Genomic DNA, 72,089 nt, shown 5'->3' with positions numbered 1-72,089 from the left:
AAAGCTCCCTTAGGCTCTCCTCTTGCTTTTTAAGTCTTCTTTCCAGTTGCTGCTGTGTTTGTGTGTTTTTTTCTACCTTGTCTTCTAATTCGCTGATGCAGTCCTCAGCCTCTTCTAGTCTACTGTTTAAGCCTTCCAATGTGTTCTTTATTGCAGCTATGTCGTTCTTCATCTCCTCTTGGTTTCTTTTCATGTTGGTGACATTCTCATTCAGCTCCTTATAGTTCTCATTGAGTTGTGTGTATTTGTCATTCATCCATTTAAACATCCTTATAACCATTACTCTGAATTCTTTCTCTGTTAAGCTGCTAGCCTCAATTTCATTTAACTCCCTTTCTGGTGATTCCTCTTTTTCTTTCCTTTGGGATTGCTTTTGTGTCTCCCCATGTTTTCCTGTAATGTTTTAATTGTAGATCCAATTGCGTTGCTACCCAGGTTCTTTTGGTGATGGTGCTATTGGTGTAATCTCTCAGTTCTCTTGGGCTTGGTAATCTAGTGTAGCTCCCTACTTGAGCTATTTGGGTTCTCTTGATGTAGGCCTGTGAGCTTGAGAGGCACAACTGCAGTGTCTAGAAGTCAGCAGCAATGGAGGGTAGTATCCCAATTTTTGCTGTCTTGCACCCTTAATTGAAATCACGCATGCCCAGTGGGGACTCACAGTGGCACCAAGGAACTGTCTGTCCTGGTGATGTGGCTCAGGGGGCCTGCACTCTGGAAAGGTGTGACTCTGGTGCCCAGAGTTCTGTAGTTATGGGGTGGGCAGACTCAGCTTTCGCTGCTGCACCTGTGGTGGATAAGCGCTTACTCCCAGTGGCGGCTTACAGGAGCACCTGCGGTAAGTTTGCCAATGAGGCACACTGAAGCACTCTGAAGGGCCCTGGCAGTGTAGCTGTGTAATTGAGGTGCCCAGCTTCTAAAGATTTCTCTTTAGGGCAGATCCTATGGCCTCAGGGAGTATTCAGATTCCATGGTGTTACTCAGGGTGGGATCTGGGGGTGGCTATACTGGTTGCCTGGAGACTGGAGGGAGGGGCTATCTCTCAGGAGAAAATGGCTACCGGGGCTTAGATATGACTCAGCACCAGACTCGCTACCCCCTCTCCTGGACCGTCCACTGCCTACTCTCCCTAGATTCCACAACTCCACCCCTTCTTCTGCACCTCAGCCACAGGTAAGTGTCTGTATCTGAAAGGTCCTATGAACTAGGTTCAGTGGAGAAAGGCGCAGGCCCCAGCGCGAGGAGGGACTGTGTCTCTGCAAGTTCCTCTCTTGCCGGCACTGCGCAGTCCGGCAGCTCTTCAGGGCTGCCTTTGAGCTTAGATCCCAAATCCAGACTCCAAAGTCTAAAATCCACTACCTCCCGCAGTCCCGTGGACCTTTTTTTTTTTTTTGCAGTCAGACGCTTTGCCTGTCCTCAGGGACGCGGCTTGGCGCCGCGTAGTTTCTCCCTGACCTTCTGGGCACAGAGGTCCGGCAGATTCTACTGCCTAGATCTTTGATTTTACCTTTATCGGGGGGATCTCTGCCCTTCTTGGCTGCAAACTGTCTCACCAGCTGTGCCTCCTTCACCAATTCGGGCTGGATTCCACTTGTTTCAGCTGCTCCCTCTATTTGTTCTGGGACAAGGCTCAGGCCACGTTCGTCTATTCCGCTGCCATTTTGTCTCCCCTCACCAATGATATTTTTAAACTAGAAGATGATGATATGGATGATCTTTTTGAGTCTGTGAATATGGTGAATTACATTGACTTTTGACCTATTAAATCATCCTTGTATTCCTGGGATAAATCTATTTGATCATAATGTAGTACCCCTTTTATATAATATTGGATTTAACCTGCTAAAACTTTCTTAATAATTTTTGCTTTTGTATTTATGAGGGATATTGGTCTAAGTGTTCTTGTAATGTCTTATATGATTTATGCTAACAAGGTAATGCTGGCCTCATAGAATATTTGGAAGACATTCCCTCTTCTTCAATTTTCTAGAAAAATTAGTTAGAACTGGTATGAATTTTTCTTGAAATTTTTTTATAGAATTTGCTTGTGAAACTATCTACATTTTTAGTTTATCTTTTTGTGAAAGGGTCTTTAATTGCAAATTCAGTTTGTTTAATAGACATAGGGCTATTAAGATTATCTACTTCTTCCTGAATGAACTTTGCTAGTTTTTGTTTTACATGACATTTGTCTATTTTATCTAAGTTGTCAAATTTATTGACATAATAATCCCTCTCTTCTGAATAACCATAGAATCTCTAGTGATTTTACTTCTCTCATTCTTGATATCAGTAATTCGTTTCTTCTCTCTTTTTTTCTAGTCATTCTTTCTACTAGTTTATCAATTCTCTTGATCTTACGAGTGAACTTTTGATTTCATTGAATTTTCTCTGCAATATTTCCTATTCAATTGATTTCTGCTCTATCATTATTCTCTTTATTCAGCTACGTTAGCTCTGCTTTTCTCTCCATTTTAGTGGCCTCTAGTTGGAAGATAAGATCATTGCTTTGAGACCATTTTCCTTTCCTCATATAGGTATTTAGTGCTAAAATTTTCTCCTACTACCTTTGTGGAATCTCACAAGTTTTGATATACAGTGTTTTCATGTTTCACTTAGTTCAAAATTCTCTTAAATTTCTTTTCAATTTTTTTCTTTGACATATGGGTTATTTATAAGTGTGTTGTTTAGTTTCCTACTATTTGGAGATTTTCCAGAGATCTGTTATTAGCTTCTAATTTCATTCTGTTGTTGTAAAAATTCATACTTTATATATCTTGAATACTTTTGAAATTATTGAGACTAATTTCACAGCTTAGAATATGGTCCATTGTAAATGTGTTGAGTGCACTTGAGAAGAATGTATATTTTGGTGATGTTGGGTGGGGTGTTCTATAATTGACAATTATTCAAGTTGGTTGATTATGCTGTTTAACTTTTCTATATTTTTACTGATATTCTGTCTAGTTTTTCCACCACTTACTGAGAGAGCAGTGTTGAAATATCCAGCTGTAATTATTCATTTGTCCTTAGTAATAGTCTTTGTTCTAAAATCCACTCTGTCTTAGATGAATATAGTCACTCAGTTCTCTTCATATTCATGTTCATAGTATGTATAATTTATATCATTTCCCTTTCAGTAATTTGTATCCTTATACTTAAACTGAATTGGTATGCAGCATATAGTTGAGTTGTGGTTTTTTAAGCTAATCTGACTATCTCTGACTTTAATTGGGCTTTAAATTTGAGGTGATGATTTATATGGCTAGGTTTAAATCTTCTATATATTTATTTGTTTTCTATTTGTCCTGCCAGTGTTTTGTTACTCTTTTCATTTTTTCTACTTTTCTTTTAGGATATTGAATATTTTTTGTTCCATTTTATCTCCTTCGTTGGCTTATTAATTAGTTATATATCTGTGGTATTATCTTAGTGTTGCTTTAAGGTTTATAGCAAACATCTTTAATTTATCACCATCTACTTCATTGCTATTACATACTATAAGTACCTTCAAACGATATATTTCTATATCTCTACTTCTGATCAGTATGCTATTACCATACATTTTATTCTATGCATGTTATAAACTCCCCATACATTGTTATTATTTTTGTTTTAAATAGTCAGTTATTTTTTATTAAAATAATAAGAAAAATATTTTATATTGACACACATAGTTACCATTTCTAGTGTCCTTCATTCCTTTGGTTAATTCACATTTCCATCTAGTATTATCTTCCTTCTGCTTGAAGGACTTCTATTAGCAATTCTTGAGTGCGTTTCTGCTAGTGATGAATTCGTGCAGCTTTTGTATGTCTGAGAACATCTTCATGCTATCTTGGTTCATGAAACATATTTTTATTGTATGTAAAATGCTAGATTGACATCTTTTCCCCCAGTAATATATAAAGATGTTGCCTTATTGTCCTTTTTTGGTTTGTGTTGTTTCCAATGAAAAATCTATCATCCCCTGAACATAATATTTTCACTCATTTGTCTGCTTTTAAGATTTTTTCTTAGTTGCCAATTTTAAGTAAGTTGATTTTTATAGTGTGTAAAATTGCGTTCCTGCAAAATAAAATACCTAAGTCCTAATCCCTGATATCTGTGAATGTGACCTTATTTGGATATAGAGTCCTTGCAGATGTCACCAAGTTAAGATGAGGTCATGCTGAATTAGGATGGGTCCAGGAAGGCAAAAGTGAGCAGGGCCCACAGTATCATCAGTAGCTTTGCATGCAGGCAAGAGAGAACATCTTGGCTAAGAGCTGGGGCTGGACATTATCTCTCAACAGGTAAAGATTGAAACCCCTTAATTTGGTGAGCTCCCTGATGGAACTGGTTTCCTGGGAAACAAGTAGGCAGCAAAGCTTGAGCCCTGGGTTTGGTCCAGGATGGAGTGGAGAGAGGAAGACAGGCAGTGAGAGGCGGTGGTGTGAGTAACAGGGCCTTTAAAGTAAGCCAGCCCAGAGTAAGTTCCCTTAAATTTCTCAGCCTGAGTTTACTCGTTTCTAAAAAACAGTTAAAAGGTGTAAATGACAAGATTTTCTGCAAATATTGTTATTGAAGAACAAAAAAGCTCTAAGTAATGGAAGAGAGGTGGGTAGAAGTGGGAGAGGCCCTTGGAGCCACTTAACCCAACTTCCACAGAGGAAGACACTGAGGCCTCAAAGACATCAGGGACCTTAATATGAAGGGACTCACCTCCTACAGAAAGAGTCTGAGAAGTAAGGTTTCCCAGATTTCAGTCATTACAATCCTGGGAGAGGTTAGGAGGACCAGCCTGATGTGGAGTAGCAGCAACACCAGCAGGTGGCACACAGAATTGTATATGTACCTCCCCCGTTTGGTTGTTAGGAGGACAAAGTGATATAACACTTGGGAAGTAAGTCCTTAGTTCTCAGAATTTGTTAACTTGCCAAGACAATTTTCTCAAGACATATTTAGACTGACTGAGTTCTTAATGTAAATTTTAACCCCTTTTAGGGAACTGGCTGATTTGGTTCCACCTGTTTCGGCCTTCATCAGATTCCTTGTTCATCATCACAGGCCGGCCTGATTTCGGGACCATCAGTCTGCTCTATTTACTTCATAGGGTGAGTGGGGATTCGGAATTCCATGTGAGTGCTCAGGGGGGAAAAAAGAAATTAAGGAAGAAGGTCAATATTGAGATTAGATCTAACATTCTTAGAAGACTTAAGTTCTTCACTCTAAACTGAATCAATCAAAGTCTAATTAATTCCTGTGTGAAGGCACAAGCACGGGACCCACCTCACCCACTCTTGTCCCACGTGGAATTAATGATACGGGAGTAGAGTCTCTGTCATCCTGTGCTCAATACCCTAGCTGGCTGGGAACAAGAAAGAATCAGGGCATAGCTCAAATACAGAAGTGGAAAAAGAAACAGGCTACACTCCCTAGGGAGAACTTTCTATTTCCTAATGTCTCCTGCCCCAAATAGCTCTGCTCCTCCCGATTTGTGTTTATGTGCTAGGCTCCTTTCTCTTGCAGCAGATGCCACCAGACTGACAGTGTCTGAAGTAGGTCAAGAGAGTGGTGATGAATTGACACAGGCCCTCCAGCTAAGTCATGCCTTATCCTCACAGCCCCTCCAGTTCCCTGGCATCTCATGCTGGACCCTGTTCCCCAGGACCAGAGGGGTTTGGGGAATCCTCTCTCCAGCTCCTGGACCCTGGACTTGCAGGTTTCAGTCCTCTTGGTTGGAATGACAGAGTAAGGTAGATCTTCATGTCTTCAGCACTTTTGGTATCTCCCTAATTCTGAGCCCTCCCATCTCACTCTAGCTCTGATGAAATTATTTCAGAGGTTATTTATCTGTTTTGCACAGAAGCCAGAAAACCACACTTCTCTTCTAATACTTCCATTGCATTGGGGGCTTTTTCAAACAGACAGACAAGAGCTAAGTCAGGGCTCCCCTATGCACCAGGTGACAGCATTTGAATAGTGAGTAAGGAATAGGTTTTGGTGCCAAGCAAACCTTAATTCAAATGCCAGGAGACTGAGACTGAGAGAAAGAAATGGCTCACTCAGTGTAACCCAGTATGGGGAAGAATCTAGTGTTAAACCACAACCTGGCAATTCCTACTCCAACCCACTCTTTGCTACGTCATTTAAAATTTGCATTACCTATGAGTATCTCTCTCCTTCCTTGCTAACCTCTGTTAAGGCTCTAATTCAGATTTCTTCTTTTCCTCCAGATGCCCTTTAAGAGGATAGCAATGACATGGTATGGCTAATATTTCAGAGGAAAAACATTATATTGAAGATGGCCATCAGCTGTGTTGAAGCAAAAATCCTGATGGATACTGTGAACTTGGGAAGGTGGATATTGACAGAGAATTTTGCTTTCCAATAGATTAAAAACTAATTTCTCCATTATGTAGGTGGGGCATCCAGGTCTCCTGTAGACTTTCAAGGCTGAGGAGTTTGAGACCTGGCAGGCTCTCAATCAGGATGGCAAAGGCCATGCCCGGGAAATAAGGATCAGGGAGAGAAAGACTGAGTCTGTCTGAGGTCTGACTGCAAAGGCAGCCAGGACCCAGCTGACCCCTGACTGGATGGAAGTGATCAGCCCTTTAATTTATCAGCCAACAGAGGACCGGGGACTTTTCCCAGGTGGAAGCAACAGTCTGTGTGGATGGAACCTCTTTTTCTTCCCTTTTTCTAAATGCACACTGTCCAGTATTTGAACTGATTCCATTTAATTAAAATTAAAAAATTAGAATTACCTTACAAAGAAATAAGAACATATACCTCACAGTCTAGACATTAGCATTGCCAAGTATAGATGAAAAAGAAAACCAACTATGTACCAGTAAGTGTGTTAAATATAAGAACACAGAAGGTAGAACGTAAAATAATAGGAAAGAAATTATGGAAACACTCTCCAGAAAATGGCTTGTGAAGCTGTACTCCACTCAAAGCAGACTGTAAGGCATGAATAGAGACAGAATCACCTGGGATTCAGACATTACCACACCAGATATGGAGCTTTAGATGACCCATAATAAATATGTTACATAGAATGAAGGAAGGTGGACAGACGAATGAGAAGTTTGAAAACTTGGTGAAGTTAGCAAAACAACAACAGCAAAAAGCAGGAAGCTAAGACTTAGAGAAGTTAAATACCTGGCCCAAGGTCACATGCCTTGCAAGTGACATGGCCAGAACCAGGACATGCTTTTCCCAACTGCACCAAGTTTCCTGAGAGCAAGGCAAGAGCAGGTAACTTTCCATGCTCAACTACACTGGCTTCTGCAGACTGGAGTTTCACTTCCCTCATTTCTGAAAGTATTTCTTCCAGAAGCAGTCAGCAGCCAACAGTGAGAACTTCAGGGAATAGAAGTTTCTGAGACAGCACTGCTGGAGGAAGCCAACTGGATTGAAAAGCCGATATGAGACCTCCTGGGCTCAAACCATCTGCTCAGATCCATCCCTTGTTCTGGCTAGATGGTCATTTGGGAAAAATCTGTGCTCTGAAATTATCTAATTCTAGAGGTGCCTGGAATCCACCAGGAAGAAGCATTTTATCGCACACCCCCCCCCCACCACCCCCGCCCAGTAGGGCACTAGGAAGCTCTGTGACTCTTCCTTGACCCACGATACTGGAAGATTCCTGATCTCATTTGCTGCTTAAAAACCCCCAATAGTTGAACTCCCTGGAAAGTCCCTAAGAATGACAACAAACACAGCTCTCAAATTTTGTAGGATAGCACAAAGTTAATTTAATTTCCAACAAAAGTTGATCATTAAATGTGTATAGAAATGTCTGAATTGTGATCTCTTCGTAAGAATTTTGGCTTTAAATTCTTTCAACAGTCAGGCTGGTGGTTGAGAGTTGATCTATGAACTGTGAGGTCACAGTTCCATTCCCAGTCAGGGAATTCCCGTTGTGGACTCAACCCCCAATGTGGGGTGTGCAGGAGGCAGTGAATCAAAGATTCTTGCTCATTATTGGTGTTTCTATCTCTCCCTCTCCCTTCCTCTCTGAAATCAATCAATCAATCAATCAAATTTTAAGCAACTTTATTAAGGTATGATTTGCATATCATAGTATTTACTCACTGTAAGTGTACAACGATCTTTTTTATTTTAGTAAGTTTATAGTGTGCATCCATCACTACGATCCAGTTTGGGAACTTTTCCATCACCCCAGAAAGTTTCCCTCTGCTCCTTTGCAGTTAGTTAATCCCCACTCCCACCTCAGCCTCTGATTTCTGTCTCCATTAATATTCCTTTCCTGACTATGTCATGTAAAGTGACTTATACAGTAGGCAGTATTATGTGTCTGGCTTCTTTCACTTGGCATCATGGTTTTGACATTCATCTGTGTTGTACAACATATCAGAGGTACATTCCATTATTGCTATATAGTATTCCTGTGTATGAATATACCACATTTGTTTATCCATTTACCACCAGTTAATCAAAATCTGAGTTAACTTTTATTGGGGCTCTAATGAATAGTGGTGCTAAGAACATTCACATACATGGTGGATAGACTCCCAGGAGTAGAATTGCTGTGTTGACTGATACATTTTTAACATTTTAAGAAATACCAAATTGTTATCTTGTATTACCACCAGCAAAGTAGGAGGATTTCAGTATCTACACATCCTTGCCAATATTTGTTGTTGTCCTTTTTAATTATATGTCTTCTGGTAGGTGTATAGTGATATCTCATTGTGAATTTAATTTGCACTTCTCTAATAACAAATGATGTTGAGTATATTTTCATATGCTTATTAGCCATTCATTTATCTTCTCTAATGTCTACTTAAATAATTTGTCAGTTTTTTTTTCTTGCAAGTTGGGTTGTTTGCCTTATTATTGAGTTGAAGAGTTCTTTGTATATTCTGGATACAAGTCTTTTATTAGATACATGATTTACAAAATTTTGTATCAATCTTTGGCTTGACTTGTCATTTTCTTGGTGACTTTTGAAGCAAAAGAGTTTTGATTTTTTTTTAAACAAATGAGATGGTAAATGACATTTATTTTGAGCAATATAGAGAGATTCCCACAAGACACAGATGTCCTCTCACCATTTGAGAGAAAATGAAATTCACTATGTGAGAAGGCAGAAAACCTCAATTAAATAAGGCAGCCCAGTAATGGAAAGCCCACTGAGGCATTTGGGGGAAAACAATTCCATCTGTAACATTTCTTCACTGAGGCTGTGGGTTCCAAATTGAATGAAGGAATTATCATGCTTTTGGATGACACAACGGTGGATGAAATAGCAGAACAGAATAAAATGTTCCTTCCATGATTGGCAGGCTTTGCCTGTGAGGATTACAGAGGGGAGATGCCTGACTATCTTATGCCTAAGTTATTTGGAACCATTGTCAAGGAGGCATCACACCCGATCTCCTATGCATCTGGCCCATGTGTCTGAAGCCAGTGTTCTGTGGATTCTTTATCCTGACTCAGCAGAGCCAACAGAGCTCACTGTCTGTGTGGCTTGACCTAGAGACTGATGGGCTGTTCCCTGGCATGCAATGGAGCAATATGGGTGTTAGAGTGCCCCCAGGTATGTAAAGCTCCTTCCACACTCATCACAAGCAAAAGGCCTCTCCCCTCTGTGATGGTGCAGATGGGTCTTCAAACTTCTCTTCTGGAGGAAGCTTTTGCCACATTTGGGACACCTGAAGGGCTTCTGTCCACTGTGCATGTACAAATGGACCTTCAAACTCCCTGGAACACAGTAGCTCTTGTCACACGCTGGACACTGGAAGGGCTTCTCACCACTGTGAACTCGAATGTGTTCTGTGAGCCTGTACTGCAGCTGAATGAAACTTTTGCTACACTTAACACAAGAGAATGGGTTTTGGCCACTGTGTTGGAGCAGGTGGCTTTTCAAATGTCCTTTGAGATGGAAACTCTTATGGCACTCTTCCTCTTTTGCCCTGATTCAGTTTACCAATTTGAATGGATTATACATTTGGTATTATATCTAAAAACTTTTGCCGAACTGAAGGTCATGAAGACTTTTTTCTGTGTTTCTTTAGGAAGTTTTGTAGGTTTAGCTTTAACATTTAGGTCTATGGATCATTTTGAGTTGATTTTTGTGCATAGTGTGAGTCAAGGGTCTATGTTAATATATTTGTTTTGTTTTGTTAATCCTTTTCCATTGATTTTTGGAGAGAATGGAAGGGAAGGAGGGACAGAGGTGAAAGAGAGAGAGAGAGAGAGAGAGAGAGAGAGGAGAGAGAGAGAAGAGAAAAAGAGAAAAGATGAGGGAGAGACATATCCATGGGTTGCCTCCTTTGACTGGGGCCAGGGATCAGACCTGCAACCCAGGCACATGCACTTGAATCAAACCCATGGTCCTACAGTATGTGGGCCAACACTCTAACCACTGTGCCATACCAAAAAGGGCTATTTTGTTTTTTACTTATGGCTATTCAATTGTCCGAAGGCCATTTGTTAAAATGATTAACTTTTGCTTGGTTGAATTATCTTAGCATCTTTGTAAAAAATTGACCCTAAATTTCAGAACTCTCAATTCTGTTTTATTGATCCATATTTCTATTCTTGTGCCAATGTTACTCTCTTTTGATCACTGTAGTTTCATAGTAAGTTTTGAAATTGGGGACTGCCAGTCCCCCAACTTTGTTTTTCTATTTCAAATCATTTTTGCTATTCTAGGTCCTTTGCATTTCCATATATATTTTAGGATCAGCTTACCATTTTCTATCAAAATAACCTGCTGGGATTTTGATAGGGATTACATTGAATTTATAGATGAATTTAGGGAGAACTGTTGTTGAGATAATTTTGAATCTCCTAATCTATGATATGTGTCTCCATTCTTTAGGTCTTTCATTTCTCTTCACAATGTTTTGTAGTTGCTCTCATGCACCAGCAACATCTGCATCTATCACTCTGGTATTTTGTGTTGCTTCTGTTACAGCAGTGATTACATTGTCTGTTGTCTCAAGACTAGTTGTCCTTCTCAATGAGTGTGTTGGGGTCGGACAATAGTGATGATTCATTCACTCAAGGTCGGCAGCCCCTGCACTGGTACTAACCTTGGCTGCAGCTGTGCCCATGGCCTAGTGAAGCACAAACATGGACAGCAAGTGCAGAGGATAGGGTTTGCCTCCTTCCATCTCTGTCATTAAGCAGATCATATCCTTGAAACTGTGCAGGAGGGCTTATCTTTCAGTTCTCTTTGTGGCTATCCAACCACAGCAACTGAGATTTTTAAAAATGGGTCAAGGGGATCTTAGCCTGCATATTGGAATCTCCCTTCACAGATGGTTTTGGTCCCACTGGAGAAGACAGAAGCCAAGGCCAGCGTTCAGGTGGAAAATCTATGGCAGCCCAAAACATATCATGCTTCCTAATTTAGATTTGAGGTGGGCAAAAGGACCCTAATAGAAGAACACTCTGATATTTCGAACTTGGCTGGAGGCAGATATACAGCATCTTCTGGGGAGATGGAGATGGAAGAGTCCTTCTTTCCTGTGGCAGAAGAGGCAGCTTCATGCCAGCTTCATCTTTAGGAACAGCCTAAGTTGTTTCCATGGGGTTGTACTAATTTGTCCTCTCAAAAGCAGCCTGTGAGGGTTCCTGTGTAGTCATATTCTGTCAGCACTCAGCGTTACCAATATTTTTAACGTTAGTCCTTCTGGAAAGTAATAGAGTTATTTCATTGTGGCTTTAATTTGTATTTCCTAGATAATTAATATGTATAAAACATTTTATATATGTTTATCGGCTACTCGAAGATCTTGGGGTGTTGTTTTTTTAAGTGTTTGTTCAAGACTTGTGCTCAAGGAGGCCTCTACTCATCACTTGTAGTCATTTGTTTTTGGTTTAAACATGTCAATTAAGACTTTAATGAGCTTTATTTCATTGCTAGGGACCCCATTACTAGTGACCAATGCCCAAGATCCCTGATGTTCACACTATTACAATGATTTTCCCGGTCCTGTTACTTACCACAATTGCTGTGTCCATCATACTTCTAATAGTCAACACTTCTGGCCTTTGACTTTCCAGGATGACTTTGATTTTTCAGGATTACCTCTGTATTAATCACTGATGCCCATTTCAACCTCAGCATCTAACACTGCCTCTCTTCTCAGATGACAGCTGCTAGGTAGGTTGTCAGGTATGCTGAGTTTGGTAAATATGGTAACACGTCTTGCTATAACACAAACTTAAAACTTTAAAGGCTTAATACAATACATTTTATATTTTGTTCAAGTAACATTCCAATGTGGGTGTCCCTATTTAATGGTCGGTTTCTTCCATATGATCCCCAAATTTTACTTCTAGGTATTTACCCAAGAGAAATGGAAACATCTACACAAAAACACTGTCACAAGATGCTTCATAGTCATTTTCCTTGTTAAATAATAGCCCCAAACTGGAAACAGTTCAGGTGTTCATCAAGATGCATGTGGAATACCACTCTGCAGTATTAAGGAGAGAGCTACACACACATGCAACAACATAGATGAAGCTTAAAACTATTATGATCAGCTAAGGGAAGCAGACATGAGAAAGTACATACTATGTTACTCCACTAATGGAAAGTTCTATAACAGGGAAAACTAATACCCAGTGAACAAAGCAAGAATGGTGTCTGACCCTGGTGGGATGGATGGAGTGTGGCAGCAAGTTGGAGTTAGTAGGGGAAGGACTCAAAGGGTCTTTCCATGGTGATAGAAGTGTTCTATATCTTGATAGGAGTGTGCGTTTACATGGCTATAAGCATTTTTAAAAATTCATCAAAGAATATACTTAAGATAGAGGCATTGTTCTCTGTTTAAATTATACCTTACTTTGAAGGGGAAAAACCCTAATCTGATCTCTCATTTCTTCCTTTCAGGATTGATAAACATTATAGTTTGACAAAAAGCAGCCCCTTTTTTGCACAGACTTCTTTTCATAGGAGCCTGGCTGAGGGGCCTGCCTGTTTCATCTTCTCTGTCAACCTGTTGTCCTGAGGTGAGGGCACTAGACCTGGGCCTCAGTCTCTTCCAGCCTCTGCTTCTCAACCGGAAGGCCAGGCTGCATCACTGCCTCTTCACAAAAAGAAAAATTTTTTAATATATTTTTATTGATTTCAGAGAGGAAGGAAGAGGGAGAGAGAGAGAGAAACATCAATGATGAGAGAGAATCGTTGATCAGCTGCCTCCTGCACACCCCGCACTGGAGAACGAGCCCACAACCTGGGCATGTGCCCTGATCGGGAATTGAACCATGACCTCCTGGTTAATACGTCGATGATCAACCACTGAGTCACACTGGCTGGGCAAGAGGAAATTTTTAAACATACCTTCTCTGGGACCCTATCCCATCTGCTCCTAGACATATTTCCTTGCCTACCAATAGCCAAAATTTCTGTGGTAACTTTGCAGGTTTGGCAAAACATAACTGTATACTGATTCTTCCCGCTCTTGCCCCCTTAAATGCTGTTCCAACCACTCTCTCTCTCTAGATTCAGAGGCAGCCAAGCTGTCCTGTTTTGATGCAGCTGATGAAGGCCAATGTAGATAAACTGTCTTTTCCTCTTTTTTTTTTTATTTTTCAATTACAGTTGACATTTAATATTATTTTATATTAGTTTCAGGTATACAGTATTTGTTAGATATTTACATGATTTATGAAGTGATTCTCCCTGATAATTCTAGTACCCACCTAGTGGTGGGATTGCAAATTGATGTAACCATCAAGGAAAACAATATGGAGGTTCCTCAAAAAGTTAAAAATAGAACTACCTTATGTCCCAGCAATTCCACTCCTTGGTATAATTTCAATAAATAAAAACCACTAATTCAAAAATATAAATGCACCTCTATTTTTATTGCAATGTAATTTACAATAGCCAAGACATGAAAGCCACTCAAGTGCCCATTAGATGAGTAGATGAAGGATATGTGGTACATACATACAATGCAATATTACTTGGCCATGAAAAAAATGAAATCTTGCCATTTGTGACAACATGGATGGACATAGAGGGTATTATACTAAGTGAAATAAGTCAGACAGAGAAAGACAAATGTCATCCTCTTTTCTCCTCTCTCAAATTGCATATGCACAAAGGTTGAATTTTCCTTTTCCTTTTACATCTTTGTTCACATTTCAATGAATTCCACTGAAGGCAAATTCAAAGGAATACGCACATCTTTTTGAATACTCTACCGCTTCCCCCTCTCTCTTCAAAACTATTCTGAGTTGCCTCAGAAGAGAAGAATGCCACTTACCATGTCTAGCCTGGTTGGAAGAATTATGCTCATGGATGATTGCATGAAGGATAGAGAGTCTACCCACTCTTCCTGATGGCCCCAAATGCACCCCAGATTAAGTCCCACTCAGAGCTATTTGCTAGAACAGCCTCCCAAGTCTGTGCTGCTCTTCCTTTGATTCTGTGCTACCTGCCCCAGTATATTACTCACTTCCTTGTTTGCTTCAGGTTCTGTTTCTGATAGTTGCAAGCATAGGTGCCTTGGTTACCACAACCCATTCACAGTGTGTTGCTTTCCCACTGTATCTCTAGGACCTTTCTGTTTTAATGATTTCTGGGTCCTGAATCTTAGCATCATGGCCCATGATCTATGATAGCCAAAAGCAGCATTTATGGAGACTCTGAACCAGATGGTAGATATGGAAGCGAAGGAGGGCAAAGAACAAGGGTCTTTCTGGAAACCAAATCTGTAGGTCTCAGGGATGAGCTACAAATGATGGGAGAGGAGCTGGAATGTTTCTTATTTCAGGAGCAAAAGAAAACTGAGAGCTACCACCGCCTTTGGAAGATGAAATAAGTTGTGGAAGGATACCTGTCTGTAAGAGAGGAAAGAACAGGCTTTCTGTTTCAGAGACCCCATGGAGGGACCCTCCACCCAAGCCTGTGGAGGGGACTCAGGCTGAAATTGGTAACTTACCCCAAGATCCAGGGGAACAATAGGCGTGGTTGTGGGCCCCGGGTTTTTTAAGCACCCCTATATGTATATGATTACTTCAGGCACAACTAATCATATGAGAATCCCTCCTCACAGCCTTCACCATGCCCTTGACCTTACTCCACAAACTGAGAAGGACACTTGGTTTTGAGGTAATACAGTGTTTAGTCACAGGGTTAATAGAAGCATCACAAAAGAGAGTAACAAGATGGGCGATGGTGATAGAAGCAAACTGTACCCAGAGTCTGGATCAGGCATGAAGGTATTTCCTGCCGTTGTGGTCTCCTCAAACATCCATAACAGGTAATTAGACACCTTCGTGTACACTCCAACCATATTCTTCTGGCCACAGTTCACACTAAAGCTGACAATGCCCAGCTGGTACCATATGTTTTTGTCCTTTTTCTGGCAAACCAGAGCCCCCCCGCTGTCACCCTAGGAGAGAAATGTTGTTTGGGAATAGAATGGACAGTAACAAGTTACTCTATAGCCTATTGTTTAGGCACCTGGTACAAGGCAAGAAGCACTTGCAGCATCTTTTGATGAGCAGACATTTTAAATTTTGATTAGACTCTCCAACTACATGGCTATGTTCCCAGATCTGTGACTGTCAGAAAGAGTGACAAGCAATTTGGTCAAAAGCAATGATGATGAGTGACAATATGGTCAAAAGGGAATATCCATCACAGTCCTCAGCCAGTTCTGTGCATTCTTTTTGATGTACAAAGAAGTGAGTTGCTAATTCATGTTGCCTGTAAGCAATTTTGCTTTTTTTTCTGGAATTCTTCCAATTGTCCCTTGCCTTTTTACTTCAAAGCCACTTTCAGCCAGCCCATATTGCTCTTTCTGGATTGCTCACCACAGCAAAAAGTGCCCCATAATAGACAATTGGTTGACTACAGCAGGCATACCAACTGATAAGTATATATATATATATATTTTTTCTAATTCCAACCATGCACTTAAGTGTTATAGTTGAAAACATGAAATTTTAAACAATTTACACTTTTAAAAATATCATCTCACATCTGTCAGAATGACCATCACCAATAAATCAGCAAACAAGTGCTGGCGAGGGTGTGGAGAAAAGGGAACCCTGTGCATTGCTGGTGGGAATGCAGACTGGTACAGCCACTGAGAAAAACAGTATGGAATTTGCTCAAAAAATTAAAACTGCCTTTGGACCCAGTGATCCCACTTCTGGGAATATATGCTAAGACTCCCAAAACACCAGTCAGAAATAATATATGCACCCCTATGCTCATAACAGCATTATTTACAATAGCTAAGATATGGAAACAGCGCAAGTGCCCATCAGTAGATAAGTTGATAAAAAAGTTGTGATACATTTACACAATGGAATACCACCCAGCTATAAAAAGAAGGAACTCTTATCTTTTATGACAGCATGGATGGACCTGGAGATTGTTATGCTAAGTGAAATAAGCAAGAGAAAGACAAATACCATATGATCTCACTTATATGTGGAATATAATGAAAAAAAGTAAACTGACAAACAAAATAGAACCAGAGGCATGGAACAAACTGACAGAGGTCAGAGGGAAGGAGGATGTGGGGGGCACTGAATGAAAGAAGGTGAAGAGATTAGCCAAAGAACATATATGCATAGCCCACGGAAACAGACAACAGTTTGGTGATGGCCAGAAGGAGGGGTGATGGGGCTGGGTGGAGGTGGTTAAAATAGTGGGAATGGGGGACATCTGTAAGTCAACAATAAATAAAGAACATCTTGAAAAAGATTGCCAAAAAGCACAGATAAACAAAACAGACATCATTGACGTGAAAAATTGATGCCTACACTGCTTTTCATGCCCCAACCTTTTGGACCACTTTTAAAATTCTATTGAAGAATAAAGTGTCTTCAATCAAAAGAAGTCATAAAACTCAGATATGGAAAAAACATGAAGAATACCCATAATTACATAAATAATTAAATTTATACATAGATACATAATTGTGTGTAAGAAGAATTTCGGGTAGACTATGGGACTCTACAGCAATGGTTTCTCTGGGGAGTGTAAGAGGTAAACTGCGAGCCATCTTCACTGCTTGAATTTTCTTTACAACCTATTCCAATAAGTGCAATAAGTAACATTTGTGATTGCAACCGTGCAGAGGAAATGCCTGAGTCAACTTTTCATATCGTTATGCATGCAAATATGCATAGGTCATTATTATTTTACAGAAATAGGACCAGGCAGTACATATGATTTCTCGGCTTACAAAGAGTTATCTTTGAAAATACTGAGTGACACAAACAAAAGTTGAACATTCAATACTATGCAAAAATTCTAATGCAAAACTATTAACAAACAAACAAAAACAGGACATGCTTTGATTTCTTTTCACCAGAATGTTCTCAGGAAGAAGTTGCTGTTCCCATCACCTTACTTGGAACCAAACTCTCCTTTATCAGATTCTTTGAAGTTACTGGATAATCCCATGACCTTTCTTTGAAATGAATTGCAATCATTTCTTTGAAAAAGGGAGGATCTCAATGAAAGATGCTCGTCAGAACACAGTCCAGAATCTAAATTTATGTCCCTAGGTGGTTTGGCTCATCAAACAGAGCTTCGGCCTGTGGACTGAAGGGCCCTGGGTTTGATTTTTCTCAAGGGCACAGTGTGGGGCATGCAGGAGGCACCCAATCAATGATTCCCTCGCATCATTGATGTTCTCTCTCTCTCTCTCTCTCTCTCTCTCTCTCTCTCTCTCTCTCTCTCTCTCTCTCTCTCTCTCTCCCTCCCTTCCTCTCTGAAATCATTAAAAATAAAATTTTAAAAAAAGAACCTAAATTTCTGGAGCCAAACCAACCTTGGTTCCAATCCCAGGATGAAGCTTCAGCAGAGAGAATGTGAAAATCTTCCTCAGAGTTTTAAGGTGTGGTTTTTGTGCTGGTGATAATAACTGCATGTCTCCTGCAGGATGGCTGTGTGAATGGAAGGAAATGAAACTTGTGCAGCACTTAGCTGGGCCCTGATGCGTGGCGAGCCTATACTCAGTGGTAGCTCTCAGCACCTTTGTTGTTGATAAGCAGCCAAATCTAGGCACTAGCAGGCTGGAGATCTGGCATTGGAGCCCCATTTCTACTGGAACCCAAAAGATGGCTCTCACCCCAAAAGTCAGCGTGCCTTCCTTAGAATTCTGGGTCTGTAATTTACCTTGCTGGTGTGTCCTCCTCAAGACTGTCGGCTTCCCTGATTCTCTGTCTCCCCATCTGAAATAGGCCTGCTTCCTAGGGCCAGTGCTTAACCCTTTCAAGTATTTGTGCAAGTGGTTTGTGTGCTATTGAGCACTGAACAGGTGTAAGAGATGGTGATGGAGAACACGATATTCACAGCATTTACTGTGACCCTTCCCTACTGTGTGCTGTTCTACAAGATGGGACTCTTAGTATTCCCATTTTACGGATGATGAAATCTGAAAGGCACAGAGGGAAATCACAGGCAAGTAGGTAGAGAAGTCAGGAGAGAAGCTAGGGGAGCCTGCACCCCCAACCACTACCCTGCACAGCCTCTGTTTGGTTACAGAGCATCTATACTGGGTTGAAGATCATCTCTCTCAAATTCACATCCACCCGGAACCTCAGGCTTTGACCTTATTTAAAAAAGGGTCTTTGCAGATGTAATTCGTTTGATTAAGATGAAGTCCTACTGGATTAGGATGGGCCCTAATCCAACACTATCCTTTTATTTATTTATTTACTCATATTTTTATTGATTTCAGAAAGGAAGAGAGAGGGAGAGATAGATAGAAATATCAGTGATGACCTAGAATCATTGATCCACTGCCTCCTGCATGCCCCCTACTGGGGATCAAGCCTACAACTGAGTATGTGCCCTGACCAGGAATTGAATCATGACCTCCTGGTTTGTAGGTCAACACTCAACTACTGAGGCACACTAGCTGGGCCAACACTGTCCTTTTAAGAGAAAAGAGAAGAGACATGCACACAGAGTAGAAGGCCATGTAAAGATGGAGGCAGAGGTTAGAGTGATGTACCTGTAAGCTAAGGAACATCAAAGATTGTCATCAACCACCAGAAGCCAGAAAAGGCAAGGAAGCCTTCCCTGGAGCCTCCAAAGGGAGCATGGACTTACTTGTGGATACTTTGATTTTAGACTTCTGGCCTCTAGAGCTGGAGAGAATACATTTCTGTTGTCGTAATCCCCCCTGTTTGTGGTGGTTTGTTACAGCAGCCTTAGGAAACTTATTCAGAGGAGTGAGATAGGAACCATTATCCTGGAAAGATGGGCCAGCCTCTGTGCAGCTCTTCTCCCAGCAAAGGACCAACTCCATTACCTGACAGGCATCCTTCCAATCTTTAGCGCTCCTAGCACACAGCATGTCCCAGGTGATCAGAGGTAACATATGGGAGCACGTACTCCATTTAAACAGCTCCATGTGGACTTTCTGCAGCTTTTCACGTACACCTCCATGAGAAACTGACCCAAAAAAGAAGCAGATGGGGAGAGGACCCTAAGCTCAAAGTGGTCCCTATGATTGGAGGTCAAGCACCCACCCACATTGTATCTTTTCACCTCAATGACAAGGGAACTTCCCTATGGTCCAGAGAACAACCCACATGTGGACTGAGTGAGGTGGAGTGGGAAGGATGGCCAGCAGACTCTCAAACCCACCCTCTCTGAATCCAGAGGTCCCCATAACTGGGCCCTACCGGGCTTCAGAAGCTGAAGACTCCAATAAGGGCCCTAAAACATTTTTCATTTAAATCCACAAGGATGTAAAGAGAACCCGCAGTGACAATTTCTGTCTGGGGGCCCACAATACACAAAGATGGACTTAAGGAGCTGAGTCTAATACCTAAAATGTTCACTCCCCAGATATGAGGATAGTTTTGTCTTTGTACAGTATTGCTGAATCCCTAGAACCTAGAGCACTCCCTGGATCATAGAAGAGGATCAATGAATATGTGCTGGATGAAGCATGAGGAACTCTATGTTAAGAAGGTGGCCCTTTTTGAAGCTCATGATAAACTTCTAAGGGCAATTCCCAACCAGGAATTCTAACATAGCTCTGAGCTTGGGGACCATGTGGGAATCCACATGCAGCCCTTAGGGGACTGCTGGGAAGAGGAGCACTGACTGGAATACATTTTTTTTTCTGCTCTGTTGATTATGGGGCAAGACACATGTGCCAAGATGAAGGACGAAGGTCACCATCTTGTGTGGCTGGGAAAAGTGGTGGGAGTAGTTGGCAGGTTGACTCTATAAAGACAATTTCACATTCAGTTTATGCCCTTCTCCTCTGCTTGTGGTTTTCAATATTTTAGCCACTGAGCCCCTTATCCTAAGAGCATAGAACCAACACTATCAGTTGGAACAGAACTGTGCTGGATGACATGGATATAGATTTCCTGGTTCCCAGTCCATTTTGCCACCCCTTTCCCCATCAATATGTCCCTCTACATTTCTCCAAATCACCCCTCTGGCTCTGAGAACCTCTGCCTGGGTCATCTCTGAGGTCCTATTCAAAGTTCATGTTCTACAATCTTGCTCCAGGAGGCCAGGAAGGCCCAGGAAGGACAGCTCCCATGTGAACTGAGGAGAAGGTTCATCATGGAACCTTAAAGGTCCCAAATCCACCAGGCAGCCTTCCCAGGGCCAGCAGAGTCTGCAATTTTTGTTTCTCTTTGCATACATCAGACAGGATGCTACCCTCCAGTGGTCTGGGCTACAGTAACTCACTGGTAGAGTGGCACTTTTTCCATTCTTGTATCTCATTGACCTCTGTGAGGCAGATGGGGAATCCCATGACACTGAAGTTAAATGGTTCTTTGAGCAGAAGTAAAGCAATGTCATTATGCAAGAGCAAGCTGTCAAAGAATCGGTGAGTAATTAGCTTGTCCACTTTCTTCGTCGTCAAGTTGTTGGTGCTAGATTTTCCATCATCGTATATGACCTTCAAGGTAGACCTTAAATTTTAAAAAAAGGAAAAAAGGGTAAATGGTGAGAGAGCAAAAGGTGAATCTTACGAGAAAAAAATTTCAACAGTCTGAGGCTCTGATCCTGAGAGCTGGGGAGATGGAGCATCTGGGGCCACACCTTTGGCATAGAGCCAGGTGAAGAGCCCCTATTGGGCAGGAGGAGACAGGCATGAGTTCCAGGTCTTCCCTGTTGGCAACAACTCTTGGCCTGATGGCCTCTTGCTTGGGCAAATTTACTTGTAAATTTCATCAACAAATGTCTGGGAAGCCATGCTATGCACAAGTAATTGAGGGAATTGTCCCTGGATTTGCAACAAGGGCTGCCCTAGCTCTCCAACAAACACCTGGGAAGTTTCTTAACAATATTGATTGGAGGACTCAAACTAAGACAGCACCTCAAGAGCTGTTGCTATGCAGCCAGGCCTGGAGCCCTGCCCCAGTGTTCCAATCTCTTCCTTGTAGGGTTCTCCAACTCTGTGCTCACTGCTAACCTACTCTCTCCCCAGGTGGAAGCAAATGCTTAGGAAAGTACTTTCCATAGAATTAGACCAGGATTACATGGCAAGATGCTGAGAAACCCAAAGAACATTCACTCTGACATTTTGGTCCTACACAGCAAGCTGTAAAAGGTCCTAGAAGGAGAGCAGCGTCTCTCCCACTGCAAAGGGTGATGTTCAGCCACATGAGCATATACTTAACCTCCTGGTACTCTGTTCTATGGCTGACAAACCTGAATGGAGGCTCTAGGAGAATACTAAACAGGTAGGGGCAAATATTTCTACCACACTTGTTTAAAAAGAAGTCTGTTTGCAGTACTTACTTGTCTTTGTTTATAAAGCAATGGGATGCAGATAGAATCCACCACTCACTGAGAATTGATCCTCCACAGAGATATCTCCCTTGGTCAAAAATATTCACCTGCCATGGGAACGCTGAAATTTTAGCAGTCTTCCTGTCACTGGTTTTCAAAATTTTTGATCTCTCAAAATCAGAATATACTGTTTTACCACATGTCACTAAAAGCAGCAAGAAGAAAGAGGGTCAGGGCCCAATAGTCAAGGTTGGTTGGATTGGAAGAGACTTAAGGATAATACCGCTTCTCCTAGCCCCTCCATCCTCCCTGGTGTACAGATGGCAATGGCTTAGCCAAGGTAACCCCAGGTGGGGGACCCATCAGATAAAAATGTGCCCCTAGGCCTGTCAATGGCACCATAGTTGAGAGGATGTGCTTATGGGGAGAAATGGTTGCTGCCTTCTCCATAGCTTAGTTTCTTGGGTGGGTCTCCCACTGTCGGCCTTTGGGGAGGAGACACAACCATAAGAGTTGGACCTGAATCTTGCTGTTGTCCCCCAGAAGGGGGAGCCCAAGAGGGCACATTCATTTATTTGAAATTGGGCCTCATTGTCCTCTGAAAACAGGGGCTTGGTATATTGTCTTGGTATATTTTGGACAGATATCTTCAAGATATCTGTTCTATCTCACATAGAACACACAGACACCAGAAATCTTACAGCTGAGGGAAACTGATCAGCCCCTCCCTTCCTCACTGGTTCCTTTTCTGTGTTTCTTACTGTGGTTAGTGGTACCAACTTTCTCCCAATTTTAATTCTAGAGATCATCCCAGTGGCAGCTTGAAAGGAATAAAAATTTGGCATTTCCTATGTAATAGGATTACTTTGACTTCTTTCAATGTCTTTGAAATGTCATTTGAGTCATGAGAAAAATAAACATCATAAAATCTAAACTGTTGAACACTTGGTAGTTGCCAGGCACCATTCTGTTCTCTCTAAAACAATTAAAGTATCATGTAAAGCCCATGAGATAACTAAAATTATTATTGCCCGTTTGAAAGGTGAGACAACAGAGGCAAGTTTAAGATTGGGATATCTGGCTAAGACCCAGCAGCTAGCATATGACTGAGCTAAAATTTGAAATAGGACAGTCTGACTCCAGAATCTGTTCTCATAACCATGGGTCAAACTTTCTTCTAAGTGTTAACCATGTTTACTCTCAGGGAGAAGGCAGTGACATTAAACACTTTTCACAAGGAAGTATAATGTGAAAGGTATATGTATATTCAAACCATCTCGACATCACCACCCACATGTATCATCATCCATCACCATATCATCCATCACCACTACACAGCCCCATGCCACTACCTCACCTCCTGCCTTCCACTCTTGTCCCTGCATGGTCTGTCCTCTGTACCAGACAGAGCACCTTTCTCAAGCACCTCTTATTTCTTGCTCTCCCATTTACACTCTCTGATGGCTTCTCATTGTAACCAGAATAACAGCCAAAGTCCTTACTGAGCCTCTATGGGCTCAGCATGATCCGGGCCCTTCCCACCTCTCTGGGCCCACCTTTCTCCTGTTCCCCCTTCCCAATCCCTCTCCCCCAGCTGCACTGACCTGTCTGCCTCTGAAACATACCGAGCATCATTCAGGGGACTTTGCACTTGCTGTCACTTCTGCTTGGAAATACATATCCTTATCAGATGGGTCTCAACATGTGTCTGGTCATCGTAGGAAGGCTTTCTGTGACCACCTACTACAGCAGTCTCAACAACCACCTGCAGATCTTCCATCACATTAGCCAGTTTTGTCTGCCTCAGACCACTTAACAGGAGCTGAGATCAACTTGTTTATGGATCATTTATACATTTAATACTTCCTTCCCTTCACTAGATAGTAACATTGCTTAAGGGTAGAGAATGAATATGCCATTCTCTGTTATAAACCCAGCTCCTAAAACAGCTCCCAGCATGTGATAGAGGTTTGATATTTGTCAACCAACACATTGAACATAACTCAGGCTCCATAAATTCTCATCATAGATGTTAATACACAGCCTTCATTATACTTACATCATGTTATGGTTTTGCATTAGACCAGTTAGGCTCCACATGAACCTTCAGAAGGTATTCAAGGAGAAAGCAGCAAGGAAATCCTTCATAGGCTCATCCTTGGCCTTAAAGCTGCAGGTCGTGGCCAGGTGGCATCTCCAGCTTAACAGCTGGTTACTACTCTCAGGGGGTTTGCTTACATTAGCCATTCACTCTGGAAAACTCTGGTACTTAACACAGGTGTTAAACACACACACACACACACACACACACACACACACACACACACACACACACATGGCTGCTCCACATATAACTTTAAAGTTTGGGGTAGTGTGGGAGCAATGATCTGAAAGTCTAGTCCAGGCATCTCCCATCACATTCACCTGAGAGGCTTATTGAACGTGCAGTTCCCCAGCTCCCACCCAGAACTAGAGAATCAGCATCCTAGGACTTGGCCTTTGGAACACAGCTCCCCTGTGTTGTGAGGCACAGACACAAGAACACCATGAGAGACCTACGTGCAAGATAGCCATGTGCCCAGGGCAGCAGCAGGGCGATGGGCAGCAGAAACACTGCCCTTCCATCCTCCACCCTGTCCCTGGGCTACACCCAGCAAATGCCTGAGAATGGCAGGGGTTGTTAGTCTGTTCATTACTGGCCTATCTGGCAATCTTTTTCAGGAACTGTTATCAACTTGATGGAGACGTTCTCAAACCTGCACTGGAGTCTAAAGCTGCCCTGCCTCCTCTTACTCCCCCACCCTTTAACCATCTCAGGCATTTCCCCCCAATAAATCTCTCTCACATATACTGAATTCTAGCTTGACATCTGCTGCTAGGAGGACCCAAACTGACACATATGAAGGTGGGATTGTGATTAAACTGAAAAAACAATGATTATCACCCAGAGATTGATATTGTAATTTATGAGACCATTGGCTCCCCGATTTGGGAAGAGGTTCAGAGTGTTTTTACTTTTCTTTACTAGACAGAAAATCAGTTATTCTATAGAATATACACTATACATAATAACATGGTCAACCAACTTGATCTAATATACATTTTCAAACTCCATCCAGTGACAACAGAATACATCCCTCTGCCATACATGTCCCAGAGCATTTTACCAGAGAGACTATATTCTGGGCCATAAAAGAAGTCTCAATAAATTTGAAATGATTCAAGTTATGTGCTATGATCACAATGTAATCCAATTAGATAACAACATAATGATATCTGGAAAGTCTCCGAAAATTTAGAATCTGAATACCATACTTCTACATAATCCATAGGTCAAAGAAGAAAGCAAAAGGGAAAATAGAATGCAATTTAAATTAAACAAAATGAAAACACAACATAGAAGATTTAGGGAAATGATTCTAAAATATTATTGGGAGGAATTTTCAGTACTAAACCTCTATATTAGAAAATAGCAAACATCTCAAACCAGTGAACTTAGCTTTCATCTTATAAAATTAGAAAAAGAATAAGTGAAACTCAAAGTACTTAGAAAATAGGAAATAATAAATATAACATCAAAAATCAATGAAATAGCCCTGGCTGGTGTTGCTCAATTGGTTGGGTGTCATCCTGTGAACCAAAGGGCTGCTGGTTCAATTCCCAGTCAGGGCATATGCCTGGGTTTTGGGTCTGTTTCTGGTAGGGGAAGTGCAGGAGGCAACCAATTGATGTTTCACTCTCACATTGATATTTCTTTCTCTCTCTCTCTCTCTCTCTCTCTCTCTCTCTCTCTCTCTCTCGCTTCCTCTCTCTAAAAAAAATCAATAAAATATTTTTTTAAATCAATGGAATAGAAAATGAATAGAGAAAATTTGTTCACCTAAAGCTTATTCTCTGAGAAGATCAATAAAATTGGTATACCTGTAGACAGACTGATCAGAAGAAAAATAAAAGAGATGGCACAAATTGCCAATATCAGAAATGAGAAAAGTAATTCACTACATATTACACATATATTAAAAGGACAATGAAGATTATGCAGATATTTAAAGGGTAACATTATGAAAACAGGAATTTGGGGATGAATAAGTAGAAGCAGCAGAGGCAATGAAACTAATCTGTATGATATTGTAATGGTAGACACACATCATTACACATTCGTTAAAACTCAAAGAATGCACAACACAAAAAAATGGCCCTAAGGTAAACAATATGCTTTGTTTATGGTAATATATCCACATACAGTATATGGTGAGGGCAGATGCTGCTGCTTCCTCCAAGCCACTTTATTATTCTAACTTTTTATTTGGATATATTAAGGGGAAGGAAAGAAAGGTGTGGTCTCTAAGCCATAATCTCCCCACTTTTAACTCCAAAGAGGACAAGAAACCCCTGATCCTAACTCTACTATAGATTCCCTTTCATGAATGGCCCAGCAGATTAAAGCATTTGTACCTCAGATGAGGAGGTCCCAGGGTTTGGGTCTATGGTAAGCACTGAACTGTTGCAATATTGTAGGTAATATAGATAATATTGTGTTCTATGAGAGAAATAAAAGAAATTATTAAGCAGAACAGGATGTCAGAGTGATGAAAGACCTTAAGATTTATCTGACCAAATCTCCTTGTTTGAAAATGACTGAGGTCCAGAAACATGAAGTGGGTTTTCAAGGTTGGTTTTCCAGTGCAGTCCTGAGTTTTCCTTGAAGAGGTGTGTTTGCAGCCCAAGAGAAGATGGAAGTTTGCTCTTCCCCTTGCAGAGCTGGTCCCCATTGCTGCGTAAGCAGAAACACCCCTCTGGATAGAGCAGGGCTGAGGCTGGACCACCCCTCCTGGTGTCGGTGGACTGATGGCTGGTGAGCAGGTGCATGGAGGGAGGTTAGGAGCTGAGAGCTTACTCATCAGCCGGGGGGCCTGAGGCCTGGGGTGTCCTTGTGGGTGTGGGACAGCTACAGTGAGGAGGTGTGGGGAACTGGGGGATGAGCAAGGAAAAAGATATGACCGCAAGGTGGCAGTAGCATGCACAAGCTTTATTTGAAGGATGCTTTGGCAGGTCTGCCTGCAAGAGAAGCCCTTTACAGCATGAGACCATCCCGAGGCTAAGGCATGGGGACCACCATCCTGAAGGGGATAAAGACAAGGGAACTCCCAGGGGGGGAAGGTATCAGAGGGGGGCTTAGAGTGTAGGTGATGTCACTGAGTGGCATGCTTGGGAGTCTGGGCCAGAGAGCTCTGAAGGGCAGCAGTGGGTTTTTATCTTACGTATGGCTAGCCTATGTTGGGCATGGTTTCGTGGGGTATGCAGAGCAGGCAGGCTCTAAATGGCTAAAAACTGCTCAGTTGGGCTATATTGAAAACAGTTATATGTGTCAAGAATTGAATTTGGCATCAGCAGGTTTTGAACTAATGGGTATCAACCTGCTGTGAAAAAATAAGCAACCATAGACCATCTTTTGGCCATTTATAAAACAGGATGTCACCGAACAGTGAACAGGGCTCAGGTTCATAAGGGGACCCATAGCTGGAGCCCAGCACCACGGGATGTCCCTCCTGCCCCCGGTAATCAAGCTTTAGCGGCGAGGAGAAGCAAACAGAAGCCTGCCGGACAGATCCAGGAAGAAAAGGCCCTTCATTCTACAGTATCTCTAGCCCAGTACTGAGGGTGCTTTTGTGTTCTAGCTTTATTGAGGTAAATTGATGTATGGCAGTGTGTGTGTGAGTTTAAGATGAATAACGTGTTGATTTGATACACTTATGTGTTGCAAAATGATTACCACATAACATTAGTTGACACCTCCATCACGTCTGTTATTACCTTTTTTTTTTTGTACTGAGAACATTTAAGATCTAATCTCTTAGCAACTTCAAGTATCAAATACAGTGTGACTTTAGTCACCATGCTGTACATTAGATCTCTGAGACTTATTCATCTATAACTGGAAATTTGTACCCTTTGATCACTATCTCCCCATCCACCACCCCACCCCTGATAACCACTGTTTTCATGAGTTTGGATTTTGTAGATTCCATATGTAAGTGAGATCACACAGTATTTGTCTTTCTCTGTCTGATTTAATTCACTTAATATAATGTCCTCAAGGTCCATTCATGTTGCAAATGGCAGGATTTCCCTTCTTTCTTATGGCTGAATTATATATATCTCCACATCTTTATTCATTCAACCATTGATAGACACTTAGGTTATTTCCATATCTGGGGTATTGTGATCAATATTACAATGAATGTGAAAATACAAATATCTCTTCAAGATCCTGTTTTCACTTGCTTTGGCTATCTACCCAGAAGTAGGATTGTTGGATCATATGGTATTCCTATTTCTTAATTATTCAAGGGACCTCCATAGTGTTTTTCATAGTGGCTCTGCCAATTACATTCCCATCAATAGTGTAAAAGGGTCCTCTTTTCTCCACACCCTCACCAGCACTTGTTATCTCTTATCTTGATGATATCAATTCTGTGATTCCTCCTTGTGGATTTGATTTCCCTGATAATCAGTGATGTCAAGCACCTTTTCATGTACCTGTTGGTGATTTGTGTGTCTTTTTTGGAAAAATGTCTATTTAATTATTCTGCCCATTTTTTAAACAATCAAATTGTTTGGATATTTATTTATTTATTTATTTATTTATTTATTTATTTATTTATCTATTGATCGTTAAACCTCACCCAAGAATATTTTTTCTTCCATTGATTTTTAGATAGTGGAAGGGAAGGGGAGAGACAGAGAGAGGAACACATCAATTGGCTGCCTCCCACACCCGCCCCCCAACCTGGCCAGGGATCCAGCCTGCAACCAAGGCAGGTGCCCTTGACTGGAATCAAAGCCATGACCCTTCAGTCTTTGGGCCAAAGCTCCAACCACTGAGCAAAACCATCCAGGGCTGGATTTTTTTTTTTTTTCAGTTGTACGAGTTCTTTATATATTTGGGGGATTAATCCCTGACCTGATATACAGTTTGCAAAATGTTCTCCCATTCTGTAGGTTGCCCTTTTATTTTGTTAATTGTTTCTTTCACTGTACAAAGGCTTTAAAGTTTGATGTAGTCTCGTTTGTTGATTTTTGCTTTTGTTCTTTTATTGTCATATTGAAAAAATTCACTGCCATGACCAATGTCAAAGAGCTACTTCTCTATGTTTTCTTCTAAGAGTTTTATGGTATCAGGTTTTATGTTTAAGTCTTTGATCCATTTTGAGTTAATTTTGTAAGTGGTGTAAGATAGGGGTCCAATTTCATTGCTCTACATGTGTTTATCCATTCTCCCAACACAACTTGTTGAAGAGACTATATTTTCTCTATCAGGTGACCTTGGATCCCTGGCCAAATATTAGTTGACCACATAAGCAGGGGATTTAATTCTAGGATCCCTATTCTGTTCCACTGGTCTGGATGTCTATTTTTGTGCCAGTATCATACTGTGCTCATTACTGAAGCTTTGTAGGATAGTTTGAAATCAGACATCGGATGCCTTTCCATTTGTTTATGTCTCTTCAATTTCCTTTCACAAAGTCTTGTAGTTTTCATTGTCCGGAACTTCCACTTCCTTGGTTAGTCTTATTCCTAAGTGTTTTATTCATTTTGATGCTGTTGTGAATGGGATTATTTTCTTTCTTTTTTCAGATGTTTCATCCTTAATGTACAGAATTGCAACTGGTTTCTGTATGTTGATTTTGTATCCTGCAAACTTTACTGAAATCATTGATTAGTTCAAACAATTTTTTGTTGTGTCTTTGGGATTTTCTATATACAAGATTATATTATCTGCAAATAGCAACAGTTTTACTTCTTCCTTCCTGATTTGGATGTGTTTTATTTCTTTGTCTTGCTAATTGCTCTGGCTTGGGCTTCCAGTACTATCTATAATAATAAAAGTATAATATGCTAATTGGACTGGACACCCAAACGACCTTCCGGATGTCATTCCTGACAAAGCCACTGCAGCGGGGGCTGAGGCAGAGGTGGTTAGGGGCAATCAGGCAGGCAGAGGTGGTTAGTGGTGATCAGGCAGGCAGGCAGAGGGGTTAGGGGCAATCAGGCAGGCAGGCAAGCAGTTAGGGGCGATGAAGCAGGCAGGCAGAACAGTTAGGGGCGATGAGGTAGGCAGGCGAGTGGTTAGGTGCAATCAGGCAGGCAGGCAGGCAGGCAAGTGGTTAGGAGCCAGCAGTCCCGGCTTGCGAGAGGGTGCAGGCTGGGCTGAAGAACCCTCCCTGCCATCTCCTGTGCACAAATTTCATGCACCGGGCCTCTAGTATTGAATAAAAGTAGAGTGAGTGGGCATCCATGTCTTGTTCCTGATCTTAGAGTTCACACAATGCTACAGGTATGATTGTGTTTATAATATTGCAATAAAAAGGTTCTTCTAATTCATCAAATAAAAGCCAAGAACCAGAAGTAAAAATATTGCTGGATTGTACATAAATTTTAAATTTCTGCATGTCCAAAATAGAGTTGGAGAAAAGATTTTGCAGCACATATTAGAAAAAGAGGGCTAATGGCATTTAAAAAAATTTAAAAGATTCTGCAAATCTATTTACAAAACCCACTCAAATAGGTAATTTTCAACAGAGCAAGTAGAAAACGTTACAAATACGGCTGGAAGTGGGGGTAAAGGGTGGTCTTGTGCACAGAAACATTTCAGAAATAGTGGATTAAATAAAATTAAACCATTTTCCTTACTGTGAGATTTCTCAGAACCCTTAATATGTGGATCTCCACTGTGACTTTACAGAAAAGGTGACCATAGAGCTCCTCTCTGTACAGCTTCTAGCAGGAGAGAGGCTCTAGGGAACATACCTGAGGAAATGATACATTAACTCATTTGCTCCTGCAATAGCCCCTATAACTTTTCCCACTGAACGAGAGGACATAATGTGACACCAGTGGCCTAAGTTAAATAAGTCCCTCTGCCATCACAGCTCCACTGCTTCTCCCAGGGAGTTGGGCCCAGAACTGGATCTTTAAAGTCTTTACAAAGAGGGAACTGGAAAAGTAAAGGCAGCTGCTAAACTCTTGTTCCAAGTCCCTTGTACTTCCAGAACTTTGGGTCCAGACCCTAGGGGATCATCTTAAATGACATATTCACTGAGCCTAATGCATTTACTTTGATTGTAATCTCCTCACTTCCAGAGCCATCTGCTCTCACTCAGCACCCCCATGGGCCTCTCACTCAGCTCTGCAGGAGCCAGGTGAGAGGTTGCAGGCCTCTCCCCATCCTCTGCACTGGGTTTGCCTGGCACAGACCTGGAATATCCTTGGGGTATTCAGTGAACTCCAGGATCAGTGGAATGAGAAACTGGAGCATCTTCTTTTCATTCCAGTCCAGAATTGCCCAACCTGTGCCTCCAGCCCAGGGTGATAAAATGCCAGCTGCAGCTGCTTAGGTTGTGACCATCACAAATACATGGTCCGGGGTGACATCACAGTAAGCTGAGGGTTATAGAGGAAGTAGGGAGCAAGGTAGACTGGCTGAGTCTGCAGGGGAGACTAGAGGGAACTCCATTGCAGGCAAACTTTTGTCTGTACACTCCCCTTTCACCCTTGACTCTGAGCCTCCTGAGGAGTCCTGTATTCTATCATCTGCTTCGGCATTAACGAGCTTTGGGTCTTTGGGCACATTTTCATGATTTCTGGAATCAGATCTCAAAGCCTCTATGACTTGTTAGGAGATTTGGATTTTATTGTGAGGTTGATGGGGAAAGTGGTGGAATGAAAGCAGGTCATATAATCCATGTGCATTAAAAGATTATTCTGGGTGTAACATGGAGATTATTTGAGAGAGGATGACTAGAAAAGAGACTATCATAGAAGAAGTGGCTTCAATTATACTGATGAGAGATGAGGTAGTCTAAAGTAGGAAAGAGGGTGCGTGGATTCGTTTGCCAAGGCTGCCATAACAGAATGCCACAGACAGGGTGGCTGAGACAACAGAAACGTCCTGGTTCTGGAGGCTGGGAAGTCCAAGAGCAAGGTGCTGACGGGGCTGGGTTCCTTCTGAGAGCTACAATGGAAGGGCCTGCCCAGGCCTCTCCCTTTGGCATGCAGATGGCTATCTTCTTGCTGCCTCTTCACACTGTCATCTCTCTGTACATGGACACTCCTGGGTCTCTTCCTCTGCTTACAAGGACACAAGTCCCAGTGAATTAGGATCCTGCCCTGAAGGTCTCATTTTACCTTGATTACCTCTTTAAAGACCCTGTCTCCACACAGGGTCACATTCTATGGTACTGGGGGTTTGCACTTCAACCTCTGAAACAGATGTAATTGAGATACGAAAGAAGTTGAGCGTGGAAGTGTTGTGATTGATGAGCCCTGCAGAATGAGTCAGCAGATACACTGCATACTCAGGCATTGCATGGGGGGTACATATACTGAAAAACATTTGTTCTTGATCTGAAATTCAAATGTAACTGGGCATCCTATATACTTATTTGCTCAATCTGGCAGCCTTAACCTGCACTGAGTGTGATCCCTAGTCCAGTTCCAGAACTGCTGGCCAGGATGGTGGTAAAGTCACTACAATAGGGACGCCCTGGGGACCTCTGGAGCCTCGGCCAGGCAGCAGTCCTGGGCAGCCTATGTCATCATGTGCCTCCTTTGCTTTTCGAATTTCTATAGATTCCTTATAGAGCTTCTCTCCACACGTGGGCCCCCATTTTCACCCAGTTCCAGGGGGGAGCCATTCCCATTGCGATCTATAGGAATGGCGCCCTCTGGAGTTGTGGCTAGGCATGGCAGTTTTGTCTCACCCAGGCATCCCACCCAGGCATGGTGCAACCCACTGTTACTGTGAAGAAGCTTGGCAAAGAAATGCCGCGCAGTGAATGAATGTCACAAGCAATAGGGCCCATGTTCATAGGAGAGATACAGCCCCAGCGGAAATGGGTCTTCTTAGAGGTGAACTGTGATTTTGTCTGGATACTTTTCTAGAAAGTGAGCAGCAGTGGTGAGTGGGTGTGCCTGTCATCCCTGCATCCCCACTGGTGGGATCCGCTGTCATCCTCCCAGTCAGACCCTGCCCAGGTTTCTCCTCCTCTCCTCTCCCCCAGAACCAACAGAGGGTGAGCAAAGGAGAAGCTGCAGGCATTTGGCCAGGGGTGGTGGCAGGGCCAGGGGAGGGAGGGAGCTGAGTTCAAAGGAAGCACAAAGGGAAAGCCCAGAACTTCCTGGTGGCAGGCCAGGCCAGGTGGCCTGGAATCTTTGGGACCTTTACCCATACGCCCTTAAAGAAAGGCTTACCAGGGGTGGGCAAACTTTTTGACTCGAGGGCCACAATGGGTTCTTAAACTGGATCGGAGGGCTGGAACAAAAGCATGGATGGAGTGTTTGTGTAAACTAATATAAATTCAAAGTAAAGGAACAGAGGGGAGAGCAAGAGAACCGGATAGAACAGCCGGATCCGGCCCGCGGGCCGTAGTTTGCCCACGGCTGGCTTAGACTTTCGTCAGGGCCAGGATGTTCTGTTGAGGACGCAGATGAGGTGTTATTCAGGACAGGTGAGGACAGCACCATCCATGGCCACACAACAGGCTGGCGCTGGCCCAACCCTGATAGTGGACACCTGGGCGCTGAGGAGCGGCTGCAGGGAGGGGCCACGGAGAGGAGCAAGTAGCTGGAGGTGTAGTAAAAACAGGCCACACCTGGGTCACATAATCTTGTTTTGAGCTTCACATAACAATGTGAGCATTGTTATCCCTTTTCTGCAGATGAGCAAGTTGAGGAGATGACCCATGGGCACGTTAGGAACTGAAATGAGCACATGACTCACTTCCAACCTTTGGGCCTGCCCAGCGGCCAGCAAGGCCGTCCTGAGGGTGCCTGGGTCCAGTCCACCTGAGTCAGTGCATGGTAAGTGTGAGGTAAATGGGAAGGTCCAAATCCATGACCCAGGACCAAACCCGCTGATGTGAGGGGAAGCCATGAGCCAGGCATTTACACCTGTGAGTCTGATCCTTTCATCTTTAGATGTGGTCAGGGACTTACCTGGGGGTTGGGGCATCCTGTGGAATAAACCTGGAAAGTGGTGAGAGCGGGGATTGTCACCAACTAGGCTGGGCATGAAGGAAGGCCAGGCCTTTGAACCCAGCCTGTGAGGTCCATGTTGGCAGCCCCAGGTCAGAGGCAACTGCCACCCCTCCCCCTCATTCCACGTTAGTGCTGAGGGAGGCCCCCTGGGCCTCCTGAGCTCCTCCCCATCCTCGAGGTCCAGCCTGGCAGTCCCTCGCTCAGGCCTCAAGCGCACATTCACAGGGACCTCTGACGTGACAGGCTCTGTGAGAGAGGAGGCATTTGAGCCTTAAAACAGGTTACTTAGGGCAGGGACCACAAGCAAGGTGTCCACCAAGGACTTGGTGAAGGGTAGGCCGTGCCCAGGTCAGCGGGAAGAGGATCTCAGACAAGACGATTTCAAGGACGAGGGCCCACTGTGCAACCATGTTAGGAACAAATGGCAAGAAGAGAAGCCTGCAAGACCCGCGTTCTCAACCACCCAGCCCATTGTGACATCGCCAGCTGGGCCGGCTGGGAGAGGAGAGGCAATGGCAGGGTCTTTCCTCTCAGCCCTGGCCTCTACCACCTCCTGGGCCAGCAGCAAAGCCAAGGGCCATGCTCCTGTTATCAGTTTTGCTGCTCATGTCCCAAGCCAGGGGGGCACATCTCGGTATGTTGACTCCTCCTGCGCTCCCCCTACCCCCCACCCCCCATGGCCAGAGCAGCTCTCCCAGGCCGGGCGGGGCTTGATAGTGGCCCTGCTCATGTCCCCTTCTCCCAGTCAGTGGTGAGCATTGGGGGCAGCGGAGGGAGTTGGTTAGTGAGCTCATTGATTAATTAATTGACTACAACAAATACTAATGGAGTGGCTCCTCTCCTGGGAGCTGGGCCGGGACTCTCTCTCCAGAGACAGATCTCTCTTCTCTGCACAGGCAGCTGCAGCCTGTGCTCTCAGTCTCCCAGGAAACACAATGTTCTAGAATAGTTCAGGGCTTCTGGAAGATTCAGGCCCTTTCTGGGACCACTCTGGTTTCCCACATGAATTAGTTCCCTAGGGCTGCTGGAACCAACCACCACAACTTAGTGGCTCCAACAACAAACATTTCTTATCTTACTTAGTTCTGTTGAATGCAGATCGGACACGGGTCTCCCTGGGCTAAGATCAAGGTGTCAGCAGGACTGCATTCCCTTCCGAGACTCTTGGGAGAACCTTTGCCCTTTCTAGCTTCTGAAGGTCATCCCCATCCCTCAGCTTGGGGCCCCTTCTTCCATCTTCCAAGCCAGCAACACGGCAGTTTTGTGCCTTTCTTCCCTAGTCACATCTTTCTTCTTCTTCTGCCTGGTCCACTACCGTTAAGGACCCTTGGGATTCACTGGGCCCACTCAGATTATCCAGGACAATCTCCCCAGTTTGTTTTTATTTTAAATATATTTTTATTGATTTCAGAGAGTAAGGGAGAGAGAGAGAGAGATAGAAACATCAATGATGAAAGAGAATCGTTGGTCAACTGTCTCCTTCATGCCCCCTACTGGGGATCAAACCCACCACCTGGGCATGGGTCCTGATAGAGAATTGAACTGTGACCTCCTGGTTCATAGGTCGATGCTCAACCACTGAGCCACGCTGGCCAGTCCAATCTCCCCATTTTAAAATCAGCTGATTAGCATTAATTCCATCTCCAAAATCCCCTTTGCCTTATAAGGCACTATCCACCAGGACATGGTCCATTAGGACATGGACATTTTTGGGGGAGGGAAGTGTTATTCTGCCTGCCACTCCATAGTTGGTGTTGGACAAATCTTTTCCTCTGATTTCTCTTGGGTGAGAGCAGAGACAAGCTCAGTGAAAACTCTCCTGAGATCACAATGCTGGAGGGGGCAGAGCCAACACTTCTGACCCATGTCCCAGGCGCTGGCTACGAACATAAAGCATCTGCTGGCTTACTCATGTACCTGGATGCTTCCCTGAGCCAGCCTTAGATTCCTCATGTCTAGAATGAGCATAATGGTAGCTACCTAGAGGCCTCCTATAGATATTGATTGAGTGGTTTCATCTTTTCCCTTCCCTCCTCTTCCATGCCACCAGCATGCGGCAAAAGACCCATTTTTGAGGGAGGATCTCAGTATTCCAGAATCATAGAGGGGATGGAGGCTGAGGAGGGTGAGTTCCCATGGATGGTGAGTATTCAGACAGGAAATGAACATTTCTGTGGCGGCACGATCATCAACAATTGGTGGATTGTCACTGCGGCTCACTGCTTATCTAATGAGGAAGTAAAGTAAGTATCAAGAGCCCATCCCAGTTGCTTTTGACACTGTCCACCCCCAGAGCATCCCCACACTCAGGCAGACCTGATTGCTAAGGGGAGGCCCAGGGCCTGTCAGTCCCAAGTCAGACAGGATGGCCCTGGGGCTGAGGAGGCGGTGAACCTCTGCTGTGCCCACCTCGCGGTCACCCAGGGCCAGTAACTAGCGCTTCCCTGTGATCACACATTCCAGGAGCATCTGGCCTGGCAGAGTTAAAGGACTTGGTCTGTTTACCCTCCTAGGACAGACAAATCCTTAAAGGAATAAATTTTCCTATTTCTGAAAGCCTGGATTTCCAGGCCATCGGACACCCCCACTTCCCTGCTCCCTGTAGAGTTTTCTTTAAGCTCCAGGAGATGGGTGGCAAACGCAGCATTTACTGATTACTAATCGTGGCCCAGTGACCATGTAAGCAACTACCTCTATTATTTCAACGTACAACAACCCTCTGAGGCAAGTAGAATGAACAACCGTGTTTATTTATAGAGAAGGAAACTGAGATCCAACTGACTTTAAAGGGTAAATGGAACATCTGGGAAAGTTTCTCCGTGGCATGGCCACGTAGCTTGTTGCATCTGCCCACATGGGATACTTAAAGACTGGCTATTGGAAAGTTCCTGGCCATTCTGCCTGGAGGGCATTCCTGAATTATGACTGAAGACTCTTTCTGTTTAATCAGTGGCATGTCTGGATTAAACTCCATTCTGGGGTCTCCAAGTTGCTGGCAGGCAAATCGATGTAATCCTACCTCCCCTCTCTGTGGGCTGGTTTGATTTGTCCAGGTGGTGGGCTCTTTGGAGCAGCCAAAGCTAAGCTCTGCCTTGGCCCCATTAGGAGGGATGTCTCCTCCACACCTCTGGGACTGTGCTGGGCACCGTGTTGCTGTGGTCAGCCCACAAAGACTGCTTCGCCCTCCTTCTTTACCTTTTTAAAATTATCACATCTTTTTAGCAACAGCCCTGGTAGAACAAGTTGTAAAGGCCCCTAGAAATATATGGGATGTAGGTTTTGGGAGCACAGCAAATTCTGGGTGCTTTGTGACTTTCCTTCCCCTCTACCTGCCCTCTCCGGTTCTGTGCCGCCCAGTCCCATAGACCTGAGCATTGTGCTGGGAACCAACGACTTGCAGAGCCCCTCCCTGGAAGTGAAGGGGGTCACCAGCATAGTGATTCACAACGACTTCGAAAGGTCCACCATGGACAACGACATCGCCTTGCTGCTGTTGAACACAGACATCAGGTTCAGCGGCCTGAAGGAACCCATCTGCATGCCCAGGCAGCCCGGCCCCGCCAAGTGGAACAAATGCTGGGTGGCAGGATGGGGGCAGACCAAACCTGGTACGTGACTGCGCAGTAGCTTCCGAGAGCTGTTGGGGGAGGCACCAATCACAGGCATCTGGAGATGGGCCACTCAATCGAAAGGAGGCAGGAGGAGGGTGAAAGGAGAGAGGGCTGAGAGGCAGGGACGAGAAAAGAACTTGCATTGGAGCAAATTCCTGCCCAGCAGAGGCTCCCAGAGGCCCAGTCTAAGCCTCCGAGGGCCAAGGTAGCATCACCTCAAGGCCCAGGCTGAGATGCCAGGTCTGAGACAGCCCCGGGTGTGGTCGTGTTCAGCCAGCACAGAGCAGTCTTGTTTGCTTGTGTAATTGAATTGAAACTCTCCAGTTTGCCAGGGGCCACTCTCCTCTTTATTCTTTCACATCTCCCTTGATTCACACACCGATGTCTCCCACCTGGTTTGTATAGGCATTCAAGATGCCTGTCCCAGCGTAGACCTTTGATGGCCCTGGAGTGTTGGCCAGCCAGTCTGAGAATCTGTTGTTACTTGTTACCTGTTGTTACACTGTTACTTGGCCAAAACAGGAGGAACTTGTACCAGGGCGGAGAGGGATTATGAAAGCCTTGCTGGACTGTCCCCAAAGAAAACTCAACAAAAGCAAGAGCCAGTAGGTAGGGGGTGGGAACAACACAGCACTGTCTCAGGCCCGAGAGAGACTCTGGGTCCACAGGGACGCTTTGCACCAGGCTGAGGTCTGGAAAATGGTAGGTATTGCAGGAGGTCAGTAGCTAGAGAGCCACTGGCGTGTGACTGCTTCTGCGCTCCAGGCACCACTCAAAAGTTAGAAGTGAAGGAGGAGGCCTCCAGATTAAAAAGAGTCAATAAGGAGAAGAATTTTGAAATGTCTATGTGGTCAGAGTTGGTAAGCTAGAAAGAAGCCAGCTGGAAAGGGCCCTGGCAAGTCCCCTGTGAAGACCTGCAGCCAACCTCCCCCGCCTGGAGGACCGGAAAACATTCCACTGGGCGTGCCGGTCCACACTCAGCAGCCTGTGTCAGGGGAGGGCCATCCTCTCATCATCAAAAGTGGCCATCGGCAGGCAGGAAGAGGAGGCAGGACTGTGCTGAGAAATGACCAATAGCCACTTCCAAGAGGTCAAGTCTGTAGGGCTGGTTGGAGTCAAGCTGGAAATCTTGGAAGCAGGGGTCTGATTTTGAATGAGAGGAGTGATTCCAGTAGGTGGGGAATTGTGGGAAAACCTGGGGTGGTGGAGTGAGTGAGCTGCGTGGGATTGGGGGAAGGAAGTAGCGAGGGTGGAAGAAGCGAGGATGTGGAGGAAGGTGGAGGGCGGCTGGTGGGCTGCAGGGATGCGCAGGGTGGTCGAGGGCAGGTCACTTGCGTTACTGACACACACAGACTGCTGTCAGCACCTTTCCTGATGTGCTTTCTCTTTGAGCCAGGTGACAAACACTCTGAGACCACTGACCTGATGAAAGTGCCAATGTACATCATGGATCGGAGGGAATGTACAAAGGTGTTTCCAAAGCTTACCAAAAACATGCTGTGTGCTGGGTATGCAAATAAGAGCTACGATTCCTGCCAGGTAACTAGGGGTGTCCCCTCCCTGCCTCTCCAGGTCCTCATCCCCTCAGGGCTGAGGGCAAGGGCGTCCTCTCTCCACTGGGAATAAACAGCGAGTCTGGGAAAGTGTGGGAATCAGGGCGTGGCCCTGGGAATGGGGACATGGATTGGGAAATACTCTTTGTGAGGTTCTTAGAGTGATACCAAAAACACAGCTCGAAAGAGGAAAAAATGATAGAATGGACCCATCAAAATCAAAGTTTTTTCTCTGTGAAAGACCCTATCATGAGGACAAAAAGACAAGCTACGGATTGGGAGGTAATATCCCACAAAGGAATTATACTTAGAATAGATAATGAACTTTCAAACTCGACAGTAGAAAAACAAACCGTGCAATTAGAAAATGGGCAAAAGACATGAACAGACATTGCACTGAGGAGGATAACTGGATGGTAAATAGGAACATGAAAAGATGTCCAGTGTCATTGGCCATTAAGCCAAAGCAAATTCAACTCACAATGAGACCTCACTACATGCCTCTCAGAGTGGATAAAATAAAATAAAAATAATAGTGACAACGCCAGATGCTGACAAGAATGCTGAGAAACTGGACACATTGCTGGTGGGACTTGAAAATAGCCCAACCACTCTGGAAAACAGTTTGCCAGTTTCTTAAAAAGCAGCACATGCTCTGGCCACATAACCAAGCAAATGATACTCTCAGGCATTCATTTCAGAGAAATGAAGGCTTGTGTTCACACCAAAACCTGTACAGGAGGCTCTATAGCAGCTATATTCATAACAGCCAAACATGGGAAACAGCGTCCTTCGAGACGGGGATGGTTAAATAAACGGTGGTACATCTATACCATGCAATACCACTCAGCTATGATAGAAACAACTATTGATTCATGCAACAATGTGGCAGAGTCTCCAGAGGCTTATGGGGTGTGAAATAAGCCAGCCCCCAAAGGTCCCGCACTCATGATGCCAGCTACATAACATTCTTGAAATGATAAAATCATAGAATTGGAGACAGGTTGTTGGTTGCCGCAGAGGTCTAAGGAGGGGCTGGGGGTGGGAGGGAGGTGGATATAGCCTAACAGGGACACCATGAGGGAGCCCTGTGGTGAGGAAAGTGTTCTCAATTTGACTGTATCAGTGCCAGTATCCTGGTTGTGACTATTATACTGCAGTTTTGCAAGATGTTGTTCTTAGGGGAAACATGAAAAGGGTACATGGAATCTCTCTGTATCATTTCTTACAAGTGCATATCTCTATATATAAAACCCTAATATGCAAATAAACCGAACCACCAAACTACCAGTAGCTATGACATGCCCTGGCCACCAGGGGGTGCACACGGAACATGGTGAGCTTTGGCAGCACGCTGCAGAGCACGGAATATGGTGGGCATTGGCCATGTTGGCAGGATGGTGGAACAGGTGAGCGGGGGCACCAGACCAAGGTGGGGTGCCAGTCACTGTCATCAGGGCAAGCCTCTGGTGGTTACTGAAAATTCTTTGCACCTGCACGCCGTGGTCCCACCTGGCATTTGCACCTGCTGCCAGCGCCGACTCCACTCGAACTGCTGCTGGCATTGGCCTCAATGGTTCTGTGCCATCGCAGGTGCGAGCAAGGCCTGTGCCATCAGCACATGGGAGCAGCGGAGGGAGGAGCGGGGCTGCTGGCAGACAGGATACCAGAGGCTGCAGCAAGAGGGGCTGGGCGGGGGCATGAAGGATGGGCCGAGACCCATCCCTGTGCCCACCACAACCTCATGGCCCACAGTTCCTTTCAAGGTGCACGAATTTGTGCACTGGGCCCCTAGTGAATCTATAATTGTATCAAAAATTTAAAAAAACAGCTCAGCCGGCGTGGCTCAGTGGTTGAGTGTTGACCTATGAACCTGGAGGTTACAGGTTCGATTCCCAGTCAGGGCACATGCCCAGTTTGTGAACTCAATTCCCAGTAGGGGGCATGCAGGAGGCAACCAATCAATGATTCTCTCTCGTCATTGATGTTTCTATCTCTCTCTGTCCCTCTCCCTTTCTGTCTGAAAAAAATAAACTCAATAAAAATATTTTTAAAAAATTTAAAAAACAGCCCTTGCCAGCTGCTCAGTGGTTAGAGCATTGGCCCTTGCATCAAATGGGTTGGTCGAGGGGTCGAGGACTTGATTTCCGGTCAAGGGCTTGTACCTGGCTTGCAGGTTCAATCCCCACTCGGTCCTGGGCAAGCACATGCAGGAAGCAACCAATCAGTGTGTCTCTCTCACATCAATGTTTCTCTCCCTCCCTCCCTCCCTTCCTTTCACTCTCTGTAAAAATTAACGGAAAAAATATCATCCAATGAGAATTAACAACAACAAAAAACAAAACAAATAAAAACAAAGAGAAGACAAAGCTTCCCAGACACAGTAGTTAAAGGAAGATCTGGGATCACAGCCGTGCCATAGACCTAAAGGAGCAACCAGATCAAGCTGGAGCCGGAGACAAAGGGCTCCAAATAGCAATAGAAGGGGGGAGGGCAGCAGTCAACAGACAGTGTGAGTAGAAAGAGAGCATCCCAGAGAGAATGTGGGGCAATCAGAGGCTTGAAACGGCATCATGTGTTCAGGGACGTTCCAGTGTTTCAGAAGCCAGAGGTGACAAGAGCTGAGTGTGGGCAGGGGAGCAGCGCAGTAAGGGAGGTTGTGCCATGCGTGGGAGACTACTGTTATCTCAGGCTGTCGCTCCTATGCTCACGCAAGAATATAAGAAGCAGGCCCCACCCATATGCCCACGCTCTTTCCAATCTCTTTGATTCAACCCCATCCCCTATTCCAAGGGCCAAACCAACTGTGGCCACATCTGAAATCATCAAGTGCATCTCCGGTGACGTTTTCTGCACCCTCTGCTGCAGTAGCTGGATATACATCCGGAGTCTAGGCTTTTTGTTGCAATCTCTTGCAACAAAAAGTGCACTTTAATGAGAGCTTTGAAAATTAATCCTCTATTAAGTGTTCTGTAAATAAATGTGCTGTTATTGTTTTAACCCCCCCCCCCCTTTTTTTCAGTTGTGAAATGAAAAGCTTTGCCCTCTGTTTAGAAAGCTTTCTATTGTCGACAATAAGCTGACAGTGATCCAGTCAAGGAAATTTTTCTGAAATTATACAACATTATCATCACTTTAAAACAAAGAAACCATTTAAAAATAATTGCCCTTAAAAATAAAATCACACTTTTAAAAAATTTAGCAAACTTTAAAAAAGCATGTAATCACATAATTAAGGGAAATGATCATTTTAGGATGATAGCATTTAAATATGTTCAAAATAATGGCAGTAAAATTATGCTATGCTTAAAATACAAATTAGCAGTAAATGCTAAAATTAAAAACAGTTGGATTTTTTTGGTTTACTTTTCCCAGAACTTTTCCTCTTTGTAATCTCCTGGTTAAGGTTATAATGTGAGAAAAGAAGTTCAATTAAAAAAAATTACCATTTTTAAGTGGCATAGTCAAGCAAAATATAACATCACACATATACTGGCTAGAAACAATACTTTGTGAGTGATTTACAGATTTTTAAAAATTTCACTGCTGACAATCTTGGGAAGTAGTTGGTATTATCCCTATTTTAATGACATGGAAACTGAGGCTTTAAAAAGTTACTTGCCCAAGGACAGTTCTCACCTTGTTATGTAAGGAAATAAATAATCAAGGCAACCTATTAATAAAGTTTTTATAACATAAATGCCTACATAAAATGGAAGGAAATTATAAAAACATCATTTATGGAAGGAGCTATTCGAGTAGAGATCCTGTTGATTTGGTTCTTGCCCCATGACTTTGAAACAGAATTAGCACCAAAAAAGCACACGCCCACAAAAAAACAGATAAGTAGTAGAGCAACGCTTTGTATGGAAAGAGGAATTTTGGTTTTGGCCAAAGCTTACTGTGTCCTTGAACTCCAGCCTCTCTGTGATTCTGCTCTATTTAACCCTCTATTTGGTGATGCACAGCCAACCCAACCTCCACTTGAAAACACTTTATTATCTTCTGCACTTTATCTCTCTAAGCACACTCCATGACCTGGGAACTGACCTGGGAACTAGTCACCACCATCTATGTCCAATGTCACCAGTCATCAGATCATGTGGATTTTCATTCATTCCTCCCCATCCTGACCTTCAGATCCTCATCATTTCAACTCGTCTTAACCAGTCCCTCTACCTTCTGTCTGGCTCCTCTCTACACAGTCCCACACACTCTTTCTGTCAAATTCCTAATCATCCTTCAAGCAAAGTGCCTTGAAGTCTCTTCTGACAGAACTTTGCCTCAACAGAATCAGTTCCTCCCCTTCTGCACTGCCTCTAGATTTGTTCATGCTTCTCCTGCCTCATCAAACACAGTTAATCCTACTTGTTTATATTATCTCCCCCACTAGAGCATAACGTCTTGTATCCCAATAGCCTAACAATTAGTTTTTCCTCAATGAAAATTTGTGAAATGGGAGTGATCAAACCTCTTTCGACATTCAATTTTCTTATTAGAAAACAAGAATCAAAATACCTACCTCACAGAGATATGAGGTGGTGGGGTTGATGAGAAAAAAGAAAGTTAAGGCGCTAACACAATGCTTTGCACATGTCCAGGAAATGTTAGTCCTCCCCCTCCTCCCCCTGCCAGAGTCCAATCATTCTAATCACCTGTTTATGATCATGGACGAGGAGGCCATCTCTCCGCTTCTCTCGGCCTGTGCGTATTTACTCCGTCTTCTAGCTCCCATCTGCAGCTGGGTTATTTTTCACCAGGCCTTTCTTCCTCTTCCTTTTCCTCTTCCTCTTCCTCTCTCTCCTCCTCCTCCTCCTCGATCTTCAGTCCTACCCCATCCACTGCCCACACTCTACAGCCCACAGTTCCCAGAGCCAGCCTGACAGCAACACACTCCCCCAGGGGCCTGGGATTGAGGTGGGCAGTGGGGCAGCAATGACAGATTCCCTTTGGCAGCCTGGAGAAGGGGAGGCCAATGAGTCCTCTTCCATCCATGAAAGTTACTGCACAAATGGGCAGTTTAGAATGAGACTTGCTACTGAACTGTGTTCTCTGTCCACAGGGTGACAGTGGAGGGCCTCTGGTCTGCACCACAGAATCGGACAGGAAGTGGTACCAGGTGGGCATCATCAGCTGGGGAAGGAGCTGTGGACGGAAGAACATTCCAGGAATTTACACCTTGTTAGATAATTATGGCCCCTGGATCAAGAAGGCGACAGAGGTGGAGGGAAGGCCCTATGACCCTGAGAAAATGAGAACTGAGGAGGTGAGAGCTCCTTCCCCAGAGACACTGATGAGATCCAAGGCCTCAGAATTCCCAGAGCCAGGTGGCCCCAGACTCTGGCTCCTGCTCTGCCTTTTGTCCTACATGCTGTTCTAGGCCATTTTCTACTGGTGATAAAACAAGTGCTATTCCGTAACCAAGGAGGGTGTGTGAGAATGTGTTTGAATGATTGTAGCCACGTGGCTACATTGGGGAGAAGCAGGTAGTGAGGTGGAGAGAACAGATGTTGAGAGGAACTGTTTCTCAAAAATGGCTTCCAAGTGGAGGCCACAATGACCCCAGTCCCTCCAGTTTGCATCCTACCAGCTAAGCAGCCTCAGTGGAAAGAGCACCTTATTTCTGACAATTCCAGTGAGTCTGTGGTCTAACTCTTGTGACTCAGAAGCCCCACAAATGACCTGAAAGCTTCTACATCTGCCTGGAAGGGGACTCCTATCTCCTGTAGCCACAGGGCTGCGATGGCTAAAAATCAAACTCACAACCTCATTCTGCGACTGGCTGAATTACAGGATGAGTTATACCCCCAGCCTTGCAGGGTGTCTACTGTTAAAGGCATTGATTGAGAAGGAATATGATCCTGAACATTTGAATGGGGATGTGTGAGAAGACCCTGATGGAACTGGGACATTGGGCCCCCGAGTTCTGATGAGTTTTCTTTGCCAGTGGCCACAGTCTTCCCGACCTCCTCCCCCCGCCCCCCTCACCTCGCCCCTCAGTAAGAGGGACCTCTTTGCACATCCCAGGGTGTATACCCTGCATTGCTGAGGAAAGGGTCATGGCCTTCCCTGAGGCAGCTGTCAAGCAAGACAATGCTGATTCTCTTCGGGACCCCACTCTACCACCCTCTCTGCTTCTATAACTAGACTCAAGTCCCAGCAGACTCCTACAGGTGAAGTACAAAGCATGACCCATGAGGAGGGACACGCACCCCAAAAGAACCTCTTGAGTTTTCTAATTTGTACCGATAGAAATCTGGGCAATGTGTGGGGATGGATATTGAGGGTGGGGTAATGGTGGGAGGAACATACGTTTGCATCAGGTAAATTGATTGATATGGGTTCACGAAGCAGGGATTCTGCATCTAACATTACATCTGCATCTACTGTTCCCAGAGTCAGGAAGGGTTCTACCAGTCTGTATGGCTGAAGCATGCACTAAAAAGGAGACCCACCGAGAGTGAGTTAGAAAGGCTGGGCCTGCCTTGGTGTAATGCAGAGGGGGATTGGAATGTTGGTGTGGATTTGTCATTGAGACCTACTCGCCCACCCTGGGAAAAGACATAATTGTGCGAGTGAGCCCAGCATCCTAGGAGAGCTCTGTGGTTGCTCTTCCCTGCAGGCCAGACCTCACAGGGGTACCTGCAGTCACTGAATTGGGAAACCTGAATGCAATGGGGGTAACTGGATCCCTGGAAAATGGGGGCATTCAATCGACAAAGGTAAGGTGGGTGTGGTTACTGAATGAAAAGAGTCAAAGCAGCAATTAGAATAGTCCTATATGCACAGAGCCATGATGTTAGCTCACTGATCATGGTGTTCTGTGTAAGCAGAAAAATTCTAGGTCAAATGAATAAAGTCTAATCTGAATCATAAAAATAGAGAGTTGTGGCCCCTCAATCAGTTCTCAGACTTGAGCCAGTTTATAGCCCAGTGCCCCTTGAATGAAGGGGCGGCTGGGTCCCCGGATGAGGGACTCCTGTGCACTACTAAATGTTTACACGATAATCTTTCTCCCAGCCTTCCCCAAAGGGACCACGGCCCTTTGCCAGGGTAACTGCACTGGGGAAAAGGAGATGATCAGGCCTTTGGGGGACCACTGCACACTGGCTCTGACCCGACAGATTCCAGGGGACCCAGTGTCCCTGTGGCCCACCAGTCAGAGAAGGGGCTTGTGGAGGTCAGGTGAGCAAGTCCATCTCATCATGGGCCCAAGAGTCCCCAGATCCTTCCCGTGGTCACTCTCCAGTTCTGGGATGTGTGATTATGATAGACGCACTGAGCAGCTGGCAGCATCCCCACACTGGTCCCTGGCCTGGGAGTGAGGGATATTATGTGGGAAAGGCCAAGTGGAAGCCACCAGAACTGCCCCTACCTGGAAAATAGTGAACCAAAGTAACACCACGCTCCTGGAAGGATTGCAGAGATGAGTGCCACCATCAGGGCCCATAGGACACAGGGGTAGTGACTCCCCCACACCCCCACCCATCCTTCCTATCTGACCTGGACAGAGAGTACTAGGTCTCTGAGAGGTCAGAGGATTATTGTAAACTTAACCAGGCGGTGACTCCAATTGCTGCTGCTGTGCCACATGTGGTTTAATTGCTTGAGAAAATTACCACATCCCCTAGTATTTGCTGTGTAGCTATCGATCTGGAAAGTGCCTTGTTCTCCATCCCTGTGCATAAGATTCACCAGAAGCAATCATCTTTCAGCCAGCAAGACCAGCATCACACCTTCAGTGTTCTACCTCATGGCCATATCAACCCTCCAGACCTGGGTCAGAATTTAGTTTTCAGGGCTCTCAATCACAAGACCCCTTTCCCTTCACAAGATACCACACTGGTCCATTGCATTGACGACACTGTGCTGACTGGACCAAGTAAGCAACTACTCTAGACTTATTGGTAAGACATTTACATGCCAAGGGATAGGAAACAAATATGAAAAATTTCAGGGTCCTTCTACCCTTGGTGAAATTTCTAGGTCACCCCACCAGGTAAGGAACCATGACCAGCTGAGGTGCTTGCTGAGGGCAAAGAAAATGCAGACTAGGTATTGGAAAAGGTAGTTATAAATGCCAGCTATGACCATGTGACCAGTTACAGTAACGGACTATAATTGTCATGAGTATTTTCCTCTTATTTTGTTATGCATGTTTGTGTATGTATATATTAAGCAAATATCTTTTTCTTTCTTCTTATCATGTAACATAAAGTATGTTGACTTTACATCATAGTTTTGTGTGTGTGTGTGTGTGTGTGTGTGTGTGTGTGTGTGTTTGTTAATCCTCACTGGTGATATTTTTCCATTGACTTTTAGAGAAAGTGGAAGGAAGTGGGGAGAGACAGAGAGAGAAACATCAATATGAGGGAGACACATTGATTGGTTGCCTCCCACATGATCTCCAATTAGGGCTGGACATTGAGCCTGCAACCGAGGTACATGTCCTTGACTGAAATAGAACCTGGGACCCTTCAGTCCGAGGGCTGATGCTTTATCTACTGAGCCAAATTGGCTAGGGCTATGTCATAGTTTATGGGACTTTATATGGAATAGTACTTAAGTTACAGGATATCAAGAAGACTAAACATCTTTTGAGGACTGCCTCCTCTTCTGGAGGAAGGATTAGTGCATTTTCAGTGATTGAGCATCAATCTATGAACCAGGAAGTCACAGTTCAACTTCCAGTCTGGGCACATGCCTGCGTTGCAGGCTCCATCCCCAGTAGGGGATGTGTGGGAGGCAGCTGATCCATGATTCCCTCTCATCATTGATGTTTTTATCTCTCTCTCCCTCTCCCTCTCCCTTCCTTTCTGAAATCAATAAAAATATATTTTTAAAAATTTAAATTATGAAACTTTTAGTAAGCAGATATCCTTCCATAATGTGGGTGAGTCTCATCCAATCAGCTGAAGTGCTGAATAGACAAAAAGACTGGCCTCCCTGAACAAGAAGAAGTTCTCCAGCAGACTGCCTTTGGACTTCATCTGCACCATCGGCTCTCCTGGGTCTTGAGACTGCAGCCCACACTGCAGATTTGGATTTGTCAGTCTCCACAATCACACGAGCTAATTCCTTACAATGAATCTCTATATGTATATACACATACCTTCTACTGGTTCTGTCTCTCTGAATAAAACAGCAAGGAATATCTTCAGTACAGCAAGTGAAGAGGGCCACTATGATAATGAGCTGGAAGCAATGTTGCCATTTAACATTGAACTGAGCACTGCATGCAATGCTTTATCATGATATAGAAACAGTGAGTTTGAACACTATCCAGTCAGTTCACCTATGATTGGTCATGCCAGATGATTATCATGTATGACCCATCAGAGTTTAATACCTAGAGCTGCAGTTCCTAAACTGTGCACTGAGTTGCCCTGGGCACTACTACAAACTCATGGGGACACAATGGAAGCACAGAGACATCTGTTGGACATAGAGTGAAATGGCATCATCTGTCAGGCACTGAGCGGAGAGCTACTATTAAGTCATTTGGACTTAACCACTTAATAAATGCAGTCTCTAAGCATTTATTTTGGCCTAAGAGCGTGTAAAAAAAATTACTAGGACACTAATGGCCCATGAACTGAGAAACTCTGGGAACCTCTGATCTAGTGGATAACTGCTGATGTTAATACTTTGTATTTCAGAATAAAGCATCAGCTGTAATAGAAATTTTGTGCATCTTGGCTGTGACAAGATTGTCAGATTTTCCTTGTTTGTCATGAACTTGACCATTTTTAGAAGTGCTAGTCAAGTCTACTGCCGATGCCACTCTATTGGAATTTGATCTTTTCCCATGGCTAGACTGAAGCTGTGGGTTGGGTAAGGAAGATTAAGTGCCATTTTGATCACATTTTATTAAGGGTATGTGTCACCCACGTGATTTACAACTGTTGATGTTGACCTTGATCACCTGGCTGAGGCGGCGTTAGTTGGATTTCTCCACTCTAAAGTTACTTTTATATCTCCTTTCCATACTGTACTCTTTGGAAGGAATTCACAGTGTCAGGCTCACCTTAAGGTGTGGTGAGTTATGCTCCACCTCCTTTAGGGAAGAGTATATTTACTTGGAATTCTTATTCATGACATATTCATCTCTTTCTCCCATTTATTACTTTACTAGGGGCCCAGTGTATGAATTCGTGCACCTTGAAAGGAACTGTGGGCCCCAAGGCTGTGGTGGGCACAGGGGTGGGTCTCAGCTCATCCTCTGCACCCCTGCCTGGCCCCTCCCACCGTGGCCCCTGGTCCCGTCTGGCAGCAGCTGATGGCACAGAGCGATTGGGGCTGGCGACAGCATTGGGTGTGATTGGCAGCTGCTGCCCCGATCGCCCCTTAGGAGCAGGGGGAGGTAGAGAAGCCCTCAGGGGCTATGGGAGCCAGCAGCCGCTGCTCGCACCTACTGACGGCACCGAGCTATCAGGATCAGCGCCAGGCATCGGCAGAAGGTGTAAGTGCCAGGCAGGACCGCAGTGCATGGGAGCAAAGAATTTTCAGTAACCACCAGAGGCTCGCTCCAATGACAGCAACCTGCACCCCTCCTTGGGTGGTGTCCATGCTCACCTGCTCCACCATCCCGCTGTGGCCAATACCCGCCATGTTCTGCGCTCTTCCACCTGCTGCTGACACCCACCATCTTCCGCGCTCGTCCCCTGGTGGTCAGTGCATGTCATAGCTCCACCATTAGGTCTATTTGCATATTAGGGTTTTATATATATAGATTCAATCACTTACATATAGCAATATGGACTTGTGTATACTAATATTTACTTTGGGTTATAATCCAAAACTATTTTTTAATTATATTGTTGAAATTTTCCACCTTTAGTCATTGGGAGCTCTCTGTTGGCTCCTGTGCTCCTCTGACATACCCCCTCAATGTGTGTGTGTGTGTGTGTGTGTGTGTGTATGTGTGTGTGTCTGTTAAACACTTCCTTACTTTCTGGCACTGCAAGATGCTACAAAGAAGGACAGACTTTTAATTATGAACCAATGAAATTCCTTTTGTTAATGTTTTGTGTTTGTGTCTTACAACTGGAAGAGTTCTGACTGATAAAAGGGGACGAGCCTCACTCCTGCACACTTTTTAAAATGTTTTATTTTTGACAAATAAAAATTGTATTTGTTTAAGGTGTACAATATGATATTGTGATATATGTGCACATTGTAATATGAATACCAAATTAAGCTAATTAACATATCTGTCACCTCCCCTAGTTACCTACTGTGTGTGTGTGGTAAGAACACTTGAGGTCTCTACTATCTTAGCAAATTTCAAGTTTGCAATATACTCATGATGCTGTACATTAGGTCTCCAGAACTTGTTTGTTTTTTTTTAAATATATTTTATTGATTTTTTTTTACAGAGAGGAAGGGAGAGGGATAGAGAGTTAGAAACATCGATGAGAGAGAAACATCAATCAGCTGCCTCCTGCACACTCCCCACTGAGGATGTACCCGCAACCAAGGTACATGCCCTTGACCAGAATCGAACCTGGGACCCTTGAGTCCGCAGGCCGATGATCTATCCACTGAGCCAAACCGACCAGGGCTCCAGAACTTGTTTATCTCATAACTGAAAGTGTGTATTCTTTGATCAATATCTCTCTCTTCCCCCTACTTCCCAGCCTCTGGTAACTACCATTCTACTCCCTGCTACTATGAGTTTGACTTTATTTTTTTAGATTTCACATATATGTGAGATCATGTGATATTTATCTGTGTCTGGCTTATTTTACTTAGTGTAATATCCTCCAGGTTCATCCATGTTATTGCAAATGGCAATATGTTCTTTTTAAAGGCTGAATAATATTCCATTGTGTATATGTACCATGTTTCTTTTTTCACCCATCTGTCCATAGATACTTAGGCTGATTTTCATATCTTGGCTATTGTGAATAATGCTGCAATAAGCATGGAGTGCAGATATCTCTTTGGGATAGTGATTTTATTTCTTTTGGATATATGTACATATATATACTCAGAATTAGATTGCTGGGTTTTTTAAGGAACCCTCACACAATTTTCCATAATGGCAGCACATATTTACTTCCCACCAACAATGGACAAGGGTTCCCTCTCCTCCACATTCCAACCAACACTTGCTGTCTCTTGACTTTCTGATAATAGCCATCCTAACAGGTGTCAGGTGATATCTCATTGTGGTTTCGATTTGCATTTCCCTGATGATTAGATGATTAGTTAAACATCTTTTCATGTACCTGTCGGCCACTTGTATGTCTTTTTTGGAAAAATGTCTATTCAGTTCCTTTGCCCATTTTTAAATTTGGTTATTTTGTTTTTTTGCCATTGAGTTCTATGTGTCCCTTATATATTTTGCATGTTAACCCCTTATCAGATATATGATTTGCAAATATTTTCTCATATTTTGTGTGTTGCCTTTTCATTTTGTTAATTATTTCTTTTGCTGTGCAGAGCCTTTTGGTTTGATGTAGTTCCACTTGTTTATTTTTCCTTTTCCCCAATGTGTTCTAGGTCTTTACATGATCAGATCTAATGTTTAAGTCTTTAATCCATTTTGAGTTGATTTTTTGTATGTTGTAAGACAATGGTCCAATTTCTTTCTTTCTTTTCTTTTTTTTTTTTTTTTTTTTTTTTGGCATGTGGATATTCAGTGTTCCTAACGCCACTCATTAAAGAAACTATCCTTTCTCCATTGTAAATTTTTGGCAATTTTGTCAAAAATTAGTTGACCACCTATGTGGGTGTATTTCAGAACTCTCTATTCTGTTCCATTGGTCCCTGTGTCTGTTTTTATGCCAATACCATACTGTTCCAATTACTGTAGCTTTGTAATACAGCTTGAAGTCAGGAATTGTGGTGCCTTCAGCTTTGTTCTTGTTCAAGATTGTTTTAGTTTCCCTGGCTGGGTGGTTAGGTTGCTAGGTTGGTTGGAGCATCATCCCATACACCCAAAGGTTGGGGGTTCGATCCCTAGTCAGGGCACATATGGGAGATAACCAATTGATATCTCTCTCTCTCTCTCTCTGTCTCTCTCTGTCTCTCTCTCTGTCTCTCTCTCTGTCTCTCTCTCTGTTCTCTCTCTCTCTCTCTCTCTCTCTCTCTCTCTCTCTCTCTCTCTCTCTCTGCCTTCTGTTTTTTCCTACTTCTATGAAAATGTCATTGGAATTTTGGAGAGATTGCACTGAATGTATAGATCACTTTGGGTAGAATGGACATTTTAACAATATGAATTCTTCCAATCTGCATACTTTAAACTTAAATTTGCCTATAATATTTAACTGCTGGGGCTGATAAGAAAGGAAAGCTCCAAGAGACCATTAAGGTCTGGCAATAGGCGAAAAAAACAGTATGGTGAGATTTAAGAACATACAGCACTTTAACCCTGAGCAGTGGCATCATTGGCTCCAAGCCCTCGCTGACACTATTGTTTGACCATCTGGGGCAATAGAAGTTCCAGTCCCACTGATTGACATTCAGAGGGAAGTCGGGAAGGGGAAGGGGAGGGGAAGAGAGGAGATGTAGAGTTCAGATTTTGATATGTTGAGTTTAAACTCTCTGTGGAACATCCAGTCGAGGTGTTTAATAGGTATTTGAATACTATCTGGCTTGGAACTCGAGTGGGAGAACTGACTGGGAGAAAATACATTTTACACTCACATAAAAAAGTTAATTGAAACCAGGACAAGGGCAAGATTGTCAAATCAGATTCATAAATCAAATCTTTTACCCAGTATCAGGTTTTACTAACAATTTCAAGGACACGCATAATTGAAGGGCACAGGCAAAGCATGGCAAAGTCTGGGGCTGCCTGACCTGGATTTAGTATGTGAGGTCTCTAAGTGATGGTTGGGGCACATCACTTACACGAGAAAGAACTGTTTAATTTAAAATATCTCCATTTTCTATTTGATTAGGTACATATCTTATACCAGGGGTGGGGAACCTTTTTTCTGCCAAAGGCCGTTTGCATATTTATAATATCATTCTCGGGCCATACAAAATTATTAACTTAAAAATTAGCCTGCTATATTTGGTCAAACATTTAACTAACTCACTCCTAATGCCTCAGCAGGGTCAGACCAAATGATTTGCAGGCTTTATATGGCCCGAGGGCTGAACGTTCCCCACCCCTGATTTATAAGATATTTTTCAGAACATCATGACTATAAATTCATAGGTTCCAGGTTTATTTACCATAAGTAATACTAGATAGACTGGGTACACCCTGCTAAACACCTTCTGAAAAAAAAGAAACAAAAACAAAAAACTCCAATCTGGATGCCTACTATAAGAAAATGTCTCTAGGAGGAAACCAAGATGGTGACATAGGTAAATACCTGAACTTGCTGCCTAGCACAATCACTTCAAAACTACAACTAAAACACAAAACGAATATCATCCAGAACTACAGGAAGGCTGGCTGAGTGGAAATTATACAACTAGAAGGTAAGAGAAAAGCACACTGAGACTCGAAGGAGGTGCAGAGGCACACGCACGGAAAGGAGCTAGCAACTGAGTACGCTGTTGTCTTTTTCAATTGGGAAGGAGACACAAGCTCCCAACTGCTCTGAACTCCAGTTCCAGGTGAGACTCTGGGGACCCAGACTCATACAGAGAGAAACTGGACTGTCTGGCATCAGGCCGGAACAAAAGGGCGGCTTTCTCTCAGAGGTGCTTGCAGCGATCATTGTTCCTGCATGGTGCTCGGGACACAGAGACCCGGGAACCTCTTGGGGGTAGGGCTGGTGGTCAGCCATTGCTGTTTGCTCCGCCCTGGTGATTCCCTGAGACCCCACCTCACCCAATTTACAACCCCACCCAAGCTGTGTGCAGAGGCTTTTGCATATGAATGGCCTGGCCCTTTGCAATCTGAAACCTAACGTACTGCAGCTGGGTCAAAGAGCCCCAGAGCCTCCAAAAGATGACCCAAGGTTCAACAGCAGCTTGCATTGCTTCACAGCTGGGCCTCATCTGGGCACCTCCAAACCCCAAACAAAGAGGAGGAATCTGCAGATCTCTCTGTAGCTCCTGTTGGGTGGCCTCAGGCAGTGGCTGACTTTGCACCTCCTTGGAGATCCAAGAGCCAGTGTACCCAATGGTCAGAGTGAGACCATCCCAATTACAACTCTTCACATCCATAAGAGACACACTCAGGGGGCAGACTTAGTGAGCACCAAAGCCCCACTGAAGCAAGTCTTGCCCCATAAGGGTGTCTCCAGCACAGAAGTTCTCCCATCATAGACACAACTGATCCTCACAGCCAATTGGCCTGGAGGTCAATTCCTCCCAGTGATACCAACAACAATCAAGACTTAACTATAACAAGACTGTGCACACAGCCCACAAAGGGGTGCACCAAGAGTGTCCACCTCAGGTAATTAGGGAGGCTTGAGCCACTGGGCCCTATCGGACACCTAACACACAAAAACACTCTATCAACACAGGGAAGCAGCCAAAATACGGAGACATAGAAACAGGTCACAAATGTAAGAAATGGAGGAAAGCAAACTACTGGATATAAAGTTCAAAACCATGGTTATAAGGATACTCAAAAATCTTCTAGAAACCTCCGATAAATTTAGTGAGACCCTCAAGGATATGAAAAAGGACCAACTAGAAATTAAGCATACACTGACTGAAATAAAGAATAATATACAGAGATTCAACAGCAGACTAGAGGATCCCAAGAATCAAGTCAAAGATTTGAAATACAAAGAAGCAAAAAACACCCAACTGGAAGAGAAAAAAGAAAAAAGAATCCAAAAATATGAAGGTAGTGTAAGGAGCCTGTGGGAGAACTTCAAGCATAGCAACATTCGAATTATGGGGTTGCCAGAAGAAGAGAGAGAGCAAGATATTGAAAACCTATTTGAAGAAATAATGACAGAAAACTTCCACTACCTGGTGAAAGAAATAGACTTACAAGTCCAGGAAGCACAGAGAACCCCAAACAAAAGGAATCCAAAGAGGACCATGCCAAAACACATCACAATTAAATGCCAAGAGCAAAAGACAAAGAGAAAATATTAAAAGCAGCAAGAGAAAAAGCTAAAGGAGTTCATCACCACCAAACCAGTATTATATAAAATGCTGAAGGGTATTCTTTAAGAAGAGGAAGAAGAAGAAAAAGGTAAAGATAAAAATTATGAACAACAAAGTGACAACAAATACATATCAACAAGTGAATCTAAAAATCAGGTGAATAAAAAGTCTGATGAACAGAATAAACTGGTGAATATAATAGAATCAAGGGCATAGAAAGGGAGTGGACTGACAATTCTCGGGTGGAAGAGGGTGTGGGGGTGCGGGAAGAGACTGGACAAAAATTGTAAACCTATGGGTGAGGACAGTGAGGGGGGGCAGTAAGGGCAGAGGGTGGGTTGGGAACCAGGTGGAGGGAAGCTATGGGGAGAAAAAGAGGAACAACTGTAATAATCTGAACAATAAAGATTTATTTTAACACACACACACACACACACACACACACACACACACACACAAAAGAAAATGTCTCTAACTTCTCTATCTAGTGTGTTTCCCTAGTTACTCTTTATTTCAGCACCCTGCATTTAGCACTGCATTTATTTATTCACTATCTCCCTCACTAGACTGTACTGATGGCCCATGAGGTTAAAGATTATGTTTTTCACCATTCAACACTCAGAGCCCACCCTAGCACTTAATAGAACAGGTGATTACTAAACATTTGTTGAATAAGTGATGAAATAAAAGAAAAAAGAAGAGAAAGAAGGAGAGATGAGGAGAGAAGAAGAGAGAGGGAGGAGGGGGGAAGAAGGAAGGAAGGAAGGAAGGAAGGAAGGAAGGAAGGAAGGAAGGAAGGAAGGAAGGAAGGAAGGAAGGCTGTTGATCTGGTCCAGAGTTGGGTTTTTGGTGGCAGGTAAGATAGAAAGACAGTGGGGCAATTGAACCATGGACATGATAACAGTGCAATTGGGGAAGATGCGCTGTGAGAGAGGACCCGACCAACGGCTTTGAGAGGTAAGAGGTTTGAGCCTGCCTTTGGCTGTAAGGATGAATGGAAGCTCTGAGGTGAGAAGGTTACATTTGAACAAGATCTTGAGGACCAGCCTCCAGGATGGAGCTGAGCTTCTGTGATTGGATCCATTAACAGAGTTGTCTAAGATATGCAGAGCGGGGGGAAAACAGTGGGTAAACACACAGGGTTGACTCTTTGATGTAAAGGAAGTCTGGAGATAGGCAGCTCCTGGTGGTATGGCTCCCAGAAACCCAGATTCCTTCTCTCTTCCTCCTCCGTTATCTTGACTATGAAGGACCAGATGTCTGAGTTTGTTTGGCTTGTGTGACACGGGACTCCGAGAAGAACTTCGCCTGTGCATCTCTCCCCACCTCAGCACCAGACCTGAGGTCTGTGGGAGCAACCCAAAGCTAGTTCTGACTATTACTACTGAGAGCTCTTCCTCTTCTATGCCTTAGTTTACCTGAATTACATCCAATCTTCCTGGGTTTTATGATGGATTTTCTCTATTAGTTCTAAAACATTAGTATACAGAAAACAAAACAAAATAAAACCACACAACTTGAGCATCCCAGCCCATTACGGGTGGATCTAACCATATATCATGTCCAATGGGCACCCACCTGGTGCCAACCTCTCTCCATTTTGCTGCTTAGATGCAGAATTGAGGACAGAAGAAATCTCAGATTATTCTTCATAGAATCGGAGTTTGAAAGCCTGGTGATAAAATGTTAAAGGCCCACTGTCTCACTGGGGGTCACTTCCAAACAGAAATTGTTTTCTGTGATTCTCAACCCAGTGGGGACTTTGTCCCCTGCCCCTCCCCTCAGGAGACACTTGACAATGTCTGTAGACCTTTTTTGTTGTCACACCTGGGACCTTAGGTACTACTGGCATCTGTCTGGGGAATAGAGGGCCAGGGCTGCTGTTAAATATTCCATGATGCACTGACAACCCCCACAACGAAGACTCATCCACCCCCCAGGATCAGCAGTGCTGAGGCTGAGGAACCCTGGGCACTGTTCTGAGCACTAGGTTGGCAGTGGGTCTCCAAGTTCATGTTGGTGATGTCAGCACTGGATGTCAGAGTCAGGCTTCCTTCCAGGGCCCCTGACAGCCTTCCTTCAGGTTGAATTCCCTTCGCATCTCCCCTTCCCTCACCATTCACCTCTTCTCTGCCTTCTCTCTCTACACTGCCTCCTGCCAGCTGGATTTTCCCACCCACAGACTCCAACCCTCACATTTCCTTCCTCCCAGCCACGTGTCCCTGGTGAGCAGGCATCAGTGAGTTCAGTAATGCCCGTGTCCAGCCTCTGCTGCAATGTAGCCATTGCACCCTCTGGGGAAAACCCATCCTGCTCCCAGGCCTCCCAAAAGACCTGCACTGGGGTCTGCACCCTCTCATCACAGAGAGCCCATTACCCACAGGGAATAACTCCTTGGGAGATGTGTGGTGGAATCTCATACACAGGCAGCATCTTTGTGTTGGTTGGGGAGGGAGGAAAGGGAGAGAGAGAGATGGAGCCAGAGCAGGGCGAGGCTAGGAGGGAGGAGGGAGAGAGAAGGCAGGCAGCAGCCAGGGAGGAGATGGCATGGAATGGATGGGGCGGGTGGGGGAGGAAGTGTCCGTGTTTCCTGCCAGCTCCTGCCATCCATCATCCCTTCCTGGAGGGGAAATCAGTATTCCTCCCTCTTCTCTCCCCAAATGTTCTGAATTTAGAAAAGAAAGAGCGAAACCCTGACAAATGCATATTGTTTTCTGACTATAAATGCTGCATCCGCTTCCACCCCCACACAGATGTCGCCGCCTCTTCCCGGCTGCTGGGTGTCAGTGTTGCAGGCCTGGGCTTGCTGCCACCACCGCTGGCAGTGCCTGCTGTGAGCGCAGATGGAGCCAATGAAATGAGCTGTCGGCTCGCCACTGGAGGTCACCTGGCTGCCTAAGAAGCAGATTCTGGGCAATTTCTTGCAGGATGAGCATTTCTGACTCAAAACTCTGTTGGCATTTCCTCCTGACAACTCACTTGTTTGGAAAATAATTGTGAAACCATTTACTCTTCCTATTTAAAAGCCCCGATAGCTCTTCCCTGGTTCCCTTAGAGGTAGCAAAGCAGGGATGACTGCTTCCTTTGTTCTGATGAGGAAACTGAGGCTCAGAGAAAGGAACACATTCACTCAGAGTGAACAGTGCTAAGAACCAGGGTTAATGGGAGATGCCCCTAGAGCACTCATGGGCCCCAGGGCCTGAGTTCTATTTCAACCCCTAATTCAAGCCAGAAATGTCTCAGATTCGGTCCCCTTTAATCACATGATTGAGTGGCTTTAAGCAGAGACATAAGAAACACCATGCAACCCTCTTTGTTCATAAAGGCTGACATTTGCATAATGCTGCTTATGTACCAAACACTCTTCTAAATACCTTTATGTGAATTAAGATCCCCATCGATCCTCAGTGGAACCCTATGAAGTACTATTATCGTTTACAGATTGAGGAAACCAAGGCTCAAGGAGGTGATGTGGCTTGCTCAAGGTCATGCAGCTAGGAGGTGGGGGGGCTGATAGTGACACCCACACCATCTGGTTCTAGAGGCAGCAGGCCTAACCACTGGACACATTGCCTCCACACACTCTCTAAGGCCAGGACACTGGCCCTTGGGTATGATACCTGGGTTTAGGGCCTCAGTTTGTACTCACTCTAAGGGATTTGGTCAAACTTTGTATCTCTAGAGAAATGTAAGAACCCTTTGCAGAATAAGAATCAATGATTTTACTTTGCAAAGAAGGGGCAGAATCTCAGCTCTTTCTAGGGGGTAGGATTGACCTTTCTTGGAAGAGCAAATTCCTCTCGGGGCCTCTTCAATCAGACACACAGAAGACATCAGTCAATTAGGCATTCAGTCAACACACATTTATTCTGCATCTACAGTGTCTCTGGGTCCGGGCACGTCACTCTGATGAGGTAGGCATGGTGAGTGCCTCCTGGAGCTTATGTTGTGGTAGGGAAGCCAGCACTGTACAAGCAATGACAGAGGGACAAATTTCACTGAAGGGAAGTCCAGGGTTCCATGGCAGAGTTAACCAAGTTGAGGGTTTGGGGAGACACAACTGAGAAATGAGCAATAAGACAGAGTTCCCAAGTAAGAACTTCGCTTCCCCACCTCACGGTGGTTCACACAGTGCTCTGCAGACCAGTGAACTTCCTGTTCATTGTAGTACAGTGCTAGCACTACGATTCCTGTGGCGCTGCAGAAGTCTCTGTGCTCAAGTCATTTGTTTGCAGTCAGCAATCATCGCTCAGTGCATCCTGAACAATGGGGATTGTTTGCTAGGCTTGTTGGGAATGAATAGGGTAATCTATAATAATAAAAGCATAATATGCTAATTAGACCAAATGACCTTCCAGACGACCTTCCAGACGAAGCCACTGCTTGCATTGGTCCTGTAGTGAGTACATAAGCAAATGTATGGAGAGTGAGAGGCTAGAATGATTTACATAAAGGGCGAAGAAAAGATGAAGATAGGGAGCAGGTGCCTAACCTGGAGACCAACCGCTTAATGCCTTCTTTAGGCATTAATTTGCTCTTCCAAGAAAGGGCACCTTCCCCGCCCCCGCAAGAAAGAGCTGAGGTGATGCCCCAACATTCATTGATTTTTATTCTGCAAAGGGTTCTTACATTTCTCTAGGGATTCCTTTGACCAAGGAGGATACCTGGTTCCCCTCTACTTACTCCACAGGCAATACACAATACATGACTACAGGCTTTTCATAATAATATTCAGCCATCAGCTGCTGAGAACATACACAGTGCCAACATTTCCTAAGCAAGGAACAAGACGTACACGGTCCCTGTGCTGAGCCAAGGGCTCCTATCCTCAAAGCTTTGCTTTGAGTAACCTGAATAGAGTGGGGCTGCCTTGGGCCAGCCTCAACATGCCGTCACATTCAGAATACATACAGATCTAACTCCCAAAACTTTGAGGTGCATTAGAAGTTCTTCATTAGAAATTTCTTGAAGGGGAGATAGAAAACACTGGATTCATACATCGAAACTTGTCACAAATCCTCTAGTCTCAGCTCTGTTCCCAAAATGTACATTTCACAGCAGTTGCTCAGATTCATCCTGCCTCAAACACCCAGCCAGCCTGCTCTTCCTCCCCATTCCTGTGTCTCCTATTGGCAAGCTGCCTTTCCCACCCCCTCTTCTCCTCCCCAAGTGTCTACGTGTCCTCTCATGCATATAACTTGAGATTATTTCTCTATCTCCAAGTTTGCTTTTGCACATATCTCCCCCGTTAATGTCACAAAAGCCAAACACAACATTCAGGCTCCCATGAGTTCTCCCTGTCTGCTCTTCCTCTTCTCTTTGCTTGGGGGTATTCACCCCTTTATTCTCCAGTCCTCAATCCCTCTACAGACTCTGGGTTAGAGGACTCATTCAGTGTCCTGCCTTCAATCAGGAATTGAATGACTTTAGCAGCTGGACTTGCATTGCTCTCAACAGTCACCAGCTCTTCCTGGATGATTCTACCAAGCCTGTCCCCTCGGCTGTGGTTTATCTGGTTAGCATGTAGGGGCAGTGGGAATCTCATTAATCCTTTTCCTGCTGAACTTTTTCATTCATTTTTACTGCCATCTCCTAAAACTCAGTAAGTCTGAAACTATACACCCTGTCTTACTCACAAAAAGTTCTCTACCTTCACTTGGTCTACTTCTGCAACTGGCACCAGCTTCATTATCTTTTGACCAGGCCTGAAACCTTAGAGCAGGTCTTCATCTGGGCCCCTGGCCAGGACTCAGGCTCATGGATGACCTTGTAGAGCGCTGTAAAGCTCCTTGAGATTGTATAGTCACAGAACTGAAGACCAAGGGTTGGGACTGGGAGAAAATATTTGCAACACATATATCAAAGGACTTTTACCCAGAATATATAAAGAATTATTGCAACTCGGTTAACTTAAAAATGTGTAAAAGGCTTAAGAAAGCCCAGCTGGCATGGCTCAATACTTGAGCGTCAACCTATGAACCAGGAGGTCACAGTTCAATTCCCAGTCAGGGCACAGGTTCGCTCCCCAGTAAAGGGCATGCAGGAAGCAGCCAATCAATGATTCTCTCTCATTGATGTTTCTATCTCTCTCCCTCTCCCTTCCTCTCTAAAATCAATAAAAAATATATTAAAAAGACTTAAGAGATACTTCACAGAAAAATATTTACAAATCATTAATAGGCACATGAAAGGATATTCATTAGTCATCAAAGAAATGTAAGTTAAAACCACAAGTAGGTACCACTATGCATTCACTAGAAAAGCTAATATTTAAGACTGGCAGAGACCAAGTGTTGACAAGGACATAGAGAAACTGGACTTTTCATACAAGGCTGATGGGATTGTAAAATGGTACAACCCATTAAAAAATGAGTTTAGTAAAATCTTTAAAAGTCTAACATATACCTACCTACCTTAGGACCCAGCCAGCCAACTCTTAAATATTTACCCAAGAGAAATGAAAGCACAAGTTCGCACAAAGACTTTCCAAATGAAATTTTACAGTAGCTTTATTTGTCACAGCAAAAACTGGAAACAACCCAAATGTTTATCAACTGTTGAGTGGATAAAACTTCTGTGGTTTATCTCTATAATGGAATACAGTTCAACTATAAAAAGGAGCCAACTATTGACACATGTGACAAGATGAATAAATCTCAAAATCACTATTCTGAGTGAAAAAAGACAGACAAAAAGGTGCATACTGTGTGATTCAACGAACATAGAATTCTAGAAAACGCAAAGATATCTGTGACAGAAAGCAGATCAGTGGTTGCCTGAGGGCCAGAGGGAAAGGGGGAGTGGGTTTTGAAGGAGCACAAGGTCACCTTTGGGAGTGATGGAAATGTTAAATATTTGGGTTGAGATGATGAATCCATCTCTCAAAGCTCACCTTGGTGGACACTTTAGATATGTGCAGCTTGTATTAAATTCAACCTTAATAGAGGTGTAAGAAAATATGTGTTGCATGTCAGTGACTCTTCTGTGTTTGATTAAGAAATCTCTTTCAGTATGCTATGAGACCTTATTTCGAAATCTGGCATTGATTTTTTATTTTTATTTTTTGGTTAATCCTCACCTGAGGATATTTTTTTCATTGATGTTTAGAGAGTGGAAGGGAGGGAGGAGGAGAGAGAGGGAGGGAGAGAGAGAAAGGAAGAGAGAGAGAGAGAGAGAGAGAGAGAGAGAGAGAGAGAAACATCGATTGGTTGCCTCCCGCATTCAGGGGGAAAACCTGAGAACTTGCCACCCAGTTATGTGCCCTTGACCCGGAATCAAACCCGGGACCTGCTGCTCTACCACTGAGCTACACCAGCCAAGGCCGATTTTGTTGTTTTTAAAATCGGCATCACAGTGGTTCTCAGAGCCAGTGTTGGAGTCATAGAATGAAAAATCTGGAAGGGCCTTTAAGATAACAGAGAGAGGTGACTTATTCAAGGTCACCCAGCCACTTTGTGGCAAAGTTGGGGTTTGAACTTGGGTGTCCTGATTCAGTCACTGGTTACAAGCACAAGGAAGGCTCTGTGGCTCCAGGAAGGTCAGTCATGGCCATGAAATAAGGGGCTGCACAGTGGGAACCCGGCACAATGCCTGGCACAGAGTCCACTGTGAATGAAGGGTGCCTCCTCCTCGCCATGCATTTAACCGCTGTCTGTGTTTCTGCTGTGACTGGGCACTGAGGGTCAGGAACTGACCGGGTACCCTGTAGACACCACCATCAGGAGCAGGACCGTGTCCCGGACCTATGCCTCTCAAACCATTGCTTTTGGTTTTCCATTTTAAATTTCTAACTAATTGCAAATCAATACCTCCATAACAAAATTGAATTACTAGAAAAATGAACATATAAAATGCAAGCCCAAACATTCATTATTAGATTTAACCACCTATCGTCACTGTTAAATGGCCACAAAGGCCTCTAAGCATCTACTCTCCTTTTCTATTCTTATCTCTATGGGGACCAGGAATAAGCAGTGGCAGGCCAGCGGTGGTCATTGCCTCACACTTTAAAAAGTATTTTCCTAAACAATTCAAATCTTAATTGCCAAGAAATAAGGGGGCCCAGGCCGCCAAGCCCAGGCTTTCTAAGGTATAGAAGGTCACATTAGCCTATGAATTGGGCTGGAATGAAGCTTTCACTGTGACTCATGAGTCATCATTTGAATTGTAACTCCAGAGTTATGTATTATTCATTGTCTTGAGCAATGAAACCTCACAAAATCCCTAAGTGCCCCCAGGCCCCAGAATAGCTTAATTGGCTCTGGGGTGCAAAGTGTCTGTTTCATTCTGACTTCTGCCTTTCTGTTCTGTTTCAGAACAGGCCAGTAAGATGCATTTTCTATCTCTGGTCCCTGCTCATCTTCCTCTGGTTCCGCTATGAATGGGCCAGCCCTCCCCGTGGGGTGTCCTTTCCCAGCGCTGTCCCCAGGTCACCCAGGGGCTCAGATGCTGTGTAAGCAGCTGCCAGCACAGACACAGGGAGGACAGGCAGCCTCCCGCTGGGGTTCAGAGAGCAGGGTCAGATCTGTGTCACCTCACTAAGGGGAGCAGACAAGGCCTGGACTTCCCTGTCCTGAGCTGTGGGATCAGGTCCAGAATCACACTGGCCAAAGCTCAAGTCTTAGCCCCACGAACATGAGCATCTAAGCTCCAGATTCCTTGCCTGTAAAATGAGGAAAGGCCCTACCTGGTTTGGCTCAGTGGATAGAGCATCGGCCTGCAGACTCAAGGGTCCTAGGTTCAATTCTAGTCAAGAGCCCTGCCCAGGCTGTGGGCTCGATCCCCAGTAGGGGGTGTGCAGGAGGCAGCCAATCAATGATTCTCTCTCTTCATTGATGTTTTCATCTTTCCCTCTCCCTCTCTGAAATCAATAAAAATATATTTAAAAATCAAATAAAATGAGGAGAGTTGTCACATGAACTGCATAAGGCCAAGGCCAGGTGCACTGACACAGATGAAGTGATGAGCAAAGCCTGGCGCCTGGTGACATCCAGTAGACACCCATCATAGGGCAAAGCTGTATGACAAGACCTCAGGTTGGGATGGGCCATTAGTGAGTTCTCTCTCATCTCCCCACCCCTTTCTTGGCCCAGACTTGAGGTTCGCTATAGAAATCCCACTAGTTCTTCAACTTGAATGCCACAAATGACAGAGAACTCACCACCTACGCACAGCCCTTCTCAGCTTTGCACAGCTTTGCCCCGGAGAACAATGTCCCATGCTGAGCTAATGGGCTTCCCTGTAGCCCTCTTGCCCAGCACTGGGTACTGCTCCGGGGGCCACCCAGACAGCCATGAGCATATGCGAAGACCGTGCTGCTGGCTCACAGAGCCTTGAATTCTCCCAGCTACACGTCCCCAGCTCACGGTCACCTCTCCTATTTATAGTTTTACAATTTGCACCATCCTGTCACTTGTCTCAGAACACACCCTGCACATGAAGTAGACTCCCGAAGTGAAACCCATTCCCACCCATCCTGTCCTTGTGGGGTTCTCTTTGTGGACCCCAAAAGTGGATCTCACATCTGATCTTTCCAAAGCCTTGAGTGTGCATAAGTGCCTTCAGTTCCCTTATTCTTGTCTTCGGAACACGTCGGCTGCCTCTCTCTGAATCCTGAGGCCTGCTGTCCTTCTCTTCCTCCTATTGACCCCCACTCAGCAGACACCATCCATATTCAGGGAACACACTCAGTACTAAAGTCTTAAGCTACCACCCTCCAGCCCCCCTTCCCTCTCCTCCCCTCCCCTTCCCTTCCCTCCTGAAAAATTTAGTCCTAAGCTTTGCTGGAGCACCTACTGTGTCCTTAATTCAGGGACAGGAGAGCCAGGGTGTCTCAGGACTGTGTGAGAGCAGCGAGGAGGGCATCCACAAGGAAGAGTGGCCTGGCAAAGGGTACTGGAGCCCAAGCGAGGTGAGGAGGACTTCCTCAAGGAGGCGTGGGCCAGAATGAGAGGCAGAGCCTGGATGGGGCGTCAGGGGCTCCATGCAGCAGGATGAACAATATGGGGACTCAGAGTCCAAGAGAGGTGTCCTGTGGAGGGGGCCTGGCATTGAGAAACACTCTATAAAATAACTGGACCATGATCTACAAACGTATCAAGGAGGTGAAAATCAAGGCAATATGGAGGAATGGTCCCAGACTGAAGAGAACTAAAGAAAAGTGACAACTCAAGGCAGCACTGAGGTGAAATGGACCCTTTTGCTTCAAAAGGCCTTATTGGGCCAATTGGTGAAACTTCATGGGGTCTGAGGGTGATGAAGACTCTCAACCAGATAGGGAAAGGTTTTAGCATATAACTGTACTTTCTAGTTTTCTATTTTAAAAGAGAATTTCAGAGCAGGCACTGAATTCGAGATTGCCCAACTCTTTATTTATAGGATGGAGACTAAGTCTGGGAGAGGTGAAGCGACTTGATCGAGGACATAATAGCTAGTTGGATTAAAGCTGGGATCCAAACCCTTCTTTTAAATCTTACTATTGGATCTAGTCCAAGTCCCTCATTTTACAGGTTAAGAAAGTGAAGTCCAGAGCCATGCAGAGATTTGCCCCAAAATGAGATGAACAAATTTCAGTGTCAATTGTTTGGGACAAATTTGGGGAACTTCTTAGGTATCTCAAGTTGAACTCTAAGTCCATGTTTATAGAAAGTTTCCTTAGATGTTGGCCCTAGAGCCAACTTCCTCCTAGAAGGGAAGTCCCCTGCCACTTACTCAGGATTTTGGTTTGCTGCCATGTAGAGAGGCCAGCTGCTTTGTAAGCGGGCGTCTCTATGGCTTCTGGAATTTTCCATCCTCTCAGCTACTGATGGCCTGGGACCTTGCCTTTCCATGTCCCAGTCATCAAGCAACAAGCTGGCAATTCTGAATAGGCAGAAGGCATCCAGAGGCTCTCTGAGGTGGCATTCATCTGATAAGGGGCAAGAGGTGAGGTGGAATGTTATGGGCTGAATTGTGTCCCCAAAATCCATATGTTTCTGTTCTAACCTTCAGCACCTCAGAATGTGACTGTGTTTAGAAATGGGGTCTTTACGAGGCAGTTAAGGTAAAATGGGGTCATTAGGGTGAGCCCCGATCCAATATGACTGGTGTTCATATAAAACAAAAGAATGAGGAGGCAAACGCATACAGAAGGAAGACCATGTGAGGATACAGAGAGGAGACGGCCATCTATGAGCCAAGGGGAGAGGTCTCAGAAGAAACCAACGCTGTCAATACCTTGATCTTAGACTTCCAGCCTAGTCTGTGGTACTTTATTATGACAGCCCAATAGGATTACTACAGCATGGGGGAGGAATCTTAGAGAACAGCTTTTCACCCTGACCGGTCTTGCTCAGTAGATAGAGCGTCCGCCTATGGACTGAAGGGTCCGAGGTTTGATTCTGCTCAAGGCCATGTACCTCGGTTGCAGGCTCCTCCCGGGCCCTGGCCCTGGTTGAGGCGCCTGCAGGAGGCAACAAATCGATGTATTTCTCTCACATTGATATTTCTCTCTGTCTTTCCGTCTCTCTTCCACTCTCTTAAAATCAATGGGAAAATATCCTTGGGTGAGGATTAACAAAAAAAGAAGAAGAACAGCTTTTCTACAGACCACAGGCTCTCTGCACAGATCCGTCTGCCCACACTGTAATGTCACCTTCCCCCAAGCTCATCTGAGCGGCAGTCTCCCCATTTGGACACTAATCAAGGAAAACTGGGAACAGAATGCTTGGAGTTGTGTGATCTCAGGCTAGTCATTTAATCTTGCTGTGCCTTAGTTTTCATATGTAAAAACAGAATTCATAATTCCTGTTTTAATATTTCCTAGAACAATTGAGAAGATCAAGTGTAGGAAGTGATAGAAACTATAAAACAGATTATAAATGTGAGGGATTGCTATTAATGCTAATAATACCATAGTATACATAATAAAAATATTTATGTATTGAGCTTCCGCTTCAGTTAGAAAATGCAAACTTTATCTTTTTTTAATCCAGGAGGGAATAAAGATGAACACAAATAAAGCTATGTGCAAGATGGCACATAATAAATAAAGTTCAGGAAATGGAAAGCAAGTGTTTAGAAAAAGCAAAACCATCACGGCCCGTGTGCATTTGGCGCAGTTTATTCATTCATCAAACATTTACTGGGAGCTTTGTGTGCCAGCGCTGTCCTAGCGCAGAGCAGAGCTAGAACCCTGAACAGCACAGCACGCCCTCGGAGAGCCTCCGTTCCAGCAATAAACAAACATGCTACTGAATATGACTGGTGGAGACAGCGCAGTGAAGGAAAGGAGAGAACGGGGAGGGCATGGGAAGGCTGCATGTGGGGACAGGCTGCTTTATAGCAGTTACTAGTGAAGCCTTCGCTGGGAAATCAGACCTAGAGGAAGTGAGGGACAGAACTGTGTCGCTACGTGGGAAGAGAGCATTGTAGATGGTATCGGGTGCCTTTACCAAACAGAGCTGCACAGCGCTTTGCGAAATGAATAGGACTTGATTAGGTTGCTGGGAGGGCTTATGTGGAATTGGCCAGGACGGTGTTACAATTCTCAGATGTCGCCACCAGGTGGCAGGGTGGCTTCAGGCAAAAGGTCTACCAGGTGTCTGGGAACAAAGTTCTTTCAGACTCCAAAGGAGGAGTGTTTGGATAGGCCCCAAGATGCCTAGGAGGCTGGAGAAACAGCAGATACAGCCTGAAGGGTGAGAAGGTAGAATAAGCTCCTTGCCTGATAACTGGTTGAAGCTTTCTGAGAGTCACTGTATTTCCCCATCCTCCCAATGGCTGCCACCCCCAGCTTGACAATAAGGCATAGCACTTGTTAAACTACAGGCATTTTAGATACCCAGAGAATCATCATTATTCCATAGAGCAGTGGTCGGCAAACTCATTAGTCAACAGAGCCAAATATCAACAGTACAACTATTGAAATTTCTTTTGAGAGCTAAAGTTTTTAAACTTAAACTTCTTCTACTGCCACTTCTTCAAAATAGACTCGCCCAGGCCGGGTATGTTGTGGAAGAGCCACACTCAAGGGGCCAAAGAGCTGCATGTGGCTCGCGGGCCGCGGTTTGCCTACCACTGCCATAGAGAATCTCTATAGTAAAACCCTGCCATGACCCCATAGGTAGGGCAGTTAAATCCAAGCTCCTAAAATGCAAGGTTTGGGATGTGGCAAGTTGATGAAGGAATGGTTGGTCCCAGCCCAGGTTCTTGCTTGACGTCACCTCTTGGCCGCTCTCTGTTCTGGCTTAAAAATCATAGGTGATTCTGTTTCCTAGGACTTTTGCTGGGACTTCCAAGACAGATGCAGATTTCAGGACTCTCCTAATTGGTGCCATTTTGTTGGTCTTTATGGAGAAAGTTGGGGCACAGGGACCCATCATCTACTTCCCTGATTCCTCAATCAGGATTGCCTGCAGTTTCTCCAACCAGCTTTGCCCTTTCCTCCCAGCTTGCCCCACCATGAGAATATTTGATGCCAACTTTCTTATATCCAAATTCCTGGTACCCTGGGCTATGTTACCTTGGGTTTTACTGTATTGGATTTTTACCTCTTCTGAAGAAGCACATTTCTATTAGATACCTGTGTCTACCACATGATCTATTTCCCAAAGAACCTGATATGCAAGCATTTCTGTGTGTGCACTTGTGCTTGTGTGTGGTGCATGTGTATATGCATGCACACATTTGTATAGGGTGGAGGGAGGGCTTGAGAGAAGGGTGTTTGCTCAGTTATGCTGTCTTCTTTCACATTCAGATGACTCTCAATAAATCAGCTAGTTCCACCAAGACTTTTCCTACCCCATCAGCCAAAATGGATCCAGCCTGCCTCCAGAACTGCTTTGAAATTCCCTTCTGCCGCCATCTTCCCTGATTGTCTTCTTATTTCTGCGCATGCTCAGAAGGTCCTAACAGTGGTGGGCTCTGAGCACCATCCAATCTCCTCTTCCTTCTGGGAGGGCAGTGGGAGGATATCCTTTAAAAGCAGTCTGTGCTCAACAAGCAGTAAAGGTCATGCTTCATAGCTGAAGGTCAAAAGGCACAGGAAGCAATCCTGCACACTGGACTTCTCACTGATCTCCTCCTCAGTGGCCTTCTTTCTTCACAAGACAATGACCTTGTGAGGCAGAAACACTCTTGGCTTCAAAATGCAGTTATTCACTCATCCATTCATTTATGCATTCACTTACTCATTTTGTCATCGATTCAAGTAAGTGTTAAGTGCCTTTCTCTGGGCTGGAGAACACAATAGCAGGCAGTGCATGGTCACCGTCTGCGGGGAGCTCAATGTCTGGGGGCACGGGGAGCCCGAGTTCCCAGCAGCATCAGAGGTTGATGGATGCCATATTAAAAGTGCCACATTGGAGGGATGAACTGAGTGCTATGTGTCCCAGAGGACTGAGGACAAGTTTTCCTGTGACTTATTTTGCCTGTGTAACCTTGTTCAAGATTCGGGAACTGCACAGAAGGGGGTCACTTCCTAACCATGGCAATGCTGACCAATGAATCACTGGAGAGAACGAAGGGAACAGCCAAGAATGATGGAACAATGTCTCCTCACCCTGCACTGTCCCAGAGGTGCTCAGTGACTAGGGAGAAGTCCCCTCCCATCCTGATTGCTTTGTCCTGGGTCAAGTCCCAAACTATCCTATATAATAAAAGAGAATCATGTAAATTACCGTACCTCCGCTATGCTCCCCAGCCAATCAGGAGTGAATATGCAAATTAACTCGCCAAAGATGGCAGGTTAATTTGCATATACAGGCACCAAGTGGCCTGGGTCCCGGAAACATCCGCGGGACCCAGGCCACTCTTAGCCTATAGGCCCGTGCGAAGGCCCTGAACAGTCGGGGTCCCAGAACGCCTCCGGCCACTCCAGGCCTGCGGCGCAGGTGCCAAGCGGATGTTCCTGCCCCGTGGCCACTTGCGTGTGCGCCGGCACCAAGCGGTGGCCCAGGTCCGCACAACGTGGGGCTGCCGGCATTGGGGGTGTGTCCCGGTGGTGGCAGCCACCGTGTGGCCTGGGTCCACACACCCCCCAGCCTGGCACCCACAATGCAGGGCTGGCTGCCATCCTCAGGGGCATGCCCCCCCGCCCCGGGTGACAGGGACATGCCCCTAGCCCAGTGGACACAACAGAGGGGGTCCTCTGTGCATGAGCTGCAGAGGAAACACCTTTTTCTTTTCTTTTTTTTTTTAAATATATTTTATTGATTTTTTTACAGAGAAGAGGGGAGAGGGATAGACAGTCAGAAACATCGATGAGAGAGAAACATTGATCAGTTGCCTCCTGCACACTCCCACTGGGGATGTGCCCCCAACCAAGGTACATGCCCTTACCAGGAATCAAACCTGGGACCCTTCAGTCTGCAGGCCGATGCTGTATCCACTGAACCAAACCAGTTCAAGTGTAAACACCTTTTCTGACCACTCATTGACTAAGCTCCCTATATACTGCCACTTGCAGTGTTATTGGTAACTTGGATTATAAGAATCCAAGAAGGTGATCTAGGGTTTTTCCACCACATTCCTGGAGGAAAAAAACAAAGGTCCGCTGCTGGTGAGGCTAAGAAATGTCATATCCTGCCCTAGCCGGTTTGGCTCAGTGGATAGAGTCTCGGCCTGCCGACCACAGGGTCCGGGTTCGATTCTAATCAAGGACATGTACCTAGGTTACAGGCTCCTCCCTGGCCGGGGTCCAGGTCAGGACTCATGCAGGAGGAAACCAATCAAAGTGTCCCTCTCACATTGATGTTTCTCTCTGTCTCTCCCTCTCTCTCCCACACTCTCTAAAAATCAATGGAAACATATCCTCAGTGAGGATAAAAAAAGAAAGAAAGAAAGAAAGAAAGAAAGAAAGAAAGAAAGAAAGAAAGAAAGAAAGAAAGAAAGGTCATATCCAATGAAAGACACATCTTGAAAATGCCTAAAAAAAGTTGTCATTTTTTCATGGTGAAGGGACTGGAGTCTGTGTTGATGAAAACACCTTGGTGGCTGTGGTGGCTGGCAGTGGCTGCAGCAGTGGGGTGATGGGGCTGGCACCTTCCCCTGATCATCCCAGTCACCTCCCGCAGAGGACATCCCCTCTGAGGGCTCCCAGTCTGTGAGAGGGGGCAGGCTGGGCTGAGGGAACCCCCCCCCCAGTCCAGTGCACAAATTTTGTGCACTGGGCCCCTAGTCTATATATATAAAAGGCTAAGTGTCCATCCAACCAGAAGCTATGATGCGCACTGACCACCAGGGGGGCAGATGCTCAACGCAGGAGCTGCCATGACAGGCACTGGCCATTTAAAAATAAATGGCTCCATGGACTTGGTGCCAACAAACCAACACTCAGCTTCCCCCAAGTTGGACACAGGCCCTGCCACCACCCCAGAGCAGCACCCCACCAAATCGCAGCCGATGCTGCTGACACCCCATGGCACAAAATGCAGCCCACAGCCCAACCCAGCCCAGAAACGGTTGCTGTGGGTGCCAGGCTTCCTTTCCCTAGAGACTAGCCCAGCCATGGGCAAACTACGGCCCGCAGGCCGGATCCCGCCCGTACGGCTGTTCTATCTGGCCCACGGAGCCGAAAGAGCGGAGGGTTCTCTTGCTCTCTCCTCCGCTCCTTTACTTTGAATTTATATTAGTTCACACAAACACTCCATCCATGCTTTTGTTCCGACCCTCCGGTCCAGTTTAAGAACCCATTGTGGCCCTAGAGTCAAAAAGTTTGCCCACCCCTAGACTAGCCTCCTTGCAGTTTCTTCAGCCCAGGAACATGACTTGCTTTATAGCCAGGTGCAAACATTTTACAGTTTAATCAACTGTTTGTGAAGCATTTTCACGTGCCTCATCTCATTTGATCCTCACAGAAGTCCTGGAGTAGGTAGATAGGAGACTTAATAGAATCCTATTTTCTTTTCATTAGCAAGATGCAAATAGCAATATTAAAATGTTTCTTCTAATTAATTTCCTTTCAATGTGCACAAATCCGTGCATCAGGACACTAGTCCTCATATAAAGCATTCCTGATTCCCTTTTCTTTCCATGGGGCTGTTTTATAGGAGCCAATAAACCACTTCCAAAAGTAGGACCTTTGCAAAATCCCTGCTTTCAAACGTCCCTGCCCAAAGGGACAGGACAGTTAAATGACAGAACCATCGCACA

The 72,089-nt window shown here is 44.6% G+C and overlaps 1 protein-coding gene across 1 annotated transcript; it reads left to right on the top strand.

The window, feature by feature from the left end:
* Nucleotides 1-34,336: 34,336 nt before the first annotated feature.
* PRSS55 (serine protease 55) lies at nucleotides 34,337-44,621 on the top strand (the record flags this gene model as incomplete). The annotated part of the gene is made up of 5 exons (XM_080676193.1): nucleotides 34,337-34,391; nucleotides 35,808-36,000; nucleotides 37,115-37,365; nucleotides 38,765-38,907; nucleotides 43,984-44,621. 5 exons carry the CDS (start codon nucleotides 34,337-34,339, stop codon nucleotides 44,299-44,301), a joined length of 960 nt encoding a protein of 319 aa, XP_080532319.1. The 3' UTR covers nucleotides 44,302-44,621.
* Between the last annotated feature and the right edge of the window lie 27,468 nt (nucleotides 44,622-72,089).

The sequence above is a fragment of the Plecotus auritus genome (assembly GCF_963455305.1).
Source record: "Plecotus auritus genome assembly, chromosome: 6".
Lineage (NCBI taxonomy): Eukaryota > Metazoa > Chordata > Mammalia > Chiroptera > Vespertilionidae > Plecotus > Plecotus auritus.
Note: the sequence above shows the minus strand (reverse complement) of the source record. Positions and strands in the feature narration are given on the sequence as shown.